General features: G+C 42.6%; 2 protein-coding genes across 13 annotated transcripts in view; both read right to left on the reverse strand.

Annotated features, from left to right (window-relative positions):
- Positions 1–391: 391 nt before the first annotated feature.
- Positions 392–46,582, reverse strand: snap91a (synaptosome associated protein 91a). 8 transcript variants are annotated; one of them, XM_075464892.1, is made up of 29 exons: positions 45,727–46,582; positions 28,811–28,953; positions 26,940–27,015; positions 25,679–25,781; positions 25,199–25,292; positions 24,451–24,562; positions 24,158–24,264; positions 24,007–24,048; positions 19,564–19,625; positions 19,379–19,387; positions 18,816–18,828; positions 18,394–18,554; positions 18,176–18,270; positions 16,836–16,850; positions 16,305–16,535; positions 14,435–14,512; positions 12,255–12,500; positions 11,054–11,137; positions 10,694–10,762; positions 10,254–10,352; positions 9,118–9,189; positions 8,210–8,452; positions 4,989–5,186; positions 4,872–4,890; positions 3,659–3,749; positions 3,336–3,425; positions 2,941–3,084; positions 2,696–2,784; positions 392–2,383 (listed from the first exon to the last, which is right to left on the reverse strand). In XM_075464892.1, exons 1-28 carry the CDS (start codon positions 45,854–45,856, stop codon positions 2,704–2,706), a joined length of 2,907 nt encoding a protein of 968 aa, XP_075321007.1. In that variant the 5' UTR covers positions 45,857–46,582; the 3' UTR covers positions 392–2,383; positions 2,696–2,703. The 8 variants fall into 8 exon arrangements, with proteins under 8 accessions (XP_075321007.1, XP_075321006.1, XP_075321009.1 ...); XM_075464891.1 differs by having other exon boundaries at positions 392–2,386; XM_075464894.1 differs by lacking the exon at positions 19,379–19,387 and having other exon boundaries at positions 392–2,386; positions 14,435–14,491.
- Positions 46,583–48,776: 2,194 nt separating this feature from the next.
- dop1a (DOP1 leucine zipper like protein A) overlaps positions 48,777–71,156 on the reverse strand; it is a 26,814-nt gene continuing 4,434 nt past the window's right edge. For 2 of the 5 annotated variants that reach the window (XM_075464901.1, XM_075464900.1), the window contains exons 5-38: positions 70,475–70,664; positions 70,082–70,180; positions 69,618–69,717; positions 68,847–68,956; positions 67,381–67,495; positions 67,145–67,265; positions 66,525–66,644; positions 66,145–66,256; positions 64,814–64,843; positions 63,784–64,050; positions 61,272–61,797; positions 60,842–61,125; positions 60,600–60,752; positions 59,871–59,971; positions 59,506–59,771; positions 57,267–59,391; positions 56,958–57,069; positions 56,393–56,575; positions 55,604–55,729; positions 55,269–55,403; positions 54,912–54,967; positions 54,675–54,779; positions 54,494–54,560; positions 53,924–54,068; positions 53,489–53,568; positions 52,820–52,929; positions 52,383–52,532; positions 51,978–52,039; positions 51,574–51,726; positions 50,467–50,603; positions 50,279–50,334; positions 50,020–50,184; positions 49,689–49,818; positions 48,777–49,597 (exon numbers count right to left, since the gene is read on the reverse strand). In XM_075464901.1, coding sequence (XP_075321016.1) covers positions 49,289–49,597; positions 49,689–49,818; positions 50,020–50,184; positions 50,279–50,334; positions 50,467–50,603; positions 51,574–51,726; positions 51,978–52,039; positions 52,383–52,532; positions 52,820–52,929; positions 53,489–53,568; positions 53,924–54,068; positions 54,494–54,560; positions 54,675–54,779; positions 54,912–54,967; positions 55,269–55,403; positions 55,604–55,729; positions 56,393–56,575; positions 56,958–57,069; positions 57,267–59,391; positions 59,506–59,771; positions 59,871–59,971; positions 60,600–60,752; positions 60,842–61,125; positions 61,272–61,797; positions 63,784–64,050; positions 64,814–64,843; positions 66,145–66,256; positions 66,525–66,644; positions 67,145–67,265; positions 67,381–67,495; positions 68,847–68,956; positions 69,618–69,717; positions 70,082–70,180; positions 70,475–70,664 — 7,000 coding nt within the window. In that variant the 3' untranslated portion in view covers positions 48,777–49,288. Of the gene's footprint in view, positions 49,598–49,688; positions 49,819–50,019; positions 50,185–50,278; positions 50,335–50,466; positions 50,604–51,573; positions 51,727–51,977; positions 52,040–52,382; positions 52,533–52,819; positions 52,930–53,488; positions 53,569–53,923; positions 54,069–54,493; positions 54,561–54,674; positions 54,780–54,911; positions 54,968–55,268; positions 55,404–55,603; positions 55,730–56,392; positions 56,576–56,957; positions 57,070–57,266; positions 59,392–59,505; positions 59,772–59,870; positions 59,972–60,599; positions 60,753–60,841; positions 61,126–61,271; positions 61,798–63,783; positions 64,051–64,813; positions 64,844–66,144; positions 66,257–66,524; positions 66,645–67,144; positions 67,266–67,380; positions 67,496–68,846; positions 68,957–69,123; positions 69,597–69,617; positions 69,718–70,081; positions 70,181–70,474; positions 70,665–71,156 lie in introns of those variants that run through there. The other 3 variants (XM_075464902.1, XM_075464903.1, XM_075464904.1) reach the window with 3 other exon arrangements.

The following is a 71,156-nucleotide window of genomic DNA, read 5'->3' on the forward strand; positions in this document are numbered from 1 at the left end:
ACAGACTGACTGCATACAACACAAACACAGACCTGATCAACATACATACAAAGAACATACATTCAACTTTTTCACACTTCTCATTTTTTTCTTTTGTCAGTCCTTTGATTTGTGTTTTACAAATCCACAATGTCCAGCTATCAAATGAAATGGTTTCGTGTAAAATCTGTGTTTTTTTTAAATAAAAAAAGCTGAATTAACATCCTTCAAGTGTGGTGAGCCCTTCATTTGTGCCAGAGGTTGATCCAACTGCACATTTGACACAGGTATTTCAGAGATTTTGGGGAATATAATTCAACTGGTTCGACTGTTTCCTTTTCATCCTGACGTGATGAACGATAAGAATTTATCAGTATACCAACTGATGTGGTGGAAATAAAACGATGAGCACTTCGTTCCATCATCCATTTTATTGCATCTCAAAAGGCTTACATGCACTGGGGAGAGGGTCATTATAAATAAAATAAATTTACAACTAAACAAAAATACAATATGAACAATTCAGTCATGAAAAATGTTAATAACCCCCCATTATTTACTCTGAACCACATGTGACTCTCACAACCAATCCACGAACATGACAGCGAACACACACAGAGTAAGCTTTAGAGCTGTCTGTAGTTTACAGCACAGAAGAAGAAAATATTGTCCAAATGCGTGTCAACATTTAGAACATGGCGATTCCATTGAAAGTCAGTCAGTAGAAAGGGCAATGCTTTGTGAAAAGAGAACAAGTTCGAGTCTACAAAGTTCCGACACTGGCCTCCAGTGGGTTTCTCTGCACATTGTTCCCATGTGGCCACATACAGGGTTACAGGGGTTCCAATGACAAACAACAGAACAACTCAAACACTATACTCAGACAGCAGCCACATCTGAATTTTGTTTAATATTGCCGGGCAGGTGACACGGAAAGTTAAAGATACCGTGTGGAGTTTTTGATTCATAATGTTTTGCCTCATTTCGCCTGAAAGCAAAGCTTCAAAGTGTCGCCATTGTCGCGTAAATACATGCTGTTTTCTTTGGTGAGACATACAGAACGAAAACAGGATTCTGCTAGTTTGGAAGAAAACTCAACAGTGTACCTTTAACCTGCTCCCACTGAGGACTTTTGCACTGGAACGCACTGAAAAGTGGACTACGCTGGTTAACCACGCCGGTAAATCCGCTAGTCTTTGAAATCTGACGCATTTTGGTCTCGATTTCAAACCACGCGTTGTGATTTGAAAAAAAAAAAGAAGAAAAAGTGTTAATTCCACCTGTCTGATTAGAGAATTGGTTAAGCAATCTTAATAAATACAAAACAGCTATACTGACCAGCCCGAAGATATAACGAGGAAATATCCACAATGAATGAGACACAGCTGAACATTTATACTGCAGGAAAGTTTGAATTCCCCTCTCTGAGGAGAGGCTTCGCTTTTCTCTCTGAGAGCAAGTTAGAAGATATGTCATCAAAGAACAATGCCAGCAAATATCCACATTAGTCTGGAGGATTTTTCTAAACCAAACAGCACGTATGCTGTAACTGACACAGAACCAAAGGACATCAAAAGAAACAGAAAAACAGAACGCCACGAGTAAAAAAAAAGAAAAAAGGAACAACAAAACGGATCACTTGCTGGTCTTTTATCACTCAGAAAAACCCACAGAGGTTGTTGGTGAATATACAGAATATTATTCATTTAGCCGTGGTCATTACTGTTTCCAGATACAGTCAAATGATGATGGGAAATAGAGGGATACTCACACGACTTCTTACAGTATCATGTCTGAATCACATTTATATTTCTCTTCAACAGACATACAGAATAAAGACGAAATACTCGCCAGAGATATCTATGTACACGAAATAGGACCTTTCTGTAAACACCACGCAATGCGTTTCTCCCGAAAAATTTACTCTGGCTTTGCTTGCCGCTCTCATCCAATCAGAGTGCGACGAAGAGGAGCTCTTCCCCCCCTTATGTGAGGAGGCAGAGACAAAGAAGGGCGGTGGGTGGAGCCTAGGACAGGAAAGCACTTCCATCATTCAACTCAGCACTCAAAGTTAATCTAAACACGTATTCTTTCGCTTTCTCTCTTTTCTGGACTTTTTTCTTTTGTCTGGGTTTGGTGTGATTTTGTTTAGACAAAAAAAAGATTAGCACATCTACATAAGCACACACTAGTATGTTTGTTTTTTTTTTCTTTTTTTTCTGTCTCATATATTTGTATATACTTCGCTATGGTTCACTTTCACAGTTTGTGCTACAACATCACACTGGCGGAGGGTGGGGAGTGGATGGGCGTGGTGAAGGAAAAAGTAGCTTAACATCGCTGGCATCCTGAGATGTTGACAGACACCAGGCAAAAGGTGAGCGGTCTGATCCCGAGAGGAAAGCTGCTGGAAGACAGGGAGAAGAACATATACTCTACAGCGTTAGAGTCGAGCTTTTCTTTATCTAAATATAGAGTAAGACGTCTGCAAAGAGCCGATAGAATACGATTTAGTTTTTGTGTCATTTTTCATCAATACCCATGCTGTGTGTACTGGTTAATTACCAAGTAGTTCTTTGGGTAAACTGTCGGTTAAAGTTCTACATGCAGCTTTTAAAAGACCATTTAAAATCTGTATGTAGAGCTTTAACCTACAGGCAGAAATGTGTTGGAAATACAATCTAAATCGCTTCCCGACACCACAGTTTACACATACTTGCGGTGTTATAAGAAGTCCTTGAGGTCGAGGTCTGCCAGAGGGTCCTTGGGCTTCTTGGGGCTCTGGCCTACAGGTCCTGGAGAAATCTGAGAAAACGGGGCAACAGATCTTCATAAAATGAGAGCTGTTCAGGCAGCCGCATATGTTTGTGACAAATGTAGGAGATTTATAGTTGTCTATGTAATCCACCCAAATATTCGACGCCCTGACACAAATTTGCCGTAGTGTGTGTGATGTGTTACCGGTGCTCCCGGGGCAGCGGCTCCGGGTGCAGCCACCCCTGTGAAGGGAGGTCTCATCATGGGCTGCCCCATCAAAGGCTGCCCCATCAAAGGCTGCCCCATCATGGGTTGCATCATTGGAGCTCCAGGCACTCCCGCAGGAGGCTGGTAAGTTTGGGAAAATACATGAGATAGCGACTCATCATCGCACTTCAAGATGATCTTAGACAGTACAGTAAAAACAGAAGATCTCTATCTTTTAGTATTTGGTGTAAGAGTAGTACACAAAAGATTTCAGATCTAAAAGTGAGGCCAGAGGACCACTAAATTAGAAGTATGTATTCAGTGTTTTGTAAAACCAGATTGATGGCAACTTTTCAGTAGAAGTTTCCTAAAAAGAAAGAAATAAAGCTCACCATGCCAAAGCTAGGCTGTGCGCTCATTGGTGGCACCATAGTTGGAGCAGTTGGAGCTGCTCCTGGCGCACCAGGAGCTCCAGGGGCAGCCTAACGACACAGACAGACGTAAGATCAACAAAATGTCACAGATTACACAGCCTGTGTGAGCTCCCAAAGCTTTTCCATCATAGTTGCTTGAATGAGCAACCCGGAAGCCACCACAGATTTATCTGGTTTGTGATGTCTGGATTTCTGAGTGTGTGGTAATAGGCACAGTTCTAAGGGGGGGTTGTTTTGGAAGAATTGTGATCTCATGTTGGAGCTGTCCTTGCATCTCTCACCATGGGGGCTCCTGGAGTAGCCCAGCTTGTGGGAGCTACCTTTGGCATCCAGTTGGCACCTCCTGTCAGCTTCTTCTCACTTTGTGGGTCCCTGAAAGAGCAGGACACACGTCAGTCTCTTTCCAAATTAGCTCAGTTTAGTCTGGATCTCTTTGGGGTGAGTGACTACTGAGCTTAATGTATGGGATGCAATATCTCGGATAATAATGAATAAATATAATTCCAATGCCACAATACGTGTGGCGATTACTATGTGTTAGGTTGTACGGTATCATACTATGGGTGTAGTATAGTGACTTTATCTTTTTATTTAGTTAACTGATAACGCACAAATGAAATCACCTCAGGTAAATGAGTGCAGATAAACTGTGTGTATAAAAAGTGTGTACTGTACTAAAAGTAAAGTTGTGCAAAACTGATCTAAAAAAAATCTATTAAATTACAACCTGGCAACCCCCATCAGATAGACAGATAGTTACTTTCTTCATCTTTTAATCAGATCAGTTATGCACACATGCGTAAATCTACGCAAGTATCATGCAATCTCAGGCTGTGTTCGAAACCGCATACTTCTCCTACTACTCCTACTACTCCTACTAACTTTTTGAGTTAGTAAGCGAGTTTGAGTAAGCGAGAAGTTCCCGGATGCATACTAGATTCGCCGAAATGTTGGGTATGCATCATGAGGTTACTACTCGTACTGAAACCACCCAAGATGCAACGTAAGGTGACGTCGCCGATCGTCATTTCCTGTCAAAACGGCAGTTTCAAGCTAGCTACAACGAGGGTAGATTCACTTCCTGTTTTCATAACAAAAGCACCAATTGTATCGTAATGGCTTTCCCTATGATAAAAGGCAACGGGTGTTTTATTTTGTGAAAATAACTGGAAGTGCGTTGCTCATTACGGCTAGCTTTAGTAGCGCCGAATTCTTTGGAACAAAATTGTAAATAGCCGGTATTTTGTCAGATTTTCAACACGTTGGGGATCTAAACGACTACTTTCTCACCTGAAAATGTTTCAAATGTTGCTAAAGTTTACAAAGTTTAGAGCTTAAGAGAAAACAGCTTCAAGCCGGCTGACTTCGGCTCGGGCAGGGACGAGATGCATTGTGGGTAAACGCTCTGCATACTGTCTGATCGATGAGTATGCAGTATGTAGTGTGCGGTTTCGAACACAGCCACAGTGTTCCCCTCTTTCAGAAATCACTTACTTCTTCTTCATTCCGAGGTCTGTGCAGATGGAAAGCAAAAAAAATGAATTAACTTTCAGTGTATTTGCACCAGGAATTATGACACTTCATGCTGCAAGGAAAAAAGCTGCGGTCTACCTCCAACCAGGTTGGCCAGCGATGAGTCCAGATCTCCGCCGATGGTTTTGGTAGAAGGTTGAGTTGGGTTGAGAGCGGCTGTTATCCCTCCAGCTGCGACGGGAGTTCCCATGCTACCTGCTGTGCTTCCAGCAGTGCTGCCCCCAGTGCTCTGGGGTGTTATTGCGGGCATCAGCATGTCGCCTAATCCACCAAACACTTGAAGAGAGACAACACTGATTACAAACGTGCGATTCCCTAATCTGGCTAACGCTGGTAGAGGGCAGACGTGAGAGCAGGCGGTGCAGTGAGGGGGGAGAGTTCAGCGGTGACGGATTTGTGTGGCATCCACACTGTGCACACAGTGAACTGCAACTGTGACTGAGCATTCAAAGGGAAATAACTGCAGCAAGTGCACTCATGTGGAGCGGTGCTTAGCCAGTCTATGCTGTCATGTGGCAAGAACTAAACCCTGGATAAATCTAGTACAGAATTCAAACCAGGTGTCATCAAGGCCATAGAAGTTTTCTTTCCAATTAACCAGCAGCAGTGTCTTGTTGAAGTGTGTTTGATGGTGTATTTAAGGTAGCTCCCAGCCTACAGCATCAATAGCATCTGATCTGATGTTAACACTGATTATCACGAAATCTGCAATTCATCGATACAGTTCAAGAGTCCGTCTTTTGATCAGTTTGGTCTAGTTTGTAATTGTACTACCGGCACGTGCAGTTCCTGGGTTTTTAAACTACAGAGCATCTATCCAGAACTTCACACTACAGTAGTGAGAGCAACCCCTGTTTTCTTTTTGTGTTGTTGGGAATGAGATTCATTGAAAACGTGTACATCAAGAATGTTAAAACAGTATATTAGGCAAAAAAAAAGTCACTCCAAAGCTCTTCTTTGGATGTTTGCTGCCTTTTGTTCCGTTCGCTGTCAGCATGATCCCAGACTGCTTCAGTAATGTTGAGGTCCGGGCTCTGGGGAGGATTCATCCCTCCATAAGACCTGTTGCCACTGATTTTCAGTCCACTCATTTGGCTTACGCAGTCTTTTCTCCCCGTTTCCTTTCCTTAAGAATGGATTTTTGACAACCACCCTCCATTGAGACCATCAGGTGCAAAGACTGGACAGAAGATGAGTGAAAAAGCAGCCAATGTTCAAAGTAAAACTTTGAATGACGCTCGGCAAGCCTGGAGGACTATTGGTCATGACCACTTTAAGAGCTTCCAGGGAAGTCTGGCTCCTTTGAACTAAAACATTAAGAAATGACGGTTAGATTAGAGGATTTTTTTTTTCTTATTAATACTAGAGATGTATTCTAACAATGGTTTTTCAGTTAGCTCAAATTCATTTCACCCTCCCACGTATCTCCTGCAAAGTCAAAACACCTGATTTTAATTACACATACATTGTGGATAAAGGCATTGACAACAATTATAATAGTTTAAAAAAAAGCCTTATGCTGATATCGGACTAATTCATGTTTGATTTATGAGGTTTTGGCTTCACACAAACAATTTAATTGTGCAAAAACTGATCCGCATTCAATAATGTTTGGATTTTATCAGCTGACATCAAGTTAGGATATAATCATATGTGTATTATCAACACGTTATTGATATCTAATTCCGTTTATATCATGATTATCTATATCGTAATACCCCTAGCTTACAGTAAAGGTGTCATGTGTTATCATTAGGGCTGGGCAACGATTAAAAATGTTAATCTAATTAATCACATGATTTCCCTGATTAATCACGATTAATAGCATTTGTACGCAAAATCCAAAAATTTATTAAAAAGTAGTGTATAGTTTTTAGCATTTAGTTTTATTTTAAATGTGCTGCCATATGCCACTGAAAGTGCCATAACATTTGTTGTGCAAACACACTTTTAACATCAGCATTTTTATGTAGAAGCCTCGCTCCACTGTCTGTTTCCTTGAATGACTTGCTGGTATCAGTTGTGTGTTTTGCCTTTAAGTGATATTTTAGACTGGAACTACTACGCTGAGAAGACAATTCAACTTGGCAGTGTTTACAGGTGACTCTGGTTCTGTCGACTCCGCCGTCTGGAAGAACTTTAAAATGAAAATGGCCGAGTAAAAGTTCCGTACCCTTCTCCATGTTTGGTGGATCTGCCAATTACTTTCTTTTCCGGTTCCGCAGCAGACAGCAACAGACTTTTACAAAATAAAAGCCTGTGAGCAACAGACTTTTACAATAATAAAATAAATAATAAAACAGGGGTGGTCTGTGGCGTAGTAGGTTGAGCAGGCGTCCTATGTAGAAGAGGTTGTAGTCCTCGCTACAGCTGGCCCCGGTTCGAGTCCCACATCGGACGGCCCTGTGCTGCGTGTCGTTCCCCCTGCTTCCTGTCTCTCTGAACTTTCCTATCCATTAAGGCACAAAAGTCCCAAAAAATAATTAAAAAAAAACCTGCATTAATGCGTTAAATAATTCACAAATTAACGCGATAATAAGGAGTTAACTCGCCCATCCCTAATTATCATACAATGTAAATCTTCTAAACACTACTTATCAAGCCACTTGAAAAAATGTCTTGAAGACAGATGTTGTAGTCGGTCTTGATGGCACGTGGTTACCTTTCTGAAGGAGTAGGGGCTAATAATGATGCATTGTACAGAGATTAACAGCGAGACTTGTGTCATGCAGGAGACACCGAGGGTCATATGGCAACATGCAACGAGGGCGTGTCCTTGAAAGACAGAGACGGGGAGAGCTGTCCAAACTGCGCATGCTGCGATGCACCGCGGAGATGAACTCACCGATTACAGATTAGAAGAAGCAAGCAATGACCCAGCAGAGTGGAAGAGGCGTGGATGGAGGAGGGAGGGAGAAAGGTGATGAAAGGAAAGAAAGCAAGAAAGAAAGAGGTTTTACTCATGGAGCAGTGTTGGAGCGAGCAGGAGGTGAACAAAGCGCAGCATTTGTGAAAATGCAAGAAGAGTCAGAAAGAATCATTGCAGTAGAGGCAGCAGTGCTGAGAAGTACAAACAGTCAGCCAGTGACGCCAGCTCATGTCACTGCTTCATTCATGCAGAAGTCAAGCTGTCAGCAGAAAAGTAGCTAGGTTGGCTGTTCAATAAAGCAGACAAAATGAAAGCACATCGAGCAGAAGACCTGTGTAATTACAAACAAAATGCTTCATTATTTTTGCATTTCACTTCGAAAGGCAGGAGGCCAGCTCAGTAAAATAAAGCAAACACGAGACTCTCTTACTTGAGGCATCAAAGCCACCAGACGGCGCTGGTGTGGTGGTTGCAGGTTCTGCTGTTAATACTGGCACTATTGGTACTGCTGCAACTGCGGCGGACACAGGTGGCGTTGGAGAAGCAAGAGAGCCCAGGGCATCAAAGCCTGTCTCCAGGAGGTTGCTCTGCAGCGGAGCTGAGGCCGGTGCCGGAGCCAGGGCCGGAGCCAGAGCAGGGGCAGCAGTGGGAGCAAGAGTGGGGGACATCAGGCCTGAAGGATATCACAGACAGCAACACACTTTTAATATGACTCCTGATGCCACCGATGGCAAGTCGGACATTTTTAGGAGCGAAATTATATTTAGACTTCAATGTTCATTTTATGCTTTATTCTTCTCTATCACCACATTTCCGAGGATATGATTGTATTTTCCAAAAGCAAAATGTGTTACTAGCTGCATTTCATTCTGACAAAGACATATGCTTCTAAAAAACTGGCAACACATTCACAGACAGACAGACAGACAGACAGACACGTACAGAGCAAAGTATTTAGGTGTGCAGCAGGTTAGCCAACACAGCATCAAATTCATTAACTATTTGACAATAAATGAAATGAGATGGGAGAGACACGGCCAGAACGTCATTAGGAGGTTGTGTTGGGCTGGCACTTCTAAAGCGAAACTTGAAACTACATTGTGCTTAATTCAAATGTGCTTTCCAACTGTGTATATTTATTCATTTAGCAAATGCACCTCCATCATTCTTTAAGCATTACTTCTTCACCAGCATAGAAAGTCTTCAATCAGACAACTGCCAAGATTTGTTTGACATCTTTTAAAGCGTTTCTCGTGCATCCAGCTTTTTTAATTCAACCACAATTTTCATGAAATACTTTGATGTCACTGCAGACAGGGAGAGGCAGAGGGGTCTCACCTCCAAGCAGGTCGTCTCCTGGCCCTCCAGGAGCAGAGCTCTTTGTCTCCTCCACAGGACCACCGAAGGAGTCTGTAGTAACATCCAGTTATCCACAAGGCAAAGGCAGCATGAAGGGCAGAAAGGGGGGAGAGGTCAGCCCTGGACCACATGATGGGACACGGTGGGGAATAAGATCAGATCGTCACAAAGAAAAACTATAACTTTAAAAAAAATGTCAAATGGGAACAAAATTTCTGATGAAAGCAAACCAATTTTAAAACATCCCATCCCATAGTTTTTTATAGACAGTTGTAATATTGAGTTGAAACTTTCCTCAACTGTTTGAGTTCAGAGGGTCCGCTAATGATGGGCCCTTTAAGACAGGTGAAATTAAATTAATTGAACTGTAAATGAAAAGTATACTTGGACACAGACACAAACACATGGTGTTAGAATTATTTAGGATCATTAATGGGAGCTACAGCTGTCTGTTAGGAACTAGGATCTGTATGCAGATCGGTAAGATTTTACTTGCACTAACAACTCAAATCTAACACAGAAGCTCCACCAATTTAATCTGAGAACTTACATGGAATGGAAAGGATCAAGAATATGTAGGAGAAGAAAAATGAGCACAGGTACATGCTTAAGTTCAATTTCATGATGCACAACAGTTTTCATAACAGCAAAATGTACATATATTGTTTTTTTGTTTTGTTGTAGCACCAATATGGAACTTCAGGGCAATTCATTTTGATTTAATAAAGAGAAGATGTGTATTTCTCACCAGCATTTATATAATTTGCACCATACACACATTTTGTGTGTATGGTGCAGATTATATACTCATAAACTGCGACAAAAAGGGTTGTTTTTTTACAGGCCACAACTGTGTGGTGGGTTAATATTTGCCCGATTCTAACAGGATACAAGGAGGCTGATATTAGGATGCAATGCTTCAGCAGAGCATAAAATAAGCAATCATTAAAGAAACTAAAATGAAAGAAAAGAGTGCTACGTCAAAAACTATTTCAGGATCTGACAGGTGAGTAAATGGGTTTTAGGTGCGTTTATCCTGCACTATAATCCAGACGGATATCTAGCATAGCAAGTATTGCAAAGTGTATTTGTTTGTGTATTCTATTGTACAGTACCCAACAGGTCAATGACTGGCTCTGGCTCTGCCTTGGGTGGAGAAGCAGCCTCCGGGGCCGGAACAGGTGTGGTGGTCGGAGCTGGAGATGCAAACGTTTCTAGACAGCAGAGACAAGCGCAGGAGGAGATTCAATTAGATCACTGATTTCATCAGCAGCAATTCAATTCGTAGAGGAGAATGCTTTGCAAGTTGAGAGTTAATCTACGAGAACCAAAAGGCCGAGGCAAACATGCACAGGGGAAGCAGGAGACAGAAGCAAGCACCCCTGCATCATCACTGTGTATCCACATCCTTGAAGCGTGCACCATTTGTCGGTAAGAGGCCTGGTCTGCAAGTGCATGCAGACATCGGTACCATGCACAAACGTGTCTGGCTGCACTCCTCGTGAAGTAAGGAAGGGAAACAGTGATGCAGTAAAGATACAGCAGCTTAACTCACCCGTCACAATGTCTCCAGTCGGAGCCGGCTCGGGCAAAGGGGAGGGCCCGCGTGAAACAGCAGGAAGGTCTAATTGACCAACGCAAGCAAGAGGCAGAATACGAGAAAGAAGAAAACCGTGGAGGTCGGGGAGCAAAGGAAAGCATTAGCGTGGCAGGTAGAGAGAAAAAGCTGATACAGAAAGCAGCCACAAACACTATCACTATACTTGACGAGTGGGTTACATGCACAATTCTCATACCACTATGGGGGACAAACCAAGACGAATAGCAAAAAACCGTTGACAAAGAAGTGGACACATGGAAACCAGAGGAGATGAAGAGGTTCCACACACAGACAGATGGATATCAGCTCCTGTACCTGCACCAAAAAGGTCTACGCTAGGAGTGGTAGCAGCTTTGGATTCTGTGGTAGGGCTTTGCTCAGGCATTGAATCAAACATATCTAAGAACAAGGACACACAACCACATGTACATTCAGATTTCAAGTCCAGGGCAAACAGAAAGATGAGTTAAGAAGAGAGACGAGGAAAAGCAGAGAGCAGATATTTTGATTACTTAATGGGTAAGTTGCAGTATGTCTATTCAGTGCAATGCAAAAGGAGACAGTGCAAAAGTTAAAAGGGAATAATGTCAAATTTCACCATGAAGGCAAACTTCCATGTAAGACTTGAAATTTCTGCAGTTTTATTTAGTTGCCAAATCATGTAACATCATAAACTAAAGCCTGAGACTACTTGTGTGTGCTTCCTGAAGCACTACAATGCTGTCGTTATGTTCTCATCACCAAAAGCATGAACTGACCTGATGTTTCCTTTTGCAACAGCATGCAGGAGGTTCAGAAAGTCCCCACCAAAGCATGTTAGATAAATTTAATCAACCATTTCTCCGCCAGTGGCGAGTAGTTCACTAGGTGCAAGCTAGAGCCCCCACAACATAGAGTTAGACACTTCGGTCTTTCTCCAACCTGCAAATCTGGAGGACTTTGGAAGGAAAACGCTCTGTGAAACCTTGATGTGTGCACCAAATTTGAAATTGAACAATATTCCCTTTTAACTCAAGTGCATAAGCTACGAAAAAGCATTCTCTCTTAAAAAGTATCTAAAACACAGGTAACAAGCAAGAGAAGAAAGCATTTGTTTCTTCCTTTCAAGTTTGGCAGACAATTTGTTAGTTTTTGGTCAATAATCAAAACAAGTTGAGCCACCTCTGCGTGTAAAAGACAAAACTGACTATTTATGCCCCTTGATATCAATTTCACACAAGTTTTGGTTCCCAAACAAACTGCTGCAGAGAGTGATTTTTGTTTTCTATTCAAATTACTTGACTTTTACAGAGGCGGTCAAAGTGCTTGATTAACTGTAATTGAAGGACAGGAGTCATGGAAAATAGACAAAGAAATAGGAAATGTAGGGGCTGATCAAGTTATCATCATTGTCACTATTGTCATCATCATCACTGGCAAGAGCAGCGCAAACATATCTATCAAAACCTTCATTATTGTCATCGTAACAATGCAGGCCAGTGCAGTGAGAAGTATAATGAGAGCAAGAGGACTTTACCACCAAAGATATCTAGAGTCGGGGCAGCTGCAGACTCTGTGGTGGTGGTGTTGGTGGTGGTTGTGGTAGTAGTGGTGGAAGAAGGGGTGGGGGCAGCAGGGGCAGCGATGGGGGCGATGATGGTCGGCGCCTCACTAGAGGTGGGAGGAGTGATGGCGGTAGAGGCCCCCGTGTCGGTGGGCCTCATAGCGAACAGGTCCAACTCTGGAGCAATGTCCGCACTCCCCTCGGTTGTAGCAAAGGGGTCTTTAGGACGAGTAGCAGGGGTTGGTGTTGAGAGGTTAGGAGGAGGTTACGATTAGAGAAGAGGAGAGAGAGGGGGAGGGTTGAAGGTTTGTTAAACAACAAACACAGTGAAAAGCATTTCGTCTTGAAGCTCCAAGACAGGATTAAGTTAAAAAAAAGAAAGTAAAAAAGCCAAGCACACAGTCACTCATTAACTTTGGTGCTGCAGCCAAAAGACAATAGAGAAGACCTTTTTAGTAACTGATGTAAAATAATATAATTTTATAAGCTATTATAAAATAATAGCTCAGCATCAAACTTCCATGTGTCCCTGAAACGTTTTTGGCTCTATAAAGCCTGCTAGAATTGAATAAAAACAAGAAATTCTGACTATAAACTGCTGTAACTATCCTTATGCACTACTACTAGTGCTAGGAACTAGGATAACAGCTAAAAATGCTAAACTCATGTCCTTCTCTTATGTAAAGTCTGTGGTTTGCAGACCACAGTGGAAACACAGACAACCACAAGTCTGAGGGAGCCTTTTATTTCCTTGAAAGAAATCTTAGGAATAAAAAATATAGATGCAATGTAACTTGGTCAAAGCGAATATTTGACGCTAGCCTTTGCTGTTTGAAATTAGCAGTAGCCAACTAGCCATAATTCACACATACGAGCCCTTTCTGCCCTCTTACTTGTTCTTAAAGTTGTTGTTTTTTTTAACCTATGACTTTTACTAAGTATAAGATCAACTAAAATGATTTGATTTACTTTTTACACTTAAAGTCAATGACTGAAAATGAAATTCTGAAGCTGTACTTTGCAAACCAATGCCATAAGCTAAATGCTAACAGGCTCACAATGACACATAGGATATTTTGACATTTAGCATGTAACATTTAGTAAATTCAATCTAAGTTAGCCCCTGCTCAAAACAAAGTATAAGATAAATTCATAGTTTGACCTGTTAATTAACCTATGTCAGTATAATCTAGTGTCTGTTGATCATGAATGTCTGAAAATTCAATTTTTTATAGTGGCTGGTATATTACAGAGTTGCCTATATTTCTTACACTGAATTATATGATAAATATGATATGTCACCAGTACTACTTTTTGTTGTTGTCATCAATACAAACTATGGAACTATGTTAAACTATGGAACTAGGGATACACTTTAGGGGACACATGGATAATTTAGGTTAAAAAATGACCACTTTTCCTTTTGTGCTTAATTCAGGAGGTTAACAGTGGGTGCAGCATAAAGTTAATGCAAATGCTTGTTAATTGAATTTAAATGTGCAACTGTTTCTCTGAATGATACTGTTAGTCCGCTATGTGTATAGTACCATCCCCCAATAAACACTTTAAAGGAATACTTCAGATATTCTTTTTTAAACGGCAAAATGCATGGACATTAAATAAGCTGCTGAAGTCACTGTCTGCTTGCAAACAACAGCAGGCCATAGAGAGCAACTCCATGGAGTTAATTAGAACAAAAGCAAAGCAAAAAAGGCTTTGTGGTGATTATTATAATCATTACCATACAGTATTAGCAGGGTTAGCGATGTCAAAATAGGTGGTATTAATTTGTGGAAATCAATCTACTGTGAGGAACAGCAGCGCTGTGTGTTTACTATAGTATTCACTGAGTGAAAAATAGGGAGGAGGTGTTTACTATAGTATTCACTGAGTGAAAAATAGGGAGGAGGTGTTTACTATAGTATTCACTGAGTGAAAAATAGGGAGGAGAACAGTAGTTGAGATGAAGGAGGAGAGGGTCCATGACTGGGGCATTAGCAGGATTTGGGGAGAAGACAGTAGGCCCCGGGGGCACACGTTTGTTCTACTGTCCCCTTTGGAATCTGAAGTAGCTTTAATATCATAAAAGCAACAACTCTCACATTCCCGCACATATTCATAAATTCACACACATACAAGCTTTTGTCACCCACCAGTTCCACCAAATGCATCAGCGGCAGGGCCCGCGGCCATGGCAGCAGAACCGTCTCCTGGGGAAGGTGCAAACGCATCTAGGGTATTGCAGACGACAACAGCGGGAACGCAAATGCAAAACGCAACACCCAGGCCAACACACCGACACACGCATGGATGTATGGAACAAAACATGAGTCAACAGATGAAATGGACAGGGAACAAAAATGAGAGGTCAGCATCAGGATAAGGCATAGAATACAAGAAATATGCAGCCCAGTTAGTGAGGTGATTGATCTAATTGCTTCATCACTCACACGGTGACTTTTGGGGGGCTGCATAGTGCTGCATTCAGTGAGCGCACTACCGGCGCGGGCTTGTGAAATGATGCAAGTTGTCACAAGTTCCTTGTACTATGTGACAAAAGGGGGATGTCACGTTTGGGCATGGAAAAGGCAAAGTCTCTCTTTGACAAAGAAACTCAACTCTTTTCAATAGCCATTGAAAAGTTAGTGCTGATGGTAAGATTAAAAAGCCAGAATATCATTATATATATCGAGTGACTCATCATCTTGACATATTCATGAAGCTGTTAGTCAGCCATTAGTTACAATAACATCAACAGGGATAAATAAATAAAAAAAATATATATATTTATCATGATAGCAGATTAATCACACTATGGTGGGGTTATTGAGGCGCACACATTATTACATCATTACAAAACACAAAGCACATTAGTGTTTTGTGAGCCTGGGATAAAATCAGTGAAGTAAAGAACCACACCTCACAAGTGATAAATGTTTCTGTCCGGTACTCAATGAACACGGTGCGTGTGGAAACTGGAAATAATGTTGGTGCATTGGTGTGTGTCGCGCTAACAAAAGAGGACATTCAAGTCACAGCCCTAAGCATCTGACTTTGTGAGAAAGATGCAAAACTCCCTCAAAGAATTCAACCGCACTATAAAGAATAGAATTTGGGATGTAAAAAAAATGTATCTCTATTATTTTACATTTTCATTCAAAATAAGGTATAATAACTTCTCCAAAAATAGCAAGAGCCAGGGAGACACAGGCGATAAATCAAATGAAAATCTTTACCTTTAAGGGGATCCATTCACTGTTATGCTGTGGAAGACATTTTGCTGCCACGGTTCTGGGTGTATTTGGGTCATTGCAAATAAATTAAAAATGTGCCTGATTGATTACATTCAGCCTACAATTAAACATCTGAATAAGAGTTATCTAATCAAAGATGAAAATGCATCCACTCATTGGTTCACAAGGTCCCACTAAAAGGTTTAATGATTATAAAGAATAATGTGAGCTAATTTGTGAAATAGCATTTCCCAAGACCATTGCCAAAACTCCAAATGAGGGAGTATATTCACCTGGCTAAGACACGTAATGCCGGTTTTTCCTCTATTTTGTCACCAGACTGAATATGATGTGTGTTTAAATACAGATGCAATAATCATCAAGATCAAGATGATGAGAAGTCACTGAAGATGGAGAAAACATCTTCCAAACAGCTTTATGTACTGACGAGCAATGTTCTGAGTTGATCAAATATTGACAGTGAAGTTTTACAAAAATCCAGTGATTAGCTCTGTGACTGCATTTACTGTCATAATGTGTTATATTTGTGTTGTTTCACTCAATGTGTGAGCTGAAGGGACAAAAATTGTCCACTATATCTGGGGTTATGACGTAACAGTAGGTGTGATATAGAGATTATTATGTGACGTATACATTCATAATGTATCATTTTGACACTAACAGAAGCCTATCAATAAATAACTAAATGACAATGAGACTTGTTGCGGGAAGCAGGCGGACCGCCTTGCTGCGTATCTTGAGCTACATCCTACCCTCCGCCCACACTGACCTCCGAAAAGGTCGATGTCTGTGGCTGAGGTGGTGGTAGGAGCAGAAACAGGCAGCGAGGTGGGCACCGGTGCAGCTGCAGCAGCAGTGGGAGCAGCTGTGGCTGTGGCTGTGGGTGTGGCAGCGGCAGCGGCAGGGGCAGCAGTGGCTGCAGCATCAGCAGCATCAGCAGCATCAGCATCTTCATCTGCCAAGAGAGCGTCAGAGGCTCCATCGGTAGCGGCTGGGGTTGCTATGCGGATAAACCCCGTAATCCAAAAGCCACGACCCAGTCACAACCCCCAACGGAGAGAGACAGAAAGAGGGAAAGAAGGAAATAGGCTTGATACAGCAGCCTCAAAGGGACTGACAAGTTAAAAAGTTCAGATTTAGTGTGTGGCAAGAGAGCAGGAAGGAAGAATGCGGGTGCTCGTTTTCTGTACAACCACAGGATGCCACAAAGATAAAGGAGACCTTCAGGTAGGAAGCAAAGTTCAAAAAGTAAATGCCTTCTGGCTCATCTCGTATGCAGTGCTGTTAACAGAATACTCACCCTCAGCCAAGAGATCTGCAACAAAAACAGAAAAGCAAAATAACTTAGTGAAGAGATAAGGGATCACCTTAAAGTACTGAGAGGCTTTAAGGAGCCTTTCCCATACTGAGGCCAAGGAGGCCAATAAAATAAAAGGCTCCTTACTGTAACTGGGGTTTTGAAGGGGAGTTGGACTAAAGCCAAGTTCAAGGTATCAGTTCTATGATGCAAATCTCATGCATTTGATATCTCAGGAGGTTTCCCATTGTGGAACAACAAAGAAAAGGCTATCACTTCTTATAGTACTGCAAGAAGCAGGAAGACCAGAGCTTCTCCCAGCGCATTTATAATTAACTGCATATATTCATTAAATCTGCCATCAATTTACCAAATCCTACTGCAGGCTTTCACATTGTTTTCTTCCTACCTCTTCGAGCCAGGTTGAACATTTCATCAGTCACACTGCAGTATCAAAACCAACACTGCAATGTCCTCAGAGTGTTTTTTGGAAAATGGTACACATAATCTAGAATGAAAGGGTTTGTTCTTAGTGGGAAGAATGAAAGATCCTCCGTGATTTACTGATCTTCCGTTTGGGGAGAGCAACCATGACTAAGCAGAGTAATTCTGTGAAACATTGGATTTCAAACTGTCTAGTTTAAACTTGAGTTTTTTTTAGCATGTAGGGCTGATTAGCTTACGCTCTACAGTGCATCAAATGCCAATAAACTCTTTACTTACACCATCTATGAAAGCTGGTCTTTTCTCGCAGTATCAAGAGTAAAAAACAGAATTATTTCAACTATAAACGACTAAGCAGCCAAAACAGGGCTGTGTTAGATCAGAAGCTTATCTCCCGGTTTAACTTCTAATGTTTAAAATACTGAGATGCAAAAGCACCGCTGTTTATTTAGCTCGGTGTCTTCCGCGTGGATCATCAGCTGCTGAGAATGTTAAAACCGTATAGCTCAAGGAAGCAGAACTTAAACTGGAACATCTGAATTTAGCTCCAAAAAACAATGCTAATCATGCTAATAACCAACACTCTTCATATTCGCCTGTTTAACTCTGTTAAAAAAAAAAAATTGTCTAAAGCTTTTGACTTCTGCTAAAAAAATGTTATGGCTTGGCCATCTGAGAAACTGAGACTAAGTCAGACATCACTGTGAGAGAGTTTAGCGTGGCATTATGAAAGTAACCATTCAGTTGATTTTAAGGCCTCCTTTTCAAGAATCTTGCTTCAAAGTTCTTAAAAACTGTACCCGGGAACCAATAAAAAAAATTGAAAAACTTCCTCTTCGGTCCGAAACTCAGAAAATTCAACCGCCCCAGAAACTGCTGTTAGTTTTGAGCAATCTCACCTCCCCATGCAGTCGTGGCAGAGGATGCTGCAGCGCCCCCTGCTGAAGAGGACGACATGGGGTCGAGATCCAACAGGAACCCGTCGTCGAGAACACTGAACACCGAGATAGACAAAGAGAAGATGTGAGTGTGTGTGTGTGTGTGGAGGGAAATTTAATGCGATATCGATGCGGCCCAATTCAATTGTAACACTTGTAATACTGTGAGTGGCTCTTACTTGTTGATAGTGGTGGTGGAAGGGGCTGGTGCAGTTGGAGTGATGGAGGGTGGAGGAGGTTTGGCAGGTGGCCCGGGGCGAGCTGGTGGCCCGCCGGCTGCAGCGGGAGGTGCGCGCCTGGCCGGGGGGGCAACCGGAGGAGTGTTGTTGGCTGTCGCGTCCTGCCAGAGAGAGAGACCCCCGCCCCAGGTAGATGGTGACCAACACAGTAATGGGATCTCATGTGATCCAACAGCTTTTTAACGCATGGGTTCTCAATGAATTACTACCTGTCTGTACAAGACATTGTTAAGGACAGAGGCATTTATTGTGTTACCTTTTCCAAAGATCTCAAGATAATTGTATTTTGACTCCAATCTGTGTCATATTCAAAGACTACTATTATTACCACATCATTATGACAATCATGGGCCATGGCTTACCTTCGTGGGTGACCTGCAAAAACAATGACAGCGTATGAGTAAGAGTTTAATAAGGCAGGTGATGAGACATAATGGCTGTTATTGAGATGAGGCAAAGTGACAGCTTAAGCATCACTTTGCATTATCAGGCAGGCAACATTTCAAAACAATTCCATTAAGTAACCATCCGATATTAATGGATCCATGCCGCACTGCTGAGTAACAGCGTCTTGGCCCCAAACTCTTCCTCAACAAAGTTTTTCTTTCAGACATAAAACAGAAAAAACGACTTCTGACTGTTTTATAGGGCATGCAATCAAAGCTTTGTGGACGCTGGGGCTGACTGTGCAGTTGGATGATAGCCAAGGGGGTATTTGTTGGTAATGACAAATATGACAGGAAAGACTCACCAATGAGGCAGAGCATATTAGGTTACTAAATGTGAAAATAAGTCTATAGAAATGCATTTTAAACAAAATGATACACAAACGTTTGTTTGGATGCCATTTCTATAGAATCACTGAAAAATTCAACCAAAAAGGCGGCGAAAGCAACATTTTCTCTCACTGACAGAGAATACTTACTTGTCTTCGCTGAGTGGTGTAAAGATAAGGAGACATGGCAAGTTAGAGAAGTAGATTAGAGAAGTACGAGAGAAGAATGATCAAACAGGGCCTCGAGAAGGAGCTCAGCCAGTGGTTCAAACAAAGAAAACTGCTGGTAAACAATCAAGAAACAAAACGGTCTGTCGACGTATTTATCTACTTACGGCTTCTTTCCCTCCAGAGTGTTGAGGTGGGTCTCAAGGGACTCCAGAAGACTTTCTGGGGCCTGTAGAAAAATACACACAGAGGCTACTACTGCTATCGACTCAGGCCACTGAATGTGTCATCGATTTCCTCTTCCAGTTGACCAACATAGTGAACCTGACAGTGAAATGTTTGAATATTACCGTACGTATTCCATTTTGTTACAACGGAAAGTTAATCATAAAAAAGAAATGTACAGCCACCTTCTTTTCAAAGGTTTTGCATAACAGCAGATACTGTGGTAAATATCATTTGGTTCTTACCAGGTCATAAAATGAGGTAAATATGTATTTACCTGATGTCATCATAAGGACAACGACACATTACGCCAAAAATATGATCTATTTCACAAAAAAGGAAGCCAAAATGCAGAAATAATGTGTCAAAAACCAAGTTCACCCCATGATTCAACTGATTGTCGAGCCATTTTTTTCATTTTAATAATGAAATCATTTTCTTTATGGCATTATCAGCCTCTCACAGCGTTGTGGAGGCATTGTGGCCCTGTCTTCATGAGAAAGTTGCTTCGGTTCATTGCGGTTTGAGGGCCATATCATTTCAGTTGGGTTAGGGTCTGTGCTTTTTCTCTAACAACTTTTCACCTTTTTGTCCAGTTCTAACTGCTTCTCTGAGCACGGTCTGACCTTGGTAGTGAAATCACTTAGACTTCCGCTCCAGGGAAGACTGGCGACTGTCTTGAATGCGATGGACTACAAATGGTTTGGAAGTGCTTCTATGACATAAATGCTGATGTCTTTCCTCCTTCACGTTGTGTTGACACTCACGTGAATGCACCAGACCGGCATACTGCCAAAACTTCTGCTTTCATAGAGATAATCATACTTACTGATGATCAGTTCACTAAGGGCTTTGATTAGCAGCATCGGGCTGATACTTTCTTCATTTCTATGGAAGCTTTAAAGGTGAACTTTGTTTTTGACACACTATTTTTCCATTTTAGTTCAGTTTCTGTCAGATTAATAATGAGATGAAGAAAAATGTCACGTGTTGTTGTTCAGCTAAGGTTGTATTCAGACCTGCTAAGAGCCAGATGGTTTTATATGTCCTTTAAATGAAATCGTACTTCTTTTTTCATACAGCTGTAATATCCCAAAGTGCTCCACCCTAATTTTCATTAAATATGAAGGTAAACATTTGTCACAAAACAAAGGGAACACCAAGAGGGAAATAAGGCAGGATACAGACAGAACAGAACAAAAGAGAAGTCAAACCTTCGTGCGAATAAAGAGAACCCATTTCCAGTCAGCTTGGATGCAAAGCTGCATGCTCCATCAGGCTCAATGGGACACATTCACCTCTGAACATGCAGTAAAAAAGGATAGTTCAATATCCAGCGGGCTTCTTCAAAGGTCAAAGCGAATTCAACCAATAAAACATCCCCTAATTCGCTTTCATTAATTCCCTGCTCCATTTCCTGGGTCTATCAATTTAAAGCTTCCAAGTCAATTATCCTAAAACTTAAAACCAACGAGGCAGCCAGACTGATAATAGTTTGTCTTGGCCCGGAGAGGGACACATTTATCATCTTGGGATTTTACAGAGTCTCTCCTCGCAATCGAGTTCAAAGAGAAGTGTTCTGCAGACAGAGGACAGGCACAACAGCTTCATTACAGCAGAGCTTAGACACAAACTGTTCTAAACCATCTCCCAGTGGATGGGACAGCAACAGGCGGACAGAATTACGTCTGATTAGGAATTGATTTTCTATTGAGTGAACCTGCCGTCATATTTTCTTAATCTATTTGCTGCTTTAGAAAAAGCAACTGTGCGTGGCTGATAGCATAACAGCAGAACTGCAAAATCAATCGATGATTAAAATCTTTCCGTCTTGTTTGGCTCAATCTAATTCCTTTTGGAAAGGTTGGAAGGATGACCTTTTAGTTGAGACTGATACTAATGCACCATAGTTTAAGGGATCATGGAGATTCAGAGTTTAATCTCCTGCGCAAGTTATCACCAACACTGTTTGCTCATATTTAACAACCGGAGCTTCTAAAGCACTGTATGTAGGTATGCTTGTGAAGATTAATGATGCTATCCCTCTAAATTATGACATAGTAACTTTTACATACACACTGCTGCACGATGGCTGGCAAGAACAAACTATGGTCTTTTTAATAGGGCCATTGACCTGATATTTATTCACCGTTTATGATGTATTCCTCAGATTAAACAGTGTCATAAACTGACACCAACCAAGGGCCAAATGTGAGTAAAGTTTGGGTTTTAAATCACTGTGCAGGATTTTTTTTCATGCATGATGAACGAAGCTGTAACTCTCACCATAGCTTCTGTGTGGTCAACGAGTTAAATCAGAGCAGCCTAATACTGCTCCTACTCTTCCTCAGTGTCTGCCAATGTTGTTTGAAGAAGAGCAAAACAAGTTTTTAAAAGATAATATAAATATGTATGTAAAATATGTAATAATTTATTTTTTTTAAAAGAAAGAAAAAAAAGCCATGGCCAACGATTTAATACTTAGCATTAGCTTGATTACATACGCAAAGTGTGAAAAACTGGCTTCATGGTAGCCTTGTCATTATTTTTTGTTTGCTGCTTGAGATCAGTTTCAATTCAATTCAATTCAAATTCAAAAATACTTTATTTATCCCAGAGGGAAATTAAATGTTGATGTAACTCAATTAAATCAAGGAGTTATTATAGATGCTGATGGCTGTGGGCAGGAAAGATTTCCTGTAGCGGTCCGTTTTGCATCCAAACTGAAGAAGCCTTTGACTGAAGAGACTCTGTTTTCCGATAACAGTCTTTGCTATTTATTAACCACGTTTTCATCAGGGATTATCCTTTTTATTCACCATGTAAAACTTATTACAGATACTAATAGTTAAACTCATCACACAGCCGACTTTTTGTGTGTGGTAGCCATATTTGGCCAAATTATGCCCCAAGCGTTTGCTATATGCCATCGAGGTCTTCTTAAATTTTGTGCAACTTACAGAAATTAACTTATCACTGTGCCTCTTTAACAAATTACTACAGCACTTTTAACACCAAAACAGGGTTTGCATCAGCCGCAAAACATTAGTAAATCTGGTCCTGTTTTTTTTACATGACGAACAATAGATTGGCACCACGTCAAGTCTGCAGCAAAAACATTGTGACTGTTCACATCTGATACGATAAAGCTAACAGTTATCTCACAGCTACAGGTACCATAAAAATAAGTGGCACCAATGTTTGGGCACTTTAGTCTACTACTTTTTTTCCAGCAATGAAGTTGATAAGGAACCCTTTATCTTTGCTTTTGGAAAGCTAAGCTAACCATCGCGCTTGACATCGTACAGACTTGGTAGCAGTATGATCTTCTTAGCTAACTCTCAGCAAAAAAGTAAATGAGTGGATTTCCCAAATTGTTCGACCCTTCTTATTGGCTGACATTCGATAGTCTTGCCAGTCTCTTTTGAATTTTCTAACATGAGTGGACCCGAAAACGTTACATAAGACCATTGTCAAATACTGTACAATCAAACTTATCTAAGCAACAGTTTAGTTTTTAATTTGCCATCGTATGCATCTGATTTATGCCACTAGCTCCACTGCGAGCTGAAAAGCTTGCATTTCAGCAGCATGCTTTTGATGCAAGTCATCCATACTGACATCTTTAATCAAAGACAGTCTTAGCTGTAGAGTTTCCACAGCAGGTCACAGTTTAGTCTTTGAATGATTCAAATCCAACATGGAAAATCGGTTTTCTCATCCTGGCAACCACTTATATTTGTCAGTGACCCACAAATCGAGAATCGGAATGGGGAAAAAAAACATCTCGTGCCACAGGCTGTCATGGAAACTCTGCAGTACAATTGAGAGATACATAAGTTAAATCAAAGCTATGTTTTGCTCTGAGTCTTTGCAGCCACCAGGCCAAAAGCACTACTTGGCATATCACTGGTTTCATCCAGTCAACTCTTCAAGTCACATCATCCCACTTCATCTGAATGCCTGTCTGATAGGAGTGTGCTCACTGTGTAGACCTTTCCTAAGCTTTCTGCTCCAAAGAGCTAGCTCAGTGCACTACTCACTACTCACACTCTCAGCCTGAATGATCACTCTGCATCTCTGGAAGTGAAAAAAGAAGGGGGGGCAAAGGGGCCGTCAATACCCAAAGAACCACATCTCATTGGTTGGGTGCAGCTGTCTTCGAGTGCCTGATTGTTATCAAGGGGAAGCAACCACAGTGGACACAGCAGGAGAAAAATGATAAAATAGATGGGTGACATTCAAACTACATGCAAGACTGTTAGAACACACCGGTGACATGCTCTGTTAGTTTGTGCTAACAAACAAAACAAAAGAAACATCTCTTGTAAATAGTCGTTGATTGAAAATGGACTGAATTCAGGAAAAACTTTAGTCTCTCTTACCTGAGTGAGCTCGGGTATGTCATTTTTGTCTATTCCCACTTGCTACAAAAAAAGAAAAGAAAAGAAAAGAAAAAGGTATTTATAAAATAGCAATTCAGAGCTGATCAAGTGATCAAAGGTAATGAGAGACAGTGAAAGCTCTGCAGTTTACCTCGGCAATTTTAAAGAACTCAGAAACCCGAGTCATTCGTGTCAGGAATCTCTTGTAAATCTCGAGCCCGTCTTTACACTGGCTTCTCTTCATCTGGAAAAATTTTTCTGGACAAAAACGTTGTGGAATATTCAATTAAAGAATGCAGCCCACGTTTTGTCAACAAAGAGCCCCCCCCCCTGAAAAACCCATCAATCCTCATACAATTTACGCGTTGCACCTAGAAACAGAAGCTAGTGATCGTTTGGCTAAACACTGGAGAGTGCCGATGTACAACAAGAGCGATTCCTTACCTAGCAGGTTGATAATGCCATCATTATAGCAGGCGTATAGCTTGATGAGATCTTTGAAGAGTAGCAGAAAGCAGGCATTTATCACTCCATTGTTCAGTTCCGGCGCATGCACCTGAGGACACAGAAATATTAACTTCATTTTCTAAAAATGGAACTGATGATATTTTGTGGCACATGAATCTTGAAAATAAATAGCTTACACGAACAACTTCTAAAAAGTCCCACAAAGCAAAATGACTAAACGGAATTAATAAAAGCCTCACTTAATCACTTAAATGGCCTGGCATTCTACAAGAATTAAAGAGCCAAAGTGAGGCAGTGAGTTCCAGCAGCTCCACAGCCACACCACAGGCTGCTGGGATAAAGGGCTTCTTCCAATATTTATCTTGATCCATTTATGGGAAATATACAGCTGATCTATGAGTCTGAACAAACAGACAAATGGTCTAACATACAGCAATTCTGTGGGTCTATTGTCAAAAATTCTGCAACCCGAGAAAGGCCATGTTACAAAACACTGTGATAAAAAAAAAAAATCATTAGAAATTCTCTCTTACATAGTGTACAGAGCGGGTTCTATCAGTTTGATTGCCACTGCATGCCACATATCAATTTCAACACACTTAGTATTGTTCTACCGTAGGGCGTGTAAGAGGTTAGCGGGTTTTTTGCTCTTCTGTGTGTATCCCTCGGCAAATTCAGCAACCTTGCAATGTGACATTGTTGCCTATTAGCGGGTGTCACTCACTTCAAAATCCAGCAGTGCGTCGATCTGGCCCTGAAGGATGGGCATCCCTTTCAACAGCTTCTCTACCGACATGGTCCTCATCACTCCCTCAGCTCTGAGATGTAATGAGACACAAAGAAATAAAAGACATGAGAATCAACAGCGCTTCAAAGATGGTCAGAGATAATATATAAAAACACTGTGTCTCCTCTCTGTTCTGTTTTTATTTTGGTGTCTGTATTTTTTGTGTCTGTTTATGTAGTCAGAGGGATCTTCTGTCTGCCAGCCAACAGAGCTGTGCACTCAGTGAGGATGAGCTCTAACTCTCTGTACTCATATCATCACTCATTCTAAATCAACGCGCTCAATGCCGGTTTAAAGCCCATCCTACGTACAAACGTGACCCATGTAGGATGTGTGTTATTCAAGTAAGTAAGCTTGGTAAATGATGGGAAATCAATAATAATGCTGAAGTCATCCGTGAGAAATGGGGAACTGTACCCTTTCTTGACTCTGCCAAAGTCGAAAGACATCTGTCTGTAGGCGAAGGCCTTCTCGTTGAGATAGCGGCTGTAGCGTCTGATGAATGTGGACATGTCATAGCCTGAGGAGGACACACACAGAAACTGTGTATACACATGCGCAGTCCCATCGTCACCTCGGTGCAAAAAAGTATCCAAAAGCACAACGTTTTAAAGAGCACTCTCTATTGTCTCCCTGTCAGTAGCACACACAGTTGTTTTCTGAGTATGAAGTTAAGCTAAGAGATGTGAGCCTAGATTAGCGTAAAGATTGGTAAAAGAGAAAAACTCAATGAAACAGAATGCATGGCTTTGTCCAAAGTTTTAAAGAAAGTGTAAATGCTGACTGTTTTAATATGGGTTGAAAAAATAAAAATGATGAGATATGCTGCTATAAAGCGTTTTCCTCGTGCTTCCACTGATGGTAAACTAAATTAAGCCTGTAGTTTCAGATAAGAAACACCAGTTTCAGTCTTCAGTGGTTTCAGTCTTCATCCAGCCCCCAGCCAGTTAGCTTAGCTGTGTTTAAGCCTAAGAATATATAGCCTCAGTCAGACCAAAGGTAAAACACAAGCACTTTGAGAATTACTCAAATTAAATGGAAATGAAAAGGGAACATTTACAAAGATCAGTAAAAAGAGTACTTTAATAATTCGTTTTAATTCAGTTCATTGCTCACTCACATTGACTGTGTTTTACTTACTTGATTACTGGAAAAGGTCCAATTTAAAATGCAAAGCTTAGCTTTCTAAATTCTGCAGTCACTTACAGAAAGCAGGAAAAAAACATATCTGTGACAACAGGCTGTGATAACAGGCTGTGAACCCGGCGTTTATCCCCATGGGAGATGAGCTCATTTCCATGGAGATGGGTTTAATTAAAGGGAGCGAGGACTAGGAGCTGGAATTGGGGGTCGGTCAGGTTGGGTTCAACATTTAAGCTGGTTTTCTTGCTGTCTTAACATCTTACAATCTATGTCCCAAATGTTTAGAACAGCTCAAATTTAAATAGATTAGACAAGGACAAAGGAGTTAAAAAAAAAATAGTGGATTGATATAAAGGACACATTTACTGTCATACAGTTTGTGTAGCTGTCTCCTGCTCAAAAAACAAAGAAAGTATTGTACCACAGGTGGGGCATAAATAGGTTGTTTTATTTTGTTTTTTTTTTTGGGGTGGTTTTCAACCTTGGTAGAGGTATGCAACCTTGCACTGCACTTGTTTCGTGTATCACCACACACCATGAGAGCCCGTCTTGTCCAGAAAGTTGCTGAGGTTGAACAAGGTGTTTCTAGATGCCAGGAACTGGAGGAATTTCTGCAGGAGAGGACACAGGCACAGTGTTACATCACTCAGTTTTTATTGCTTCCTTTAATGGTTAAGCTAATATTCAAACATGTTGCTGGATTTTCTATGACGCCATTCAGCCCTCTAAAAGACCCTGGTGAACCTGTGGAGAAGATTAAAAGAAAATGTCATTTAATGACATACTTGAGTTTTCCCTCCAAGTGATTAGAGGTTTGTTTATAAGTGATTAATGAATAGAGCAATAATGGAGCAGTGATGTTGCCTTCATGAGTGGGAGAGTGTGAATACTAATATTAAACAGGATGTCCTTACTCCACCGCTGTTTCATGCAAGTGGTTGTGCACGATCTCCAGGTTCATTGTTTCCTGCAGCTTTTGTGTTATTTTAAAAGAAAAGCTCAGACACGGAACCAAATATCAGGCTTTTTTTTGTCAAATATATGCATATGAGTTTGTGTGTGTCAGGGCCTCAGTATGCTATTGTGAATCTTGGTAGTACAAGCACATTTTGCCCTTTCTCCGTGAGACCTGCTGCAATGACTACAAAGGTTAAGGCTGCTGTCTTCCTGTCACCAAGTCTCTTCTGCTTTCTATCAGGGCATGCTGCGAGAGAAATCCTCCAATCTGATGTTACCAGCAGAAAAAGGGAGACACAGGAGGTGAAAGGTCATTTCCCTATCAGCCGCAGTTATTGTCTCTCCATCTCCCTCATCAAATAGTCTTGTATCAGTATTTCTCCCTCGCTTTTGTGTCATCAGCAAATCAGCAGCAGCTTGGCCGATTTGACGGCCAATGAAAGAGCATCTGTGTATCTCTCCATTGTTGCCCACTCAGCGCCTTTGCCTTTTTTGTTCAGCTGTCATAACATCGACTGGGTCAGGAGTTGAGCACCAGGCAGGTCCCCTCGCTAATTCCATGACCCCCACTGAGCTAAAGTATTGATTTTGACTGGGATTAGGTTTTGTATGTGTGCAAGTGTTATGAGCATCCACAGCCGACAATGCAGAGAAGACTTTCAGATAAAGAAATGGAACTCTTCTCATTTCATGTCCTCCTTAGGAGAAGAGGACGGTCACACGGGAGGGCTGGGGTCCATCCCAGCTGCCACTGGGCGGTAAGGAGGGGACTCTCTGGGCAGGTTATGGCACTCCATTTGAGTGTGAAGGCTTTTCACACTTTCAGCTCCTCAAAGATACACTTATGCATGCTGCATTCAAGTGCTGCTACAAAAAAACGGGTCATCTGCACTTTCAGGGACTTCGTGTTATTTCAGGGTGGTAAATACTTCTTTTCTCTGAAGACAGAGGAGCTCATCGCTCCTATAAATTAGAACACATACATTTAAATGCATTTACCTTTGTAGGCAGTGGATTTTTAGATACAGGCTATCGAGGCAATATTACAGACTCCATTGGCCACTGGAAGACTATTAGGCTATCTCCAAGGTTTAGGATCATAATAGATGCGGATAGTTTTAAATCGCTGATGCAGGAGTAGGTGGGGATACAGAGTATGGAACCGATTCAAAACTTATTCACATACTGCAGAACACAACTGTCTTAACCATAATCATAGTATCACGATAAGTGATTTCAGTCCCTTCAGACTCAACATGGCCAAGTGAGCGGGGATCAAAACAAGCACCTGTGCACTTAAATGCATTTTCAATCCAGCACCAGGGTGCTATTGTGCAAGTATTTGTGTATCTATTTGTGTATTGAGGTCCTGGTCACAGACACAGCTAAAAAAGAAAAAATCTCCCTTTCCCTGAGTTCAGTTTCCCAACGCATGTGTTATGGTCTCACCTCATTGCCATGCACCATGAGGTGTTGTGTGGTGATCAGGGCTTTGAAGACCACCACCCAGCTGGCGTTGCCGGCCCTCTCTATCAGTGTGTCGGCCATCTGGGGAACGTTCACGTTGGTATCCTGGGTGGCCTGGATCAGGTCTGAGAAGCCCAGAGGAGAGGAGGAACAGGAGGTGAGTGATGCACATTAGCAGGGCGAGATACGCAGCACAGGTACAGACTGTGCTGAAAGCTTTCATTTCAGGTTATGACAATGCAATGGGCTGCGAGGGACATGGCAGGAGACAGATGGGTGACAAACAACAAACAGCACTGTGCTCCAATGAGTGTGATAACACTAAATGCAGACTTTGCAACAGTTCTCGCTCACTCTCGTGTTTTAACTTTCATCATGCGAACAGCCCTTACTAAATTATTAAAAGGCTTTTACTACAGTAGGATATAGTAACTTTTTTTTTTGGTGTATCATCAACTGATTACTATCATGACTTGATTTTTGCAGTCAAAAATCCATTCGGTGAGAAGCACAGTTATTATTCTGCATTATGCAGCTACTGCCTGGTGTGTGAGTCACTCTGGCTACTGCTTTGCTTTGTTTCCGCAGCCAGCCACTTATACCAGCACAGGCAGGCATAAGAAAGAGTGGAATATTCCACAGCAGAGAGACACACAGAAGGCACAAATAAAGAGGCGACTGAAATGAGAACGAGTCCCTAAGCACTGTGGATGACAGTCAAAGTGTCAAAGGAACACACTGATCCTTGTTCACAGGTCAGTAATATCAAACTAAACTGTCTGTACAGTTATGTCTATATTTCCAGGCAGTCATTTTGCTGTAAGTGAGAAATATATGTAAAAACAACTGTATGTATCACTCTGATCCAAGCCAAAAATTCAAATCATAAGCATCCCATTTAAAGTAGCACCAATAAGGATCAATAATAATGTGTAATGTAGGTTTTTTTCACAGTGACACACCCACAGTTCACCTGACTCCACGGAGCATTTTGGTGTCTTTCATCCCAAAAGTTTCCACAAACAAGCAGCGCTTTTCAAACCAGAGGCTCCATCAGTTCCAATCAACGGGCAAGAAAATCACATGGCTGATGAACACAGTGGATCGTTTACCAGCTACAGGGTCACACTTTTGCTCCTGGATGTGGAGGAAAACAAAACAGAGCTACGAAGAGAGAAAATACTGAGCTTCTGGGTCAAACTCCGTGTTCACGTCGGATAGCTGGTGCCACGCAGGTGATCGAGTGATAATATGTCAGCTGTACGGCTTCAACTGCTGTCTCCCAAGGGGCCATGACATGTCAATGCATATTCCAACTGTACGGAGTTAAAGACAACAAAGAACAAATTGCTTAAAATGGTTTGCTTGCACTTAATAAATGAGACAAATCTTTGGTTGAGTTTCCTTCTCTCGGCTCATCAGCATCTCAGAGATAACATTAGATGTCACATAGTTTTTAAAATGCTGCGGATATCTGCCAAATGTGTCACCCGACTTCATGTTCAAACCACTCTGCATTCACTGTACGCTGGAGGTGAGAAGTCAGGACTCTTTTCCTGTGCTATGGATTGCACTGCCTATCAGCAGTGGCATAATTCCCTTATGATAAAAATGAGATAATATGGCTCCACCCGATTTGTGTCAAACACTTTATATCCAGATTGAGATATGTCACATTTTTTTTGGTTTTTCCCAGTCGGAAGTTGGTAACTGGAAAAAAAAAAACACCTCATATAAGAAACAGTTCTTAAGATTAGTCTGTAAAAAACTTAAACAAGACAGTAAAATGGACTGAGAGTGAAGCCCGGGTTTATGGGGTGGATATAAGACAGAGGAAATACTGTGAGCGTTCTGACTGGAGTATAAACCTGCCCGATGGCCGTTATTCTGTAATGCTTTGTTTTAACAACCTGGGCCAGTTTAGTACATGACTCTGAAAGAGGAGAGGCTAACTTCATACCAGGAAACGAGTCAGTGTGAAGAAATATTTTACTGTATTTCTGAGGTATTTTGGCCAAAGCACGCCACAGAGCTCTCCATGATATCTCAGGAAATGGTGTCAACCTGTGAAATAAGGCCATAAAATATCTTCTCTACAAGCTTCAGTGACAGAAATCAGCAGAGCTGTCCCCCACCACAAAACTCGGGGTGTGAGGAGCTGGATAAACAGACGCGTGTGCAGAGGGACGGACGCAGAGGATACACGACCGGCGTCATTTCGGAAGCATTAATTCGACGAAACAGGAGACACTCAGCGACTTCTGTTGAGTCCTGAGATTCATTAAACCTGTCACATCATTGTGTGCACATTTACTGCCGGCACAGGAGAGGCAGCCGAGAGGCATCTATTGAACTTTCCTCCCAGGCTCGTTGTGGAATAAATCCACTCACACACAGCTCGTGTAACACATGGAACTGTCTGACAATGACAATAATAATAATAACCTGCAGAAATGAGCAAAAAGGTTTAGGAAACAAAACATCTCGCTTTAAGATAAAATGTAATACGAGCACGAACACGCTTTTAAAGTGATGGTAGAATGCGTTTCTGATCTGACACATAACAGTGCGTTGGTTTAATTCATATAAAAAGTGAATGAGGAGGGGGGGTACGTTTTACAGCTTTTTGGAAGGTTATATGTCCAAGGATTCTTGAGTCCAAGGATTCTTGAGTCACAAGAATTTAACCTAGATGCATTTTGACAGGCATTTGTTTACCCATCCTCCTCTAACATTAACATCCCACAGTGAGCAACATTCACAGCTAATTCCCTTATTAGAGCAGCAGTCTGTTCAATTCAATACCATCAGCAGAGTTTGCCCTTTTTTTTCCCCGTTTAGTTTCAGAGAATGATTTAAAACGGGAAGAGAGCTCAACTCGAGTCCAGTTTTACAGAATATTTGCTTACATTTTGGAAACTGAAATTGACGGATGCAGCGTGCTTCTGTGCATTGCATCTTCGCATTAACTTATTGATGATTTACTACCGAACCACTGAACCACTGAACCATGAAACTCTGTTCTCAGTGATTCGGTGAGATCCATAAAGCATCCTTCACACGATCAGAAACTTTCGCCTGGTAGACATGTAGCAACAGAGCTTCAGGTGATGCCTTTTTGGGGCAAAATTCAAATATTTTCAAACAGCCACATCTGTCTCTAAGGGACATCCCAGTGAGGAGCAGTTAACACATTTCCTGGACTTTCTCTGACATTTACCGATTCATTACCTGTTCTGGCAAATATGGTTTGTTTTACCATTAAAATAAAAACCTGTAAACCTGTGAAGTATCGGGGTAAAAACATGAATTTGGGTCACTTTGCCTTTGACGGTCATGCTTACAAGCCTGCTGGCTCTTCTGCTTCCTCCACCACGCTTTCATCCTTCAGTAATGATGGCTGTGCATTTCCTCTTCAATAGTAAGACAGCTGGCACGCACACACATAAACAAATATGGACGTGCTCACACACACACACAGCATGTAAAAGGATAATCCCTACGGGACTGATGAGTCAGCAGCCTGCATCATCCTACGCTTTTCATCTGTCTGTCTCTTTCTGTCTGTCTGTCCGTCTCACTCTCTGCACGTTTCTCTCCGTATTTCCCTTTACGAGGGTCAGAGACAAAAGCCAAAGCTACTACTTCTCCAGAAATAGTTGCCTCGTGAGCATAGGGCGCCTTTTGAAAGTTTTCACCCTTTTGGCATTTCTCCTGTTTTGCTGCCTGACTCATTTTTGCAGGGTCAGTACGACACGACACGACACGCCCACCGACCTGAAGGTGCAAAACATTCCAAGTTGTGAAACAAAACAGGGAAAAAAAATAGGCATGCATAAGGACAAAGTAGAACTTTTGTCTCGTCTCACTGCAGTAATTTCACCCATTTGCTTGGTGAGCTCAAATCATTTTCATTTTCTCTGTATAGGCCGTGGCTTTTTCCCGGCCACTGCTCCACAAAGCCCATCTCTGCAGTGTATGATTCACCTTTGACCCCTTCGGTACATCTCTGATTAATCCGCCTCTTGCCTGCTCTGTGAGTTTTGGTGGGCTGGCCTTACCAGGCAGGTAGGTGTGTGATGGTGCCATATTCTTTCAATTTTCTAACAATAGATTAAATGGTGCTCTGATGGATATCCAGAGTTTTCTGCATAGTTATTCCTAATTCAAGCCTAATCTGTATTCCTACAGCACCTTGCTCATCTGGCTTGCTTGGTGGTGCCCTTTCTTTAGCAGACGGAGGCCTTTCACAACAGCTGTTTCAAGTGATGAATGATGAGGATTCAAATGATTTCATTATGTAACTTCTGAAAGAGAGTGAAAGCACAAGGCCAGACTTAAATGAAAAATCTGCATAACAAAGGATGTGAATACATCTGGAAACAATGCTTTTCTATCTTTGGTTGCACAGGAGGTGAGGAATGAGGTACCGCAGCGGTAGTGTCATTTTTTATCAAGAGCTGACAAAAACTGAGCGTGACCCATCTTTCATGAACTCACACCTCGGTGAACGTGCTAGACTAAGAAAGATTAGTTTGTTTGAAAATGTGCAAGATGAAGGCAAACATGCAAAAGGACACAATCCTAATCAAGCAGCAAGAGGGGAAAATGGAGGGAGTCTCTGCTCTGATTGAGATGCTGAGCAACACTTCAGCAGGAGGCCCTGACTCACCGTCTCCTCCCCACCTTCCTGCTGAATTATTCGAATGCACGAGTGTGAGTAAGAAGGAGAGACACGGGAGACATAGGTGGAGTGCTAGCACACACAGATAGTCACGCTGACTAACAATTACCCTGTATTTGCACGTTTGGTTCCAAATCACATTTACTTCAGAATTCTGCAGAAGGAATCAGCTGCCCGACTGAATGCTCGATGCAGTGCTACAATAACGTGGCTCTGCAGCAAAGTCTGACACAGGCATCCTAATAACTGGCCGGGCCTTGCTCATAATCGAGATCCTTGGTGAAAAAAATTGCAGTCCCCAGGCCAGAACTTACTCTTCCCACCCAACAGTATGACAACACACACACACACACACACACACACACACACACAATTCCATCTGTTTTTACCTGCTGCGGCTGTACTTCTGCTTTGAAGGAAAAGGTCATTTGAATTCTATCTATTCTACTGCCAAATAGGAAAATAAGAAAAATAAAAATCCAAACAAACATATGATAACATAACAGAATAATACAAATATTTTTTGCTTGAGCATTTGCAAAGCAGGTTGCTATGCAGTGGAGCTGGACTCTGCATTCCAAGCGACGTGTTTGTGGCAGATCAGTGAGAATCTGCCAACATCGGCTTTTACATGTGACAAAATGAAACATTGGCAGTTTATCTCATCTTGTGTTCAGTATTTCTGTAAGTGCCTACCCTTCTCCCCACAGCTTCCCATGTGGTTCTGTGTAACAAGCTACAGTATCTATAGTATCTGCCGGAGCCTCAGTTGCCATCGGGCTGTAATGTAGCTCTCATGCAGATGAAGCAGAACTGCTAACAGCTAAGGGGCTCTATATGCTTGTTATAATGTGGACAATGGGACTATGTGACATTTATGTTGCAGCTTGACAGGAGGCTAACAGTCTGCCAGTTATTCAGCTGTTACACAAGGTTATTCATAGCATGAAGGTCATCACAGCCTCCACACTCTTGTACACGTTTATTATCTTTTCATACACACACTCATAAGTATTCATCAGTTTTCTTTCTATGTCTTATTACCGCAGCACCTGCAGAGTTTGTCACAGATGTGAGTTGTTCTCCGCCGTGTGTGCTTGTTAAAAGCTGAGATGGGAAACAGTAGCTTGAGAGAACATTATACAATCAATATTAGACTTCTGTTGCAAAGGCAGCTCTGAAGTAGGTGATGCACTGAGCTTACAATACTGTGCAAAGGGCTTCAGTCACTTCTTATTTCATCATATTAGGAGCTGGACTTTCTTTTAATCTGAGTGAATCTTGGTGTCTTGAACAGTAGTTCTCCAGTAGTTTCTCAAGGTCTGTCGAAGTTTTTCCTTTGAACATTGGCAGCTTTACATTCATTTTCAGTGCAGTCCTTCCTCCTGCCATTTTCAAAGGAAAGTGTTTTTTCTGTGTTTGCTTATCCAGTTAAAGGGAAAGTTCGCCTCTTTTGACATGAAGCTGTATGACATCAGATATTAGCAATATCATTTATGAACATCACATCGCTTGGCGCTATTTTCTCTCTACCTTCATATCAATGCGTTCAGCCACCTAGCGATAGCTGCACCTGTTACGGTGTTTACTGTTTACTTACTGCTAGGGGACTGCTGGGTCCGCTCTTCGGTCTGCACAGTTTACATAGCCCGCATTGATATGAAGGGAGGCAAAAATAGCGCCAAGCGATGTGAGGTCTGACTTTCTGGAGGGACGATTTTGTGATGCAAATGTATTACTCTTTTGAACGCATATTTTTTTGAGAAGCAAGACGCTTTATTTTTTAAACCCCAGCCAACTAGCCGGACTACCTTCGTCAACTCCAAAATGAGGCTGGAACTCGGCTCACAGAACGCAGCAGGGGGTAAGTCAATGTTCATAAATGATATTGCTAATATGCAGACATCCCAAGTCTCCCGGAACTTCCGGGAGTCTCCCTGATATTGATAGTTAATCACGGATGCCCGCGAGTCGGATAAAATATCCCGGATTTTAGACTTTTCGAGGGAGTTTATTTTTTTTTTTCAATCCGAGTGAGAGCATGCAGGCAACACAATAACACTCGTGCACCATGCGCGTTTGGACTGCGCAGGCACGAGAGAGTGAGGGCTGTGGGGAGGGGTGTGAAACCTGTGCGTATCTGTCCAAAGCGATGCTCTGTTCAACGAGCGTTCAAGGCGACTGCTTGTCAGAGGGCGCGCTGATTGGTTTAGTCAGCAAAATAAGCCAATAACGTTCGGTGTGGGAGGGCTTCGATTTACTCTCTGACAGTCACCTAAGTTACCACTCAAAACTGTGCATCCTGCCAAATGGCAGAGGGTGAATCCTCGAGTAAAAAAAAACGAAAATATAAGACTCATTTTACAGCAGAATATACTAAAGTATACCCATGTGTAGAGAAGGTGAAGAATGATGACACCGTGGCGAGGTGCACTGTATGTAATAGTGACTTCAGTATTGCCCACGGCGGACTTAATGACTGTAAAACATGGAGGTAGGTGAACGCGCCATCATCTGCATTTTATTTCTGTAGGTTAAATGCTAGGCCTATATGTCATAAAATGTTATAAAATAAAGCAAAACGTATGAAATACTTATTTAAAGTATCAATACACATTTAGTTACTAAATTGTGTAGGCCTATATCTAACTAGCAGCTACAGTATCTAACTATCTATATTCAGCCTGTCTAAGCCCCAAAATCCCCAATTTAATATGTTGATAAATAGGCAAAATTAGAGACCCCCAGAATCAAATAGGCACGGGGGGGGGGGGGGGGGGGGGGGGGGGGTTCGATAAGCATCTCCCTGAAATGAGTTTTTGGAACTTGGGATGTCTGTAATATGGGATGTCATACTTCATGTCAAAAAAGGCGAACTATCCCTTTAACACCAGTTAGGAATCACTAAAGCACAAAGCACCTAATTCAAAGAACAGACCAGTTTCTCTTGTGTGACCAGTGAAACTTGGCCAAGAACCAGTTCTAAATTCTATCTTCAGAAGCCTGTTGCAGATGCACTTTTGCTTTGCTGTGGCAACACATCTCCTGGAGTCATGAATCCAAATTTCCAATATTTGGTTCAAATCATTGTCAATATGCATGGCGGAGGCCGAGAGAGCTAGAGCAGGAGGGAGTGTCTACGAAAATCTGTAAAACACGGTGAATGTTGAGCCATATGTGTTGGTCTTGTCGAATTTGATGGAAATATCAACACAGAAAAGTTTTTCAGCATGACAAAGAGCCCAAACAGTCATGCGGTGAAAGCATACCTCCATAGAGAAACGCACGATGGAACACTTTCAGTCCTGAACTGGCCCCCCCAGAGCCCTGACCTGAACAGCAGAGTGGGATCATCTTGTCAGAGAACAAAACAAAAAAGCAGCCAACATCCAAAGGATTGCTCTGGATTGTCCTTCAAGAAGCTTTAAGGACTATCACTGAAGACTACTTGACAAGAAAGCTTGTCTAAGAGGGTTCAGGCTGTGTTGAAGAATAAAAGTGGTCATACCAAATATTGACTTTCAAGCTGGCTAGACTTGCTGTATTTCCATTTAAGTTTGCACATGTTTTAATAAATCGCTGCACATATTTGCCATTTTCCTAGCAATTCATGAAGAAATGAGGGACCTTTGTGCGTAAGACTTTAGCACAGTACTGTATACAGACTGAGAGCTTCTCACACTGCTGTGCCCTGCTGACCTACACGGGTCAGATAACTGCCACTGAACACCACATCAGGATAGCCCTCCACGCAGTGCCACACCCGACAACACTCAGCACGACTCCAGTTTCAACTCGCAGCCTGTAACGCATCAATAGCTGTAAGTGATATCAAAGCCACTGTGTGTGAGTAAAACAAGCCGAGCACGAATGCACCGCAGAACATGTAGAAGAACGTATGGAGGCCCGCTACACAACGCAGACTCACACGGTATCCTTTTTCCTGTTTTTTTTTAGAGATTAACTTTCTTTTTACAAATGAACAGACACCACTGGGGACGTGCCAAGGCGGTTTCCTAGGCAACAGGCTCTCGTATTTGCGGGATGCAGTAAAATTCCTTTGAAATCATCTTGACAGCAGCAAACAGAACGGGTCATGTAGCCAAAGCCAGATGTACGTGAGTCATACCAGCCCTAACACTGAATCCAGCACTGAATTCAGATGAATGCTGCACATTAAACGTCACGTCGCCTCCGTGCTGTGCATTTATGTGGTCCTCATTTCATCCATGTTTGACCGAACGACTAGTGAACATGAGGATTGGTTTATTTGGTACGTCCTCCCCGTGTGTACAAAATACGGAGGCACGTTGCATGGCTGATGCAGTGTTGAGCGACACATGAATGGACCACTAATGCGCGGTGTTTATTTTTAGCTCCTCTCACCCTAAAGCAACATACAGTGGGGGAGAAAAAAGTACCCAGAATGCACCGTGCCCAAGCGTAAAACAGCATCAACGTGGCGCGGCAGCCAAGCAAAGAGGGAGCCAATGGGATGCGGACACTGTGGTCATCACACACAGCCTCTCCTAAATTCTCCGATGCTGCATTGTTGGGCTGTAATAAGGATTCTGAACCCATTCTGTTGACAGGATGACAGGAACAAAGCCCGCTATTTTGGGCAGGATACAAGCACTTAGGGAAGAGAAGTAAGTCACAAGTTTAGGCTTTGTTATTCAGCGAGAAAGCAAACAAGTCAACAAGAAACTTTAACTTTATCCACAAACTGTCAGGATTTTAACACGTGCCGTTGTTCAGTCCGAGCGCTCAAGCGAAAGCTCTAATAAGGGTCTCAACTGCGTCTCCTCATCAGTACTGAAGAACGCATAATCTTATAGAATCAGGACAGGAAGATCTTAGTGTTTGGCGAGGACAAAAGGGTGATTGGGGCCACATACCCACCCCAAATGAGATTTACGCTGGCCGACTTTAAAGAGAAGCCAGCTGTATGTGATGTGAACCCTTCTTCCATGCAGATACGGAGCAATCAAAACATGCGCAGACAGACTTCAGCATAGCTTTTGGACACAACCTGCTCAGACAACATGCACATAACTGATAATCTGTTTATATATTTGCCTGTTTTAGAAGTTTACCGATCTATCTGAATGTGTTCGCACTATGAATGAATGATAACCGCTAAGAGAGCTAGTTACTACTACTACGTAAACCGCACAAGTTACTGCTATAGGGAATGCATTGTTTGGTGTGGTAACCCCTAATTTTTTCGACTGGTTTTATGCAACAGAAATATCATAATCAGAGTTCATAGAATAAATAATAAAATAATTATACTCTTCACACCTGTGAATGACTTTGGAACGCAGGACACAACTGCTGATTTGAGAAAGACTGCTGCAGCTTTTTCTTTGTGTAGAATTTTCTGAGTGTTGCTGGAGTTACACACCGTAGCTCATGAACAAATGAGAAAACAGCTACTGCAACTGTTGGGTCATTCAGGTTCTTCAAATGCTGCGCCGTGTCTAGCAAAAAGAGTAGCTCTAATAACATTACCTATTGTAAAAGGGCCATAATGGGTCATAATGGTAAAATGTTCAAATCAACCATGGCCAAGGCTTCAGCAAAAGTGGCAAACATATGTAAAAGTAATCCCTGTGAGGCAGAAGCTCAGACTTCTGACTGCTCTTGATTATTGGTTTTCAAGGTATTTTCCCAACTTGTGTGTTAGGCTGTCAGCTGTCAGCTTATCACAGATATTTGACAAGTGGAAACAGCTAAATTATCTCACAGGAAGTGGGTGGTGCATGGTGGGCTTACTTAAGTCGGCCAATCATATTAATGTGAATGTGGGCTTCGGTATAATTCTTTAAACCTTTAGTGGCGCAAAGGTACCTTTTACAAAGTTGTTTTTGTGTATTTGTATCAGGCAACATCTTGACGAGGTGTGCAAAATTAACCACAGCCTGTTTTATCAATGCACGTACACATTTATGAGTTACCTAAATGAACCTCTGACCGTTCTTAAAGGCTATGGTGAAAGCTGCCAGTCTAACCCAACTTCTGTTGGAGAGGCGGTAGAACTTGATAAATAATCTTTTGTGACCTAAATATTTCGATTTTGTCATCTTCCACCAGAAAAAAAAAAAAGGTATTGAGGAAATTTGCACTGCCCTGGGCAAAGGAATAGCCTAAATTCTGGGAGCTGTACAGCCGGGTTCACTGATGAATAATGTTGAAAATCAGAAACTAAAAATTCTCTGGAATATCATAACAAAATCTTACGGCACGACATGAAATAACAGATTTGAGGCAAAACTCAGCAGTCAGACAAGAGAAATGCCACAGTGGGAAACACTCGCCTCACTGCAAGATATGCTGCCAGGGTCCACATGTGCCCCTTTAATGTTTGAGCCACTGGAAAGGCTGTTATTTACCTGCATACCAGGACGAAGGTCTGTTTACCTGCATCCTGCACACAATATAGAGCTGGACTAACATGCTAATGTTTTTAGCCTCAGGCTAGCATGCTTAAGGGCATTACAACATATAAGGAACATCAGACAAAGAGCTGAGAGGCAGGAAAATTTGAACCATCTCAATCATCTGCTCAGATTTAAGAGTTTAATAGTACTGGAGATAATGGTGTGATGGCAGCCGTGTGATAGCAGCCGTGTGAACCGTCGTCGACTCAGCTCATTAATCTGGACACACACTGATGCTGGACAGTCTGCCTCCCACACACTGTTTGACTTTAGAGAGGCATTCTGAGGCTTTCAAAGATAACTGCCATAAGTGCAGGCCTGCAGCACATGCTGAGCTCTCTCAACGACCTCCTTTAATGTTCACTGCAACTCTCCTTTAGGAAAACTGTGTACTCAGGGAGTCAAGAGAGAAAGAAAGAGGAGCAGAGCGGGAGTAGAGATGGGGTGCGGGAGTCAGGATGAAGAAAAGGGAAACCACAGTCCAGACCAAGCACACACCAGTAATTTGTACAGTTGGGAATTAAACCGGTTTTAAACGCACGGTGTACTGATTGTTCAAAAGTAACCTTTTGCGAGATTGTTTTAAGGTTAGTCCATATGCAGAACATAAGAGCTCGCATATGGCTCTGGAGGAAGAAGATAATGACGAGGCTCATAAAGTAGCACCAATCAGTCTGAAAGATATCAAAGGTTAAAACCATGACATTACAAATGAGCCGGAAAATGGTTTGCACGCTTAAGAGAAACCCCTGTCAAACTGCATGAGAACTTCATTCTAAAAGTTACTCCCTCTAAATGATGAGGAGGAGAAAGTGTGAGGAAAAGCTTATGACCTTAACCATGTTTGACTCAAAGCCTGGACATGCATATTGGCCTGCTGAACTGGCACACTGGTTTATTCATGACTTCACAGCAGACAGATGCAACAGGAGGAATGTGAAAGGTATACAGGAGCAGTCTGTGCTCCCATTCAGCTAAAATAACCAGCCTCGCTGGAGGACATTTAATGATTCCACAGGACACTGAATCCAAATTCACAGCAAAGGAAAAAGTAAAGAAAAAGTCTCGCAATGAGTAGAATGTCCTTCCTCTGTGTCCTCTTTTGGGATAGCCCTATTCAATCTAGCTAATTCTTTTCAATTGAATGCCCTCCGACAGCAAAGAGCTGTCATATGTATAGGTGAAGTAAACGTCAAATGCGAGAGATTATAAGATTCCCAGAATGCTAACTGTGAAGCAGCATGGAAATATAAGCGGCAGCTATCAATTTCAGAGAAGATATCCACCCTCGTAATCATGACTCAACAAGCGGAGGTGCTGCAAAACATGTTAATTTGTACCAGTTTCACTTTTATTCTCCAGCCATGAAGAAGAAAAAAAAAAAGAATTGAAACTGCACTTCAATTTGAATATTTTGTCCCAGCTTGAAAATACCACACAGACTGTGTAGATCCTGATGAAGCCATTTTCCAGATTGATAGCTAAACATATTGTGTATCAAAATCCTATGTCCATGTATGGTTAATGAGGACAAAAAGGGTTTATATATTTTCTTTGGCAAAAGATGCTACAAGCTTGATGTTTTCAAGGGTTTCTACAGACCCCAGAAATACACGAGTAATTTGACCATTTTAAAAGGTATTCACTCTCGCTACGCTTCTTTTAAGCCGATCAAAGTAGCTAGCTTAGCATTATGTATAACAGAAGAACAAGCATATATTCATGCTCTATCTCAGCTACAGGAAAAAAAAAAAAAAAAAAAAGGGCTCTGTCCTGGACAACCTATGAATCATGAGTCATCAAATCCGAACGCATCTTTAATCCATTCTGAGTGCATTCACACCTGTAATCAGTGCTGTCTGCTTGTGATCAGATCACTCAGGAAGCATGTTTGCACCAGGTCTGAATAGCCCCGATAGGACCGTCATCAGACCCCCAACCTCCACCCCATCCTAATTCATTCCAGTAGGTTGTCTGTCTCTCAAATGTGGTTACACATTCGTGGTGACTCATGTCGTGATAACACCCTTGCAGCCAAGGAGGACTCAGCATGTTGTTTATGTTTCTCATAGCTCGCCGTCCTGCTTGCTCCCCCTCACCAACACACACACACACACACACACACACAGCAGGTAAGATATCCTGCTTCAGCCCTGAGCAGAGCAGAATCACATCTCTGAGTTAAAATAAACTGTTAATTGGAGTGACTAGATTCGGAGCAGCAGTGGAGATGGTGATAATTATTTCAGAAAATACAGGCAGAATCTGAGCCGCGACCCTTCATCAGTGAAGTGGCCATTGTGAGTAATGTGCAGCGAGTTGAATGTGAAGAGGAGAGAGCGGGGGACATGATGCCGTGGCACAGATTTTCTAAAACATAACCTTTAAATCAAGTCCTTTCCTGATACTCCTAGCTGCAGGAGGATTAAGATGTCCGTGCAACAGGAGCAGCATCAGATAAAGATGGAGACTATTAGGAGCAGAAGGAGTGGTGGCGCTTGTTGTTATCTTCATTTGGCCGACATTCAGTTCCTGTCTCAGCGGTGTTCTCGTCGTTTCCCTCTGCCCTGCAGACGCTCTGCATTTCCAAACACACCAAGAAAAAGTTGCCATTCATTCTAACCAAACCAGGAACGTGACGCGGCCCAGCATCACCGTCCTGCAGTCGTAGGGAAGTAAGGCAGAAAAAGTGAATGACAGCAGATGCATTTGCCTGATGTTGTGATAGCCACAAAGCCCAATCCATTCAGACGGACAAAAATCACTGCAGTATCTTGAATGCACCCATGATGAATTAATAGGATGAAATATGGAGATATTTCTCGACTCAGCTAAATATCTTTCAAATGTCAATATTTCTAACAATACAGTCTGACTCTCTTTCCACATAGCACCTGTACTTGTGTCCGACATTAATAGATCTTAATGATTTCAAATGTTCCCTGAAATGCGTTCCCTTTGTTCTGAGGAGTGGCACTCGACTCACAGCTGCATCTCCTCCCTTGCAGCATCCTGTTCCTGTTTCTCCACAAAAACGCTCACATGCACGTGGGCTAGGTCTAAAGATGATAGCCGAGGCTCGCGGCATACAGGCATCTTTTTGTGGATGTACACGCATGCACACACAAATGCAAAGGTGCTTACAGCAGTGCAAGCTTAACATATCAGGAACTGTCTGTCGGAGCACGCAGGTTCTTCGACAGTCTCCTGCAGCCGAAGCTCACATGTCCAGTCTGCAATGCATCTTTCAGGTCTTTAGAATAAATAACACATATGTCTGAAAGTTCTTGGCAACACACAAAACACTTGCTTTGAGTGACAGAGAGCGGTACGTTTTAGGGTGTAGAATGAAAAAGGTTGACTTCGGGACATATTATCCAAGACGCATGTCTGCTGAAATTCTCCTTCCAGAATAAATGCTGCCTTCTGCTTTTTTCCGCTTTTCTTTGGTCTATCTGTCTAAACCTTTACAACTGCAGCATGACTTGGCTGACTGTTTCTGTGACTGAGTGTTACTCGAACCAGACTGACACACATCTGGCTGTCAGCAGGGAGATTTTTAAACAGAGGAAACCATTCAAGGTGTTTTTCTTTTGGAAGGAAATGTTTGAGCGATAGACTGGGGGGTCGAATAAAGGTTCGTTACGACGTGTCGTGCATGTAATTGCTCTGATAATAGACAGGCCAACAACAGTATCTAATGGATGTCTCCAACAATCGGTGGAACACACTAAAAGCTATCTTTTAGTCATCTTAATCGATCGGTCACGTTTCAGGCGGACCGAGGAGGAGCTTTTATGGTTAGGAAGACAAAAGGTCGATATCTGGAGTGAAATAAAAATCTCATAAGGAGATAATCAGTCATTTGAATACAGCCAGCAACGTCAGTGTGCAAACTATAAGAATCATGGTGTATACACCCATCCAATTTGTATATCAGCCTAATCTAACTTAGTCTATCCCAAACAAGTCACTGGGCAAGAGAAGGGCTACACTTTGGACAGGCTTGCCCGTCCATCACAGAGACAAACAATCACCAAATAACCTAACATCCATGTTTTTGAACAGTGCCAGGAAGCTGGAGTACCCAGAGAGAGACCACTTCACACAATAAGGCCTCAGCTGGGATCTGAACCAGGAAACATCTTGTTCAAAGGCAACAGGACTAACCACCACACCACCATGCACCCTGGTATACAGGGTGTGATGACTCAATAGTGGTTAGAAGTCAAGCATGTAGATTTCAGACAGATGATTAAGGACATGCTGTGATTTTTTTACCATTCACCTGTGAAATAATACTATACATTGTAGTCTGGACACAACAAAACCATCGGGCTGATTTCTCCCGCTGTTTTTGAGTTGACTTGCTGCCATTTCTTCAGACTTCACACAGGCAAAAGTGGAATGTACGACAACACAATGGCTCTACTCATGTGGCGCAACCGTGTTGGTGCAACTGGGTCATCTGTGCTGAGCTGTTGCTCAGGAAATCACACAGACCTGAATTACTCGTCTGGGGTGACCTCTAAGTTAAAAGCATGTGCCTTAATCAGTGTCTTCTTCTGTGTTCCCAGCTATAAAAGCTATAAAATCCCAGCTGAAAGCCATTTCTTTTCTCATGTGTCTATGCATGAAATCTGCACGATATCTTTTCATTTATCTGGACTGTTGCTTGTTTTTAAATTCATTTAAATTATTTTATTTGTTTCTCTTTACATTTTTTTTTGTATTTTTAATGCTTCTTCCACTCCCTGCTGCGATGCTTTTATTTCATGGGAAGCACTTTGAACTGTTTGTACATGAAATGTGTTATACAAATAAATTTGATTTGATTTGATTTGAGACATGCTGCATTCATGTGCATCTGAAATAAAATCCTTCTAGAATCCAAATATTGTGGAAACCCTCGGAGGCTGACATACCTGGGCACTCCTTGTATTATGTCTACTGTCTAATACTTGTACATACTGTGCATTTTCACATTTCACTCAACTTGGAAGCTGAGCATGATTAGTGATTAATAAGACATGTGCCCCGACAGGAAATAAAGCCCCATTGAACCCTTTCCACAAAATGTGCACCCCTGCTTTCTTTTGAGCCTTTGATGGCCTTAGTGGCACTCCTCCTCCATCTTTTCACTCCCTTGTTTGGACATATCAATAAACCAACAAACTGCACCACTAAAAATATGTGACGCGTAGGAAATACCTATTTAAAATACCTCTCTCATATCAGGCAAGGCAAAAATCAGCTGTGTTTTTACATGTACAACACAACCTTCAACCTTTTTAAATTATGCATTCCCCATGCACCGGAGCCACATGGAGGGGTGACAGTCTCCACACAGCACGACTTACAGTAAGTATCTGGTTTAAGGCTTTGTGGCGTTCCTCCGACTCTATGGCACAAACGGGAAAAGAAGCTCCACTGTAATTAGGTAATGAGTTCTGTTTGGAAGCCTCACATGAAATTGGTCGCAGCGGATTCAAGGAGCATTGGCTTGAGTAAGTGTGTGTGTGTGTGTGTGTGTGTGTGTGTGTGTGTGTGTGTGCGTGCGTGCATATGAGCATATACTGCTGTATGAAACCAGTGAAGCACGTTGACACACAGTGGTGGCATGGAAGGGGGTGTGGGGGAGACACTGTGGTGCATGGCCTAGTTGTTCATGATAAGGTTAAAGATAGATAGATAGATAGATAGATAGATAGATAGATAGATAGATAGATAGATAGATAGATAGATAGATAGATAGATAGATAGATACTTACATTCCAGGTGCTTTTTCTTTGGGGCTGTTTGTTCATGTGTGGTGGCTTTACACACTGCCCGGGACACCTCGGATCCCGTCAGGCTGTACTGAGCCGCGGCGATGCGGTCCGTCAGCGTCTGCCCCGACATCTTCTATCCGCTGAGTCCTACCTCGACTACTAGGCGTCCAATATGGTCCTACCCCCCCACCACCACCACCACCACAGGCGGAAATGAGTGACCAGCCTCAGTAATCCCAGCTGCCCTCGAAAACACCACACAAACACAGCTCTCGAAAAGAGATGAGGGGACACTTTCCAAGGAGCTGCAGCTGATTTGATTGCATAACAACTGGAAGTGGCCGATTCCCACTCAGTGCCGTTGGATCCGCACGCGTTTCTGGAACAATCATGAACGGACTTTCTTGCCTGAGGGCCAGTGTCTTCACACAGTTGTAGTCTACAGGCGAAATGGGCGCAAGCATCCGACAGCAAAGCCCTATTCCAAGTCTTAAACGTGTGTTTTTCAGTTTATTGCAGAATCCTTTCTTACTGTAACGCCTTCCTGACAGAGCGTCCTCTCCGGATGATGCTCGTCGCTGCCTCCCCCTCCTCCCTGTCTTCCTCCCTCCAGCCTCCTGGTTAATCCTCACCACCAGCAGCAGCAGCCCGACAGTTCCTGGGTATCAGCGGGGCGTGCAGGGCAGCATCAGACCCTGACTGGCACCATCACCATCATCGCCCACCATCCAAAGCAGCGGTTTTATCCTCCTCCTCCAGCCCCCCTTTTGTGGCCTGTAAGCACGGGAGATGTGCACTTCCAGTTGGATGACGGTTTCTTCGGCGAATTTACGTCCTCTCACTTATTTAATTATTAACCTATTTATATTTCTCCGCACGCCCAGCCCCCTCCTCTGAGTCAGCTGACGCCGTGTTACCAACCCCGCTGCTGCGCGTATTACCGCGAGACCTGAGAGGAGACGAGAAAAACGGCTGTGGTTGGGGTGGGGGGGGCACGTGAAGACACGAGGGGTTCACGCGACTGCTCTACAGCCAAGCTTGATGCTTGTCATATAGCTGCCACGCTATGAAGGTCATATGAAGCCTGCAGCTTGTCTGACGGTGGTCGGTGGTCACGTGTCCTAACAAATGTAGAAACAGATAAATGAAATGAAGAATAACCCAGCCGCATCTGTCTCTGTCCATGGTGCTGATCCCCTCTGTTGTGGTGTGGACAAAGTAGGTTAGATATACTGATCTGCTGTGCTTGTGGCAGATATGAATATGAGATTCTTTGTTTCTGGGCATTTCTGTTTCATTCATCTCAGTACAGTGCAGAGGGAAGAACTGCACTTTATACACTGATCTTACGAAATGTAAGTAATATAACTCAGTTCCAACCAGTTTTGTCAGTTTGATTTGTAACGTGGTGCACTGGACTTTTGGTTAAAGAGCCTATTTAAAGACGAGAGAAGAAGTGAAAAGAAAGTGTCCTTTCAATTGTAACTTTTGTTCCATAAGTTCAACAACAACAATGATAATAATAATAATAATATTAGAAGTTCTTATGGTACTAAAAGGTCAGATAAAGAAGAACTTGAGAGGCATTAAAGAGCCTCAAGTCAATCGTAACCACTTAAAATCAATTCTAAAACATACAGTGAGCCAGTGTAAACGCAAAAAAATAAGATAAAAATCTTTTTGGGGGTTCTTGTTAAGAGTCTGGCAGCTGAGTTCTGTACTTTAATTTGGTCGAGCAAAGTGAAGAGGCTGTTGCAATAATGGAGGCATGATGAAAATGGCAACAATCCCTTTCTCGTTTATAAAATGATGCATGTACTATCTAAATCTTGAATCCAGAAGTGATCCATTTTCTCACTTGGAAAGTTTAACTCCAAAACAGGAGACTTCTCTCATTTGAAGATAAATCCATTTATAATATCCATGCATCATAGTCATCAGGTTTCTCGATGGAATATTTTCAAATTGGCTCTGTGCTGGGGACTGCTCTGGAGATCCTGGAGCTGATTGTGCAAAGAGGAATGTTGCATGAGCTGCTCAGCATATTGTACCGCACTGCACACGCCACATCATTTGATTCTGGGGACCAACAAAGTCATTCTACTCTTATTCGGTTCTGAAAACCCAATTCCAGAAAAGTAGAGGCTGTTTAAAAATGTAAAAAACACAATGTATTCACAGTAGAATGTAGAAATCATCCAATGTTTAAAGTGAGATATTTTATGGTTTCATGAAAAACATCTTTAAGTTGATTGTAGCTATACGTCTAAAAAAAAAAAAAAAAAGTTGGGATGGGGGCAACAAAAGGCTGCAACAAGGTGTTACTAAAAACAAACAGCTGGTGGGACATGTCACAACTAATCAGGTTAATTGGCAACTGTCATAAACATGATTGGACATTTAAAAAGAGCACTTTAGAGAGGAAGAGTCTCTGCAACAACAAAAAAAAACATGAGTGTAAACAAATTGTAGATATAAGAATAAATTTTCTCAATGTAGGATTGAGAATTGAATGTTTACATCGTCTACAGTAGATATCACCAAACAACTCCAAGAATCTGGAGACATCTCTGTGTGCGTGAGAGAGCTGAAAATCAATACTGGATGCCCGTATCCTCGAGCCCTCAGGCAGCATTGCATTTAAAAACAGGCCTGATTCCATCATAGAAATCACTGCATGGATTCAGAAACATCTCCAGAAATAACCATCGGAGAACACAGTTCACCGTGACATCAGCAAACGCAACCAAAGGAGAGGTCAAATGTGAACGTGATCCAGAACCACTGCCATCTTCTATGGGCTAAAGCTTATTTAAAATGGACAGCTTTCTTCTCCAAGATGTCCAGAAACGGGTCTCCTCAGTTTCCAGATGTTCAAAGATTGTTGTCACAGGAAGAAGGCATCCTAACCAGCGGTAAACAACTTTTTTCAGATGTGTTGCTGCCATCAAATTCAAGGTGAGGTAATATTTTTCATGAAAGGAAAGTAAAATGTCACACTTTCTTCATATATGTTTTCTATGTTCCACTGTAAGAAAAAAAAATGAGAATTGTAAAGCACGGCTTTTTTAATTTACATTGTACACAGCGTCCCAACTTGAATTGGAATTGGGGTTGTATTGCATTCTGTTTTGGTAATATGAGATGATGTGGCCCAAAGTGATCACCTTACAAAAAAAGGGACCGTCGTCATCCATCATCACAGGAAACCTTGCTTTAGAAAAGTCATAAAAACTACAGCAACAAAGCCCATGTAGCTCTCTTCTTAGAAATCTGTCTTTTTATTCAGTCACATTGATATGGAATGGCACAGCATCTTCACTTTGTCTTTAAGGACTCACATGAAAGCTTAAAACTTGTCAAAGCTGCTCCATATATACAAATAATTAAAATTAAATACAGTAGCTTTTCAAAAGTGAAATAATCCGAAATACAAAAGAACCTTTACAGCCAATCCCTCATTTGATATCCCCCATTATTGTTCTTGAATGTACAGGTAGAGTTTTTGTCACTAGTGGTCAGTTATGCGTTGTATCCCCTGCCCCTCCCCCTTGCTGTGTTCTCACGTCTTGATAAGGCCCTCTAGAAAGTCTTTCTCCACCATTTCCTCAATATTCTGTCGAGCTCGACTCCAGAAGACCTTCTGGCTCTCCAGTTTGTGGCCCTCCTTGTGACTGGGGAAGGCGGAATCTGCGGGGTTGTGGCTGTAGGTGGGACCTGAGCGGCTGCTGGCCTTGCTGTTGAGCACCTGACTGAGCAGGTTGAAGAAGGGCAGCAGCTGCTCCATGCTGCGGATCACGTAGAGGGTCAGCATCAAGTGACCAGGCTCCCAGGACAGAGTTTTGGTAGAGCAGTCCTCCTCTGGGTTTTTCTGTGGACGGAATGAAAGAAAACACTTAGTGGGACAGCCACTTAGGTTTGCCGTTTGAAGAACTTGTACAGACAGCGGGAGGATGACATACCTTGGCCCGTTTCCTGAGCAGCTTGACCAGACGGACGACGTAGGGCTTAAACTCTCTCTGATGAGTCCCCTGACGTCTCACTTCCAACCCTGGATCGTCTGAAGCCTCAGGGATGAAGGCCCAGCGGTACCTGAAATGAGGCAGTACTCACTCAGAAAGGACACCAATTTGAGATATTTCATCTTTATATACAATATTTAATACTATTGAGTCTCCTAAGCTTAATAAATAATGACAAGCAGGCCAATATTTCAAAGTTAATATGTCTGTGAATGATTCTGACTCATATCTTATGCAAAGCCTATTGTGTCTCAGGGTTATTTGTACTGACATCTGGAACTGAGGCAGGCTCTCAGGAGGCAGAGCCAAGGCCAGATCCAGGAACTTGCAGGCGGAGAGGTAGAGGTTGAGCCAGCGTTGGCTGTTGTAGGAGGTGGAGAAGCCATTTCCTCCAGAGTAGGTGGTCTCCAGCCCAGCAACGGATGGCCCCGATGTCCTGGAAATGAACAGGTAGGAGAGTTCACAATAGGAGGACAGGAAGGAGGTGTCTCTGAAGTACATTTACTGCTGCAATCTAGCAGGTAACGCACCTTGTTATGTCTTCATCTGCTGTTAGCTCCTGCTCCATCAGTAGAAACACCTGAACCTACAGAGAAACCAAGTTTAACAATGAGACTGTGACCAGCCCAGTTTGTGTTTAAAACAAACAAACAGAAAGACACTCAAAGGTCCAGTAAGAATGACAAAAGAGAGACTGTCTGTGGCATCTAGTGCTCACCAGCTCGGTGATCATGGTGGGCCACAGGGAGGTGAGGTGTTGGGGGGACATGCGCAGCAGCAGCACTCTGAAGAACAGGAACACCTGAGCGTGAAGGATGGGCACCTGAGGCAGACGGAGGCTCTCCACCAGACGCTCTAAATACACAAACACAGACAGGGAGCTGCTCGATTAACGTCGTGAGACACAATAGGGGTAAAACAAAGCTAAGCACTTAGTTAGTCAGCATGACTGCCTGACGAACGTCTTTTCAGGTGACAAATAAAGCGATCTGTAACTGCCATGTTGAAGATCATCAGAACCTGTCGGCAGTGAGTCATCTCAGCCTCCATCAAACCCATCAGCACCTTAACTAGGCTTAGTGTTCATGATGTTCTCTGCAGCCTAAAACAGTTAAGGTGTTAACTCGGGCTGGGTGAGTTAACTCGTTATTACCGCGCTAACTTGTTAATTATTTAACGCCGATAAATATTTTATCGCGCATTAACGCAGGTTTTATTATTGTAAAAGTCTGTTGAATGCATCACATTCACACAGTTACAGCAAACACCACGAAGCATGGAGGAATAAAATAAAAATAAACTAGCAGGTAAAATCACCGCTACAGTTCCTCCTCGGTCTCTGTGTGAAGCTCACGGAGCTACTTCCTGTTTTACTCGTTTCAACATAAAAGCACTTATTTCAAAATAAATTTAAAAAAAACTCCTGCATTTACAGCCAAATTGAATAATCTTCTCACTGCAGTAGTTCCAGTCTAAAATATCACTTAAAGGCAAAACACACAACTGATAGCAGCAAGTCATTCAAGGAAACAGACAGTGGAGCGAGGCTTCTACATAAAAACTACAGAAAGATGCTGATGTTAAAAGTGTGTTTGCACAACAAATGTTATGGCACTTTCATTCATATGGCAGCACATTTAAAATAAAGCTAAATGCTAAAAGCTATACGCTACTTTTGAATTCATTTTTGGATTTTGCGTACAAATGTGATTAATTGTGATTAATCAGGGAAATCATGTGATTAATTAGATTAAACATTTGAATTGTTGTCCAGCTCTAGTGTTAACTGATGATGCTCTGGTCAAATGTACATCTTCATGTGTACCTTGTATGTCTGGGAGGTATTTCTGGTACTGATCCACTTCGCTGCTGTAGATGGTGAAGGCCAGACGTTTGAGCAGCATGGCCCTCTGCTCCAGTTCAGCATCTCTGTTGGTGAAGAGACTCAAAGAGCTGCTCTGGGCTACAGCCACCCGAGCTACAGACAAACACACGGGGTCATTATTACGCTGCCTGCCACAGTCCTTCAACCTTTTACTTCTATGTCACAAACCAAAGCAATTCCTTCAGTCGATACAGGTCGTGACTAAAGCCTTTATCGGGAACAGCTATAACTCTGCCTGAGGTTACATGTTGAAAAAGCAACCGACTCCTGTGAGTATGAATTTAAATAGAAAAATCAATCCAGTCTGTTTGGAGATGAAACTGTGAGGAACTTGTATTACTTACTCATGAGATCTCTGAATGTGGTCTTGTCATGAGTCATCAAGTGGTCAATGATCGCTCTCCAGCTGGAAAATGAAATAAATGCTAATATTCCGTGACAAATTGACAAACACAGATTTTGTATAATGTTATTCAATGGAAACAAGAGATAAAAATACATTTACTTTCATTTTAAAAAAAACACCCATCATGTCTCTAGAGTACCCTTTTAGCACAGAGCAGACTGTCCATTAACGAGACGTGTTGCGTGATCATTGTAACTGACAGGAACACCTTAAACGAATACAGTAACACTTTGTTTCTACTTCCAACTGTCAAACTAGAGTTAGGATGTTTTGTTTGGTTTTTAATTTCATTACAATGAACTTGGCCACAGCTGCAGGAGCGCACATCCACCTACACACTTACTGGCTCACGCAGGAGGCGTCCATCTGGAAGAAGGTGTGGTCCATGAAGAGGTCGAAGGCCTCCTTTTTCCAGGCTCGACGAGTGTACTGGTACCCACTTAGACTGCTCAACAGTTGGATGCAAGCCCGGTAGCTGGGGGCGTTGTGCGCACTGTCAGGAGAAATATGAAACGTAAGCCGTTTAGATTAGCAGCGACACATTCCCACTCGGCAGTTTACTGCAGCTCATCGCAGTGAGAACTAAAGTCTGTATTCTTTTCAGTCACTTACATTTACATGACTTACACTCACTCTCATTCTGTTTTTGTTTTTAAGGTGAAAAGATCCATAGAATTATTTTTAGGTTCATTCTAAGGTTTTGGCATCTTGGATGAAAAAAAATATATATAATATAATATATATATATATATATATACACACAAAGAAGCTCATTCACACCTGTGGTTGCGGAGGTAGGGTACGACATAGTGCATGATATTAACCAGCAGCGGGATGACCTTCTCCTTCTCGTCACTGTAGAACACCATGTCCAACAGATGAGCTAGCACCTAAAAATTAAATCCATTCATTGGTAAGTCACTTCATTCAAGTGGTTTTAGTTTCCCTGCCAACACTGACTGGCTTTCTTAAAAAAAATTGATAAAATGGCTGAGAAGTGATATATGGGCACACCACCACTGCAGCAAGCAATAGTCTCACCAGCTGCACTGCAGCACTGTTCTGATATACTGCCATGCTTTAACTCACAGATCTATAAGCCGTGATATCAGTCAAGAACAGGCATCTGCATAATCAAACCCACACTGAGCTAAAAACAGGCAAGATGCAAAAAAGGTGGCTGCTGCCTCCACAGCCCAGACCAAACCAATAACATGGATTTATGGGTTCATTAATAATGACTGAAGGGGCAGAGAGCGGTGGCTGTAAATCAGCTCTAGAAGCTCAGCTGGAGTGGGGTAGTGTACTGTAGGGCTTAAATAGATCTCATTGCTTTGTACCTGTAAGTGAGAGAAGCTTAACAATGGAAATGGGTGGCAGAACCACTGACTGAGTCTGAGAAACAAGAGTTGAGCAGAAAGAGTCGAGGTGAGTCACAGACGCTTTTACCTCAGCCAACAGTGTGAGGGCGTGCACGCTGTATACTGATGGAGTGAAGCTGGAGGCCTCCATCACTGTGAGCATTAAATCTACAAAACACACACATCCCACACATTAGCTGCAGCTAACATAGTTGATCACAATACTGGCATGCAGAAGCATCCAGAGGATTTCAGACAGAAGTGCACTCTTTGACCTTAGCTACACCTCAACTTGTGTTGCAGTGAGATTAAAACTGAGCGTATAATGACACTCCATTTGATTTTTGAAAGACTGCACCTGGACCACTGTCAGCAACCTAACGACTTGAGTCATTCGGGTTAGATGAACTTTTTTTTTTTTTTTTTTTAAACAACAAATCCAGTGACTGAGGTAATGACAGTGTTGGCACTTTTCCGAACGCCGTTATAAGCTTCAAGCAGCGGGTACTTGTAAACAGTGTACCTTCTACATCGGATTCCAGGCTGGTTCCATCCACAACTATCTGAGGAGATGCCTTCACCTCCAGGTTTCTCCTCAGCCACGTGGTTTGTTCCAAAGAAGAGCCTGCTATCGTCCCAATGGCCTCCACCACCTTATGAGTAACGTCCTAAACACACAGGGAATATTCATTCAGTGAACATGATTATTTTACCGCCAGTCACCTAACAATCCTGCATTATTGTAAAGAATGAATCTGAAGTATAACAGCAGCATATCAGTGAGATGACAAATGTATTCCCAACTGGAGGCGGTACTTGCTTGGGTTGTTCCATTCCCTCCTCGAGTAACTAATTCTTTTTACTGTATATGCAAACAAGGGAAAGCAGACCAGGACTTACACAGGTTAAAAGTGCTGCCTGACAGCAAAGTAAAGATCAATTGATGTCACCAACTCGCCTGTGTTGTTCATGTGACTTAGCATTGAAGGTTACGACGGGTAACGCCTGTGTGTGAGAATTTAATGCCTGCATATCATCTGCTGATTGCTTCATCTAAGAGTTGAAAAGGAGCCATGCTCGGCGCAGTAGCTACCTGCAGCTCTCGCTGGTCTTTCTTACTCTCCAGATTGGGGTTCTTCAAAATGAACTCATTTAGAACTCTAGAGAAAAACAAAGAGAAACTTGTGTTAAATGAGTTACAGAACCAGATTCGATTTGTCAAACAAACAGATCACTGGATATCATGGAAGAAGGGATCAGTAAGAGAAACCAACCCAAGTATGAGAAACTGTCCTGGAGCAGGCAAGCCTAACTGTACGGAGTCCTTCAGCAGCGCCAACAGAGACGGCCAACTGTCAACCAGACTGGAAACAGGGATCCTGGGCCACAAAGAGGACACAATCACACATGCAACACTTTTCTCCTTTTGTTTTTAAGGCTATGCAAAAAATAAATCTATATAGAAAGCAATAGCACCTCAAACAGTTGTAGCTGTACAGCAGTGTACTCACCTCTGTACATAGGCGTAGAAGAACTGCAACATGCAGACCTCCAAAGAAAGATGCTTCTGGAACATCAGTGAAAAATGTTGAATTTAATGAATCATTTTGGAAAGATGAAAGTAAACTGTAATCTATTTAATTCAGGAAAAACATGACAAGTCAACATATATTTCAAGTCTTAACCTGTACTGTTACTCTTTCCATGTTCTCTTTCATAATAGCAATGAGCATGTTCCTTTCTAGCGTTGTAACCTAAAATTCACAACTTGTGCTTTTGTTGTGTGAACAGCTGTGTTTGTGAGATTATTTTACAGAGAAGCTAAACATGAAACCACCGAGGCTCATCAACAAACACTAAAAACCCACCTTGTCCTTTGCAATTGCAGGCGGCTGCTTTAGGACTTCTTTGACCGTCTGCATGACCGTCTCGGTGCGCATGGCGCTCACTGAACGAACCAGCTCCACCAGCAGCAGCTGCTCCTCACTGGCAACAGGAATCACCTGAAAGTGGCCCTTTATGAATACTCAATAGCAAAAGTGAAATGATTTAAAATGTACTGAATTTAAGGCTCTTTTGACACCAATGCTAAATTGAGAACAATCACAACAGTGCTGCTCTCGTGTTTAACGTTAAATAAAGATTTTACTTCAGCCAGCACCTCGCTAAACCTCATAGTGTGGGTTGTTTCGCTCCCTTGTACCTTATTCCTAACAGGGGTTTTGACCTGTTTCCGCTCATTCCAAACATAGGCGATTGCTGCCATGAAATGAGCACCGTGGTTCATGGAGATCGGACCCAAAAGATCCAGGATCTGCTGACGGAGGTTCTGTTGATCAGATGTATAGAAGTTAGATGAAACATCAAGCCTGCCTACACCCCTCAATGTATCTTGCAGTGTGTTGTGTTTGGAAAACATTTCAATTTAAGATGTATATCTAAATCACTATCCATGTTTATATTAAGTGAAACAAGATCTCATAAATACATAAAATGCCAAACAAAGAACCAACAGCACCCTGAACAGAGGAGATTGTTGAAAACTAAGCTCGGTGTTATTTGAGCCTTAAATCATTTCCCTTTCACACACACACAGCCTGTAACAGTCAGAAATCATCTGGGAAAATTGTGAGTGCACAAAGGAAAAATATGTTCTTTGTCGTATCTTCTCAACTGAAATCAATGCAGCTCAGGATAACAAGTCTTTAGAACTAAAACCTGACATCTAAATAATCCAGAGCTTCATATTATTTTCTCTATTTTTCAAAATGATGGAAATCCCATTACAAATTTTTGGTCAGTCCTAATCAGGCATGAACTACTCAAGCTTCTCAGTAAGACTTCAGACTTTTTTTTTTAATGTGCATTACAAATGTGTTCAATGTTCATTCAAATGTCCTGATTCAGCTGTTCTTTACTTGATATAGCTGCAGCAAAATACAGCATTGCACCTTTGACGGGTAAAACCATGAAAACATATTGCACGGCGTACTTTAGTTGAGCCCAGGTTGATATTGGAGGTGAAAGCGGCTGAGGCAGCAGCTGGCTTGTCCGAGCTGTCAGCTTGGTGGAGGATGCTCCACAGCAGGGTGACAGAAGACATGATGGTGTGGAGGATGGACAGGATGCCTGAACGAGCCTCAGCCAGGTGCTTCTGGTCAACACTTACTTGTAACTGAAGCACAACACACAACAACACACTCAAACTTGATACGGTGATAAAAATTGAAATAAAAGAGCTGAAAACAATCTTAATGTGAACAGAATGCATCACATTCATAGTGGCTTAGCCACACAAGCTGGTATTCCCATAACATGTCTGTGGGGAAGGTTTTACTGAGTGACAAAGAAACATTCCTTTTCGGTTTGATTCCATTTATAGAAAATGTTTTATTAAGAACACCCAGTTAAATGAGCAGGTCACAAAAACTGAACGTCTCTAATGGAGATGATCCTTTCTGATCCGTCAAATAAGAACAAATGTGTATGGAAAACAACTAAAAAGGGCTACATTTAAGAACTTTCTGCTGCAATCAGTTGGTGTATGGTGCCCTCACCTGGTGGTACTGAGAAGTAGGATCCAGCAGACAGTAATGGATGATGGAAGTCACTCCCTCCAGCACAGTCAGAATGAGGTCAGGAGGGATACAGAGAGCCATCCACTGGGGTCTACAAGATTGTTGCAGAATATGAAGTTTAAGCAATACTTCCTTGTGTCAATATAAATTTTACATGGTGAGCATACAGTAGATGGAACATCCGATGGTCAACAGTGCCATCTGGTGACCGAACCCTTGCTATGTCATTTTACCGCATCGCGTTTCAGCGTGTTATGTTGTTTATAGGAACAATTCAAACATAAATACCTGGTGTCAGTTATCCCGGTCTCATAGCGATACTGATGGAGAAGATTATCCAGGTTTCTGCACAGCTGCAGAGTCACTGAGGCCACCACCCTCCTCAGCACCCTCCCCATGTAAGGCAGGGTGGCTGTGATGAGCACTATCCACTGGGGATGCATCTTACAAGCGTGGTGCTGATGCAGGGCCCTGATTACTGCACACAGGAACATACCCTGAGCTGTAATAGGCTGTCCATGGAGGTATTGCAGTGATGTCATTGGCTGCTGGGGGTTGACATGCTCTACTTCCCCACCCAAGATCTCAAACCCTGTGCCTCCACTGCCTCCTGTCCCTCCCCCTCCTGCCCCTCCTCCCACAGGTCCTCCTTCTCCTCCTTCATCGGCTGGCACCATGACCCTGTGCTCAAGTACAACTAGACTCTGCAGCAGTCTGAGCAACTGGGACTGGACGGCGCTACAGCTGTCTATCTGGTCCTCTGACAGGTTGATAACGCTGTCCTCTGAGAGGCCTTCCTCCACCGTGGCCACGTTAACTCCTGCCGTGCGCTGCTCATGCCATTTTTGGGCACTGAAGATTGAAGATAGCAGGCAATGGAGAACCACCTTCTGCACTTTGCACTTTGAAAGGACATCGCTGATAAAACTAGGGAAGCCCTTAGCTGAGCCACCTGTGACTTTGGCGAGCTCACTGAAAAGGAGTGTTAAGACCTCCACGCTGGTCAGCTGCATGGCCCTGTTACCTGCCAGGTCCTGAGACCCTGCAGTCACATGGGCAGAGTAATAGCTTCTAAGGAAGTAGAGGCAGAGCGAGATGATGATCTCCAGGTACATTGCGCTGCGGAATGAATGGGAGTGGGAGTCCTGCGGAATGGGGCAGTAAAAGTCTTTGCCCATGACTGAAATCCTATGACGGGCTAGCAGGTTTTGAAGCAAAGAGAGCTGTGGAGTGTAGGTGTTGTTGATGCTGGTGGTGGAGATAGCGCTTACAAAGCCTGAGGGAGCAGCTCTTAACATGGCTGCGATGGCTGACAGGGCGTGCAGGGCCCTGGAGGAGTCGTACAACTGGAGGTAGAGCAGGACGTGCTGGTAGAGAGGATGGATGTTAAAACGAGGAGGAGAAGGAGAAGATCTGCGTCCTGCGACACCGACGCTCCCGACAGTCCCTCCAGAGCCCCCACTCGGTGAGCCTGTATCGCTCTCAATCTCCGATACCTCACCTTCCCCACAGCTGTACCAGTTCTCCAGATCCAAACTGTCCCCGAAGAAAATACTGGGTGGACGAAGCTTCTCTGCTTGAATTGCTGCTTTTCTCAGCCTCTCCTCCTCTTTCCTCTTCGCCTTCTTGATCTTTGGCTTTGCCCCAGGAGATTTGTCTGCCAGTCTCTCCATGATCTTCCCCTTAAGACTGAGCTGGGTGCTGCTGTGGCTACGTTTACGGGCCTGGGGGTCATCAACCTGCAAGATGTGGTCAGGAGTGGCTGGATCAGAGATGTCTGGCAACATGACAATGGAGGGGGATGAACTGTGGCGGGCGATACCCTCTTTGTGCTGCTCCTCAGCTGACATATCAACTTGTGTGACAGAGAGGAACTCCAATGTACCTCCAGCTACCATCTCTGGCAGAGTCTGGTGGTTGGAGCCATGAGGAGGGTAGCAGTCCTGACGTGGACCAGTCGAGGTATCTGAAGTAGTGCTATCAGTATCAGTTTGGGGCCAGTTTTCAGGTAGCACTTGATGCGATTCCTCATCTATCAAATTCAGAACTCTGTCGACCAGGTCTTTTAAAACACAGGACACAACTTCCTCTACAGAGTCTTCTGACATGTCATCTAAGGAACCAGGCTGTCGATCTGAGAAATTTACTGTGCTGCTGACCCCGTCTGGCTCCTCAAAGCTGCCGTTTTCAACTGTAGATGAATGAGAACCACTGGACTCTGAGCACTGTGGCTCCCCCTGCTGGTCAGCAGGCTGGAAGTCACCTGCTAACTGCAAGTTCTCACTGCTCAGGCTCAGAATGGACAAACTGTCACTCAGAGGGTTGACAGTGAGACAGAAGGGCTCCATGTCTCTCACTACCAGGCCTCGGAGCTCCTCCTGTCCAGCCCTTCCACTGCGGATCTGAGTGAAGTCTAATAAAAGACAAAGAAGAAAAAAAAAGGATAGAGGAAAAAATATATATTTAAATGAAGTGCGATACAGGTACAGAATATGTTCTTATCATAGAGTTAATATCCACTGCTCACTGTCAGGGAAGCCAGAGTCTCTGGTGTAGACCGGGTCCGATGGGTCCTGTTCCGGTGGGTCAGGGAACACCTGGGTCCAGTGGCGCTGCGCCTGTACCCTCTGAATAGAGACTCTGTGAGTCTTGGGATGGAGCAGAAGAAGGAGGAGTGGTTCAAGGACCCGTGCAATGTCGTGTCTCTGAAGGACCTGATTCAGCCAAGCCCGACCAACCGCACTGGTACATGGATCCCAATAACTCAAGCTGTCGAGCATGATGAAAAGAGACCTGAAAGACATAGTGAGAGGAAGGGAGGATGGCAAAATAGTGTGAAAGTTAACCATTTCAAACAGCAGGAGTTCCATCGCTCTACAAATTCAAACTGACCTGTCGAACGTGCGACTAAAAGGCGAAGACTTGGTGATGTTCAAATCTCGTGTTAAATGCCACAGCACAGAGAACTTCACGTGGGCCTCCAAACGAATTCTCTGAAACAGAGGGAGCGTGGATTTGTATGAGTTTTATAAGAGAAGTATTCCAGTGGGTGACCGGCCATAACGTCTTGTCAGCAGTAAGTTTGTATCATCTTCTTCCTAGATTCACCATGTGGATCTGTTCCACAGTACATGCAGTTTGACAAAGTCATATATCTATCGTGTGGAGTTACTGTATAAAACACCTTCTACTCCTACGCATTGTCCTCTCTGCAGCCGTCTATAGAAAGGATCAGTAGTGTCATAGAGCACCTTGTATTTTTCTACTATTTTTTTACCTCTTATCCTCCAGAGAAAATCCTCAGAACGGTGAAGTATATTTGTTTTTTTTGTTGTTGTTGTTTTTTAAAGCTAACTTGATTCTCTAAAAAGTCACATGTTTGACTACATGTCTGACTTCCTGTCTGGCATATCTGCTCTTAGACTAGGCTGTTTTTAATAGAATTGGCACCTATTCTTATGTGATGCGGCATAAATGAAGAAATCATAAGCACCATCTTCATTAGCTCCACAGCAACGACACAGCTGGACCCAGTGGAATCAAGTGGTATGTATGTGGGAATATATGTGTTTGTTTGGTTTGTCATTCTGGCATGGGAAGCAAAGTGTTCACTCTGCTGACCTTGTCCCTGTGCATGAGTTGCTGGCTGATGACATCCTCACAGATGCTGGATGAAGGAACCAGGTTGTGGAGCTGGTAGAAGAGCTCCACGCTGCGCTGATGATGCTGAGGTGTTCCTTCACTCAGTTGGTTCCACAAGATCAAAGCCACACTCTGAGCACAGGGTTGTTCATTAAACAGAGTGAAAAGTGTCCAAAACTAACAGAAGTTCCACTGAATCCTAAAACAGCAACAATCTCTACCTTGAAGAAGTCGGTCTTATCTGCGATGTACTTTAGGATTCCCTGAGTGAGTGGAGGCCTGATAATGACAGCCACTCGACCCTGGCTGGGACTCATTGTCTGTGCAGACTCAGTGCCGCCTGCAGATGCCACACTCTCAGCCGCCACCATGGCAACCGACTGGGTAAGCCCTACTAGGTCCATCAGCAGGGAGATGGCTGTGCCCTGGAGGCTGAAGTCAACGGCCAGGCAACAGGCATCCATCAGTGTCTGCAGCCACATTGGCAGCCGTATCTGCTCACTGTCTACATGGTGAAAGTGGGACATAAGACACTAACTGCTTATGCTAAACTCAAAGGGTTTACACTCTTACATGCATGCATACTCATAAACTCCCATTGTTTCCAAACATCCAAATGTTATCTATAACAAGGTGAGTTTTGGGACTTACCAAACTGCTCTTCCTGTGTGGGTGAGGACTTGAGGTTGCCCTCTGCGATGTAGACGGGGAAACTGGAGCATTCTAAGAAGAGCTGACAGGCAGCAGTGAAGGCAGCAACATACTCTCTCTGGACCGTACCAGATCCAGAGCATGACTTGATATGATCACAGTGCTGGGAGCTCTCCGAAACCAGTGGCCCTGAGTGTATGAGCTCGTCTCTCGGACCCTCAGCTTTGTCCACCTGCTCAGGGATTATATACAAGGTGATGAGGCGGGAAAGAAACTGCTGGAAGTGCTCCAGGCAGCACTGCATGACTGGTTTATCTAACGGCTTGGTCTGACACGGCCCTGAAGAGCGACTGCCTGTTTTGAGTGCAGGGTGGAGATGAGGTGTTTGCTCGCTCTCCTCTGGACCATCTCCCTGGTACTGGACAAAGTCTGTGAAGCCACTTTCAGAGGAGCGACTGCTGAGGGGAGTTCCCCCGTCATCAAACACCTCCCCGCTGCCAGGTATCTCCAGAGTGGAGGAGTGAGACTGTCACAGAAAGAGAAAAGGCAAAAAAAAAAATTCAGCTCAGCACAGATTTGATGAATTTCTAATAATACCTTCAAACAAACTTTCTTTTGCCAGTCATATCATCAATGTGACAGGGTCCTGGTGACAAACGAGCATAAGAAGGTAGCCATAAATAGCAGCATGAAAGCCATCCATAACAGGACTGTCACAATTAGGAGATTTTAGGATTTCATTGTCTTTTCATTATTACGACATTATTTTACCATAAGCCTTTAATGATTGAATAGTTCAGCAAATCTTTACGAAGAATAAATGCCATCTGTTGGCATTGCAACATGAAAACAAGAACAGCTCCATTCCACGTTCACAGATGTTCTGAATCTGACCGATCGGCCAAATGAAGGCTCGCTCCAGGAAGTGTCCCAGGAACCGATTCTTGCAGCCAGCATGTACAATATCAGGAGCTATGGAAGAGATTCACCTGAACGGAAGAAGGCCTTTAGTTGAGTTATAAAAAAATAAAAATACTTTGCTCCCTCTACAGTGGCATAATAAAAACCTGCAGTTGTTAATGATGGCCAAATAAATCACACAAATATCTCATCTGTTTGTTTGCCACTTGATCAAATACAAAATGAATTTATCCCATTTTGCCCCTAACTAAATCCTGACCTGAAACTGCACTATAGACAAATAACTTCTATACATCTCTACAGACAATGATTATCCATCGTCATCCGCTTAACCCCACACTGATAATGCAATACAACATCTGTAGATTTCTTCAGTCAAAAACAAACTAAAACCTGTTCCCCATTTCGTCACTTTTGCCGTGCATTTATTAGTTTCAATTGTGGTGACTAAAAACGACTCATGAGCATCATAACTCACTGTGTTCTGTGTACTGGTCTTGAAAAAGTGAGGCTGTGCACACAGCTGATGGGTCTGACCTGAGGGACATGTTTAGACTGAACGTTGCCCCAGGGTAGCATCCTGCTGCAGACAGAGCGACAGATTCAAGTTCTTACAATTCTTTGTCACAGCCCTCCTGTGGGGGCCTGAGGGCTTCCTGACACACTCTTTGATCGAGCCAGCATGCTCGCTTTCTGCAGCCTGGACTCAGATGGCACGTTGGCTACCGCGTTCTCTATATGCCCCTCAGGGTGGGGGTGGGAGCACTACAGTATATAGTGGATGTTTTCCACTCTGATGGATACGGCACACCCCTGAGGCATCTCAAGCTAGTTTACTCATCTATTTCCACAGAGGGAAAAAAAAAAAAGAGCATGCTGGGCTCAGCTGTTGGGTAAACATCTTCTGTCATTCAACTCATCTATTCGTCCCCTCCTCATGGGTCTACCTCAGTCCATCCTGCCTCTATCCATCAATGGGAAGAGGACTCTGAACTTTTAATCATGGGTTAATAGGTTACAAAATACTTAAACAGCCAGGTTGTTGGACACGGACCAGAAGGACCCCGACAAACCAAACAGACCATTTGTTCTGAACAAGTCTTCAAATGCCTTGTGTCAAGGGAGTGTGGGATGTGCCACCGAGCCAACTGTGCTACAGGCCGCAAGGCTGGCAGGGGGCACCAAGAGGCCCTGCTCAGGGACCAGGTCTCACCATCAGAGCCTAAAGTAATGAGTTTTTGGGCGATAACTTGTAAGGGAAGTAGATGAAGGAGGGCACACTAGGACTTTATGTGTCTATGGCGAGAGTAGGGCCTAGTTTATTTCAAAAGATTTTAACGGATCAGAGACAGAGTAGCTATCAGCTTGGAATGTTTTTCAAAGCCAGAGACAAGCATAGCATTAGTTTTAGTTTTGCAGCTTGTGGACAAGTTTTACTTCCAACTCGCAACTAAAGAAGGAGAAACTCTGATCCAATCATTACTTAAGTGTCAGGGTTAATGCTTATGCTTTCAGAATAATGTCTGCTTTTGATCAACAAGCCTTTCACTAAAAAAAAAAAAAAAAAAAACACTGAAACCATTCTCCTCACCCGTCTGTCCTCCACGTCTCGGCTTTTGTCCCTTGCAGAGGTTGATGGATGGCTGGTGGAGTTGGAGAGGCCCTGAGCCTGGGGACCCGTGGGCAGGGCCAGAGGGGACACCAGCGGAGGCTGAACTTTGCTGAGGATCTTGGAGCAGAGGCGAAGGCAGTGGGTGAGCTCCTCGAGGCCCAGGGCCTGCAGGTGACACGTCAGAGCTGCCACCATCCGCAACAGCAGCTGAGGGAGATGCTCTGTCTGGATTTCTATGTAGGTTTCCTGGAAATGATGAGGAAAACTAATTAATTAAAGAATTTTAAGCACAGCTACTGGCCATTTGGAAGGAGGTGAACATGATTTACTGAGATTGATGCTGGACTTTGACTTATATCTTCAAAATAACTCAAAATAACTAATAAAGTTTACTTGAAAAAAAACAAACACAATTTGCTACGGTTGGTTCGAGTTTAAAAACATGGAAATCTTTTTTTTTTTTTTGTATTTTGGCGAAAAGAATGTGGATACGATACCAGTCAGAAATGTGGACATACCTACCCATTCATAACCAATCCATTCAGATTCTAAAGTGTTTTTATTGAACAAGCAAAAGATGTTTTCATGAAAAGCCAAAATAAAGCAAAAATAAAATCCAAGTTTGAAAATAAGCCTTAAATCATTGAATGAAATCAAATAGTCATATTTCGTAAAAAAAAAATATGAGAATTATGGTAGATTATAAGTGCATGCATGCTGAACAAAAACCGTACACACTGGGCGAGGATTTCATTTTCACAAGATCCAGACCAAACAGCCGGGGGAAGTTTTCGCCATAAGTAATGGCCATAATCCCTTTGGATCATGTTCTTTCTTTTTTTCTTTATTACATTAAAGTATGAAAGTGAGTCGGTCAGAGTGACGTGACACTCAAAGCGGGAAAGGAACAAAGACGACCTGAGGGATGTTGGCAGGACGTTGCAGAAATGTTATCGTAGCCTCAGTGAAGCAGGGTGAGGTGAAAAAGCAGGAAAGAGCAGTACTTTACCTGGCAGATTACCCTCATGCTTCTAGTAGGCTTCAAGGAGAAAGAGCAGATCATTTGAACAGACAGGAGCAAGCAGAGCACAGGCCACACATCACTGTTTGCAGAGACACACACACACACGCTCGCTCCACCCAAACTGAACAATGAGGCTCTACCCCCTCATTCCAACAAACACACACACAAAGACAAAGTAAAGCATTTCAACAGGGTAAAAAAAAAAAAGAGCGTGGGATTTTCCAAACTACTCAGATTGGAAATTCACTACAGACAAGCATATTTCTAAGAAGATGCTAACAATATTTTAGCAGGGAAAATAAATCCTCACACAGATCAAAGGCCTGTGTGGGGATTGTTTACAGTATTAACACAGGGATACAAAACACACAAGAGGATCTCACACACACACACCGCAGTGGAAGATCAAAACCGGACCCAGAAAATAAATTTAAAAAATAAAAAAAAGTTCAATGACAACTCTAACAATGTGGATTCCACATTGTAAATGTCTGTGTAAGGTACTAAAAGTGAACATGCTGGATATGATGGAGGAGAGGTTGAGACAAAAAGCTGAGAACAGGAGTTTAAAATGACACGGTCTGAAGAAGAGAAACGAAAAGGATGCAAATAAAACATGAAGGGATAGGAAGTAAGAGGACAGATGGCGTGAAACGATTCTTCTTAAACAGTTTGATGCCAAAACTGTAAAAACTAAAACGCAGTGTGGTGGATGCTAAAAAAAAACAAACCTCTCTAACCTATCCGATCTAACCTTAATGAAGAATTCAAGGTCATGGGTTTTCCCTTTGCAATGTTAACTCCATTCCTCAAGGAACCTCCTGTTCTGTACCGTTAACACTGCTGCTCGTCACCTCAGACATTTGGCAACTTTTGTGGGAACGCTCAACAAATAAAATCTGAAGTAACTAATGTGTTGCCGTTCAGGCTTATGCAGCAACAACATCTATGTACATCTATCTACACATCTAGACCAATTATTAACCTTCTGTAACGAATTTAGCATTGGAGGCATAACATTTCCTACTGTGGCCTCCGTGCTACAGAGAGAAAAAAAAATGAGCAGTACTGAATCTAGTAAGACTAAACAAATGACACAGAGGATGATAAAAGTGAAAAGAAAAGCATGAACATATGTCGGTAAAAGAATGTAAGAGTTTATTAGAACCAGGAAAATCTTGTCTGGATAAAAGCAAAAAGAAAGAGGGAAAGACTGAGAGACACATCAGAAAAATAGAGAAGGGGAAGAAAAAAAGAAGAACAAAAGAGATAAACAGGCAAAGAGAAAAGAGACAAAAAGACAGAAAAATTCTCACCAAGGAAACAATATCCAGCAGGAAATCAACCAGCTGGCAGAACTCCACCAGCTCAGGGGGATCTAAACTCCCAGCATGCCGTGCTGCGCACGTGGAGCTGTTCACTGTCCTCCTGTAACACATCACGATTCCTGATTATCCCGAGTTGAAAAACACATCAGGCCCAGGCTAGCAGCTAAGCAATGTTTCAACACCGAATTGTGCCAAAAGTGGACAGCATCCCATTTACTCTTCATCATGAAGAGATCTCCAGGAGGATCATTTGGATCATTATCCAAAAGTAGCTCCGAAAATATCAAAGCAGTTTCAGTTTTCCTCAGACTGTCAACCTAATCTATCTGTCAGGTGTTAGCGGATTTAAATACGCGTGTAATACAGACCTGCAGCAGTCCTCAAACCAGCAGGCGATGTAGTCCCACATATAGTACGGCTCAAATGAGTTGAACAGAAGATTGGCTGTTTTAATGAGCTCCGCCGTCTTCTTGTTCTCTCGTAGTTTACTAGGAAAGAGAGAAAACTGTGAGTTTTGCAGTTCATGTTTTTCCTGCAAAAAAAAAAACAAAACAAAACACTGAACGCCGTACGCCATCATGTGGTTTGTAATTGGACTGAAGAAATAAATTAAAGTTTTCCACTTTCCATCTTTAATTGGTCCCAAAAAAGGGCAACAGCTGCTACAGTTTGAACTCTGCATGCAGTTTGAACCCTGCCTGCATGCTTTAGCATCTAATAATATTCCTATTTGCTACGTTTCTATTGGGGCTAATGTTCTTTGAGCAAAGTGTCTAAGAATGCTGTACAAAGGTGTCTCATATGGTGTTTCCTAGAATATTTTAAAAATAATATAAATATCACGCATTTTAATCTTTCCAGGTAAAAGATAATAAATACAACCTCTGGCCCATTTAAAGCGAAGCTCAATAACATGCAGTGTCATTGTTAAATAAGCTAACTAACATTTCATCAGAGCTCAGGGAGCTGAGCAGCGGGCCGGACTGACCTGCTGAGGTGTGTGTGATCTTTGCTGAATGGACTCTGGTTCTGGAGGTCTAACTCTGTCCGGCACTGTGTGTGCAGAGTCCGGAAAACCTCAATCAGAACATCCTCAAGGATGGCTGGCCCTGCAGAGTGGAGCGAAGCATGCGATACAGAGGACAGACACAACACAGTCAGTTTATGTGACAGGCTGCTTGTACGGCAAAGGCAGTTTTCACAGCACTAACACAAACCGGTTACCTAGCTCTGGTTTGTCCAGTAAACTGATGAGGATGCGAAATGGCTTGAGGTCGTGCATGAGAACGCTCTCCTCTTCTCCACCTCGGGCCTTGCCCTGCAGGATCCCGACCATCGCCTAACAACACAACACACACACACACAGCCGTATATTACAGTAGGAATCAGAGAATACATGTTAACTCCTCACCCAGATGCTTTGATATATTTATTTGTCTACTTTACTTTCAATCGTATAAGGCAGAACCAGAGTCATATGTACATTGACATGCCTTCATTTCTTTTTTTCCTGTTTCACGCTTCGTCTGCCTCGTAATTGGCAGAAGTATGGCACAGACGGTCCCTGTAGTACCAACATTCTCCCTATTAAGGGAGCTTCAATGACTATCTCTGAACAGATGGCAGAAAAAAAAAAAAAAAAAACTTCCCCTCCTGGTTGGTCTCTGTGCCCCCAGTTACCAGAATGAATCACGCACCAGGAGGGCAGGAGCCGTTTTAAGGGTGACAGGACGGATCACATAAGAGTTAGGAATAGTCTTCAAAGCCGAGGCTGCTGGGAATAGGAGCAGGACTTACAATGTACACAATCCCCAGAGAGAAAGTGAGGGAGCAGAAGGATTAAAGAGCAAGGGTAAACACAAAAGATCTGTGCAATTTAGGACAAACCCAACCAAGAGACACTTCCCGGCCCCACAGATACACGCCTGCTTTCAAGAGAATTTAGATTATGCTGAAAGGCGGTTTCAACCTTTATTTATTGTTCCTTGCCGTGTGGGCAATATCTACTTTTATCCTGTTCAGCGTGCATTGTGAGTACTTGCCATGTCTGTCTTTGTACTGTCCTCTGGATCTGTCCTCTGTCAAATGAATGTCTGTTAATAAGGTGTGTGAGATGCCTTCTCCTATTTTCTGCAGAACAAATCTACCCACGGGTACTAATAAAGTCAACTTGAACTTGATACATGAGGCTGTAAATGGTCCTTTTGATATCATCTAGGTTCTACAAAGCACCTTTACAGTCCCTTTCTTATTCACTTCAATACTCATCTGGCAATTCTTATGATACATACAGAGACCTTTTTACAAACACCAATGAGCACATGACGGACATCGTCACAATATACCAGTACTGTACTGACGATAATAATGACACTAGAGAAATAGAATACTGATCCCTGATATTTCTCAGCTGATAAACGCAAAATCTTATTGAATGCAGATGGTTTTTTGTTTTTGTGTTTAACTCCCACCTGAGTTTAACTCAACATGAATGAATTTATCTGGTAGCAATATTAGTTTTTTCAAGTTTCCTTTAGATAATGCAATAACATTGTTATTGCAAATGCTTTTGGCAACAATAACTACGTAGTGAAAGCCACGGATATTCCGAACGGAAGACAAAACATCACCTGAGCCACAGCTGCCCCTATCAGGTCACGTGATGACGTGACTGTACGTTTAAACCTCACCTGGACCAACATGTCCTTTGAGAAGGTGTTGAAGTACTGGCTGGCATGCTCCTCTGGGTTGCTCTGTCGAGTGCTGCGGGGGCCTATCATCGCCCCGTTGTTGTCAAAGCCTTTAATCAACAGAGACATACAGTTAGAATCATTTGCAGTGAACCCTAAGATGTGTACGGAGCATATTAAGCATGAGGAGTTATATCAAACACTTATCCAACGACAGATTAACTGTGTGACTGGGCATCGCTGTTCTTTTACTGTTGATCATCGTGTTAATACTTACCAGTGTGTTCACCCACAGTGGGTAGCAAATAAGAAAAAAATAAAGTAAGACAGTGACCAATCCGGACACAAACCCACAGTATATTTTTCCAAGAGGAACAAGTAAAAATATGAAGAAAAATAAATAAATAAACAAAGCACACATAATAAATCTTGTTTGAGAATCACCAACCAGAATAATTGGTTCATAAAGGCTGGAAACTCTGAAGTTCCTGCACTGGCCCGAATAAAATCTCTACAAGTCTCATAACTTTATAAATTACAGTTGCTTCCAGATCTGTAAATAACAAAGGCTCATGCAGCAAAATAAATAAGGAAGATAATTCATGACACCCCTGCACTTCGCTAAATGTGAAACAAATTCCTACTGGACTTTTCCTTTTGGGATCATTTGAGAAGTACCTCTAACTCTGTAATATTTCATAAAATCACACAACGAGAAGGATGTCCGGAACATCGGAGTGTCAGTGTTGTGTCTGAATGTGTATTTCGCACCCAGCAGCCAGGCGTAGAGTCTGCGGTTCAGGGACATGTCTCTTCTTAAAACCACATGCAAAGCTGCTGACAGGATCCGGATCATGTCAGGCCGAGTCGCCTGAACACAACACACAACAGACCAGAACATTTGTGACTGCGTTGCCTGTGACGCCTTCAAACATGTAAAAACACACACACACACACACACAAGAGACAGTGTTTGTCAAATAGGAGGTGTGTCCCAGAACTGTCAGGCCCAGGAATGTTTAGTGGAGGAGGATTAAACAAGCAGCCACCTAAGAGGCATCTGCATCGCCAAACACACAAAGACACACACTCATTGCATACAACATAACAGCAATGCAAATATCATTGATTTACAAAATGTTTTGGTTTTAAGACCAACACATATATCAAGTCAATATTACAGAAGCCACACAGACATTGAGTTTCAGCCCAGTCTCTCACACAGTTTTCTTTACCTGGCTCATATGGAAGGGGAAGCAGAATAGAATCAGGTCCAGTGTGCTCCTCTGCACTAAAACACTGGAGTCCTGGACCGACGTACTGACCGCCTCCACCTGGTGAGAGCAGAAACGGAGTTTTATGTACATAAGCCTTGACACTGTCAGCCTATTCCGATCCATCCGTTGATCCCAGTTTAACCTATGATGACATTTTATCTGACTGGATCAACGCATTCAATACATACAAAGTTCAAAATGCAGCAAACCCAGCTTACATTCGGCAAGAAAATGGTGAGTATTTCATCTCCTTACACACAAGATGAAAATGTCAGGAGTTGAATTTTGCCTCTAACCGAAGGCCGTGAAATTCTCTCATGAGGAAAATTAAAAGGACAATAAGTCATGTACCATAAGCTCGATGTCACTGCCCATGACATACAGCTGGTCCTCCATGGAGAGCTTTCGGTTGAGGTGCAGCAGGACAAAGGACACCCCTGGGAGACGCACCGCGGGGCTCGTCAGGATGCTGCCCCACAAGGCACTGTAGAAGGCCGACTGTTCCACTGCTGCAGCCACCTTCTCCAGCAGGGTGTTGGTTCTGTGGGAAACACAGGCAGCACAGTGACACACCTAATTAAACACCAGCCGTTTCCTCTGACCACACCGTCACTGAACATAAAGCAGTGATGGCATTTCTACTTTTATTGGCAGACGTTATTGTTCGTCTTCCTCGTGTTATCCTTCTGTCAGAAAGCAGTATGATTTAAAGAATAACTGTTGATACCTGTTGTCCCACACAGCAGATTTTTTTATATGAGACACTTTAAATTTATTCAATTAAGAAAAATATATGGTTTTCCTGTCAAAACAAGCTGAACAGTCAAATATGTAAAGGCTCATAGAGCAGGCCTCCTTTTGGCCCGTTACAATGTGATTTAGGTGCAACTGTGGCGCCCTCTAGAGTCTGCTTCAGATTATGTGAATCATTTCTTAAACATCTTCACAATCTGATGTATAAATAATCCAGACTGCACTGAGTCAGTTCAAAGCATTCTTCTAGTTTCTACTTAATTGTGGATGTTTTCAGAGG

Source organism: Odontesthes bonariensis, chromosome 5, assembly GCF_027942865.1.
Source record: "Odontesthes bonariensis isolate fOdoBon6 chromosome 5, fOdoBon6.hap1, whole genome shotgun sequence".
Classification (NCBI taxonomy): domain Eukaryota; kingdom Metazoa; phylum Chordata; class Actinopteri; order Atheriniformes; family Atherinopsidae; genus Odontesthes; species Odontesthes bonariensis.

Excerpts from the sequence above, each read along its gene's own strand:
- snap91a (XM_075464892.1), bottom strand. The coding sequence starts at position 45,856 with ATGTCGGGGCAGACGCTGACGGACCGCATCGCCGCGGCTCAGTACAGC. Across the intron at positions 14,513-16,304 it reads AGACATCGACCTTTTCGGAG|ATGCGTTTGCACCTTCCCCA; the intron begins GTCAGTGTGGGC and ends GCAATACCCTAG. Across the intron at positions 3,426-3,658 it reads CTACTCCAGGAGCCCCCATG|GCTGCCCCTGGAGCTCCTGG; the intron begins GTGAGAGATGCA and ends CTGTGTCGTTAG.